The sequence below is a fragment of the Dromiciops gliroides genome, chromosome 2 (genome assembly GCF_019393635.1).
Source record: "Dromiciops gliroides isolate mDroGli1 chromosome 2, mDroGli1.pri, whole genome shotgun sequence".
Lineage (NCBI taxonomy): Eukaryota > Metazoa > Chordata > Mammalia > Microbiotheria > Microbiotheriidae > Dromiciops > Dromiciops gliroides.
In genome coordinates this window covers 27,946,254-28,018,342 of record NC_057862.1, presented here as the reverse complement: position 1 = coordinate 28,018,342, position 72,089 = coordinate 27,946,254, and positions in this window count along the sequence as shown.

Sequence of the window (72,089 nt, the reverse complement as noted above, 5' to 3'; positions counted from 1 at the left end):
AAGTAATGGTCACTTACTACTGAAGGCATGCATCTCATGACCTCATTACCACTACTGTCTTCCATTCACCTAAACATGACAAAACTTGATAGATGTAACCTTGCAACAAATATTGGAGTATAATTGATTATGTTATTGTAAGAAGAAACAGGCAGGGGCAGCTAGGTGGCACAGTGGATAAAGCACTGGCCTTAGATTCAGGAGGACCTGAGTTCAAATCCAGCCTCAGACTCTTGACACTTACTAGCTGTGTGACCCTGGGCAGGTCACTTAACCCTCATTGCCCCACCCAAAAAAAGGTAGAAGAAACAGGCAGGATGTGAAAGTGACAAAGGTGATGTGTTGTACAGAGTGCTAGACTTATCATAGACTTATCTTCTTCAAGTTAAATATCCCTTTCAACAAAAGAGGCAGCCCCAAGACAGAAGAAGTAGCAGACGACTTAATATTAACATATTATAATGCTTCTCCCTGTGAGAACAGTTCATTGCTAATTTGAAAGGAAATCAAAGCCAACAAGTACTTGGTGACAGTGGAAGATAAAAGGAATGGATAGCTCTCAGAGACTTTGCATATAGTATTACATTTACTCATCTGGATTAGGAAGCTCACAAAGTTCAAGAACAGTTTGGTGAAATTGATAGAGGAATTCAGAAGCCAATGCATGAAAGATAACAGCTCCACAGTGTTTACCAGTAGAATAGTGTCTATCTCTAAGAAGGCAGCATTTAACTCTATCATAAGTAAAGTACAGGGGGCAGCTAGGTGGCACAGTGGATAGAGCACTGGATCTGGATTCAGGAGTACCTGAGTTCAAATACAGCCTTAGACACTTGACACTTACTAGCTGTGTGACCTTGGGCAAGTCACTTAACCCTCATTGCCCAACCAACCAAAAAAAAAAAAAGTAAAGTACAAGCAAACTTTAGAGAGAGAGATTCAGGATTCTTGGCTCAAGAAGAAGGAAGATGAAATTCAGTTTCACACCAATAGTAATAACCCAAAGTGCTTTTATGATACCCTGAAGTATGTTTATGGATCAAAGTACCTTTGGCACATTTCAACTATTAAGTATGGATGGAGGTACATTGAAAAGTAATAGGAACATGATCCTGGAGATATAGTCTGAACACATCGATATTGTTCGCAACAAACTATTATCAATCAACATTGAAGCCACTGATTATATCCTCAGGTCGAAGTCTATTCCTCTCCAGCCAAACTTCCAAATGAAGAAGAGATTTTTGAATGTCATTTGGCTCATTATGTGGAAAAGTGCCTAATGGTGATTCTATTCCAGCTGAGATTTATAAGGCAGGGGGTACAGTGCTTATAAAATAGCTGACTGAAACTTTCTGGGTTTTATGGCAAGAGGAGATTATCTACCAGGAGTTCAAGTATACCTCCATTCTCCACCTCCATAAAAGAAAATTTATTAGGCTGTACTGTGGCAATTAGAGTGGGGTATCTTTCTTAGTCATAGCTACCAAAATTGTTGGCAGCTAATTGTTGATAAGCTAATCCTTCACCTGGAAGATAGTCATCACCCAAGAGCCAGTTTGGCTTTAGAAAGGGCCAAGGAAACTCCAGGATAAATGCAAGGAGCAGAAGAGAAGTTTGTAAACAGCATTCCTTGATGAGACCAAGACCTTTGATATAATGAGTCATGAGGACTGGTAGAAAATCATGCCAAAATTTGGTTTCCCAGAGAAGTTCATCCATATTGTATGCATTTTCATGGTGGCATGTTTGAATTGGTTTGAGATAAAGGACTATGCTCTCATGCTTTTCTGAGCACCACTGGAATGAAGCAGATCTGTTTGTTTGCTCCCATACTTTTTAATATTATGTTTTCAATGGTAGTGTCAGATACCTTTAATGAGGACAAAAAAATGACATCAAGGTTAGTTATTGCAATGAAGGTAAATTATTGATCTCAAAAAGGATATAAGACCAGACTAAAGTGGAAGGAAAGATGGTGCATGACTTTTTGTTTGCAGCTGCTTATGCACTCAGTGTGGCCTCTCAGGCTGAGATGCAACAAAGTTTGGATCAATTCTCTACTGCTTTTGCTAATTTTTCCTAACAATTAATGTCAAGGAAACAGAGATCATCTTTCGAACAGTCCATACTTGGGATACATGGAGTACTATCCATACATGAAATCATTGGTTACAGAAAATGGAGAAATTTTGAATAATGTATGTAAGTTACTGTATCATGGGAGTATACATTTTCATGAGATATACACATTGATGATGAGGTTGATGCATGAATTGTCAGAGCTAGTTCAGCGTTTGGGAGGTTCTGAAGGAAAATGTGGGAGAGAAGAGGCATTAGATTGAATCCCAAAATGAAGGTATACAGAGGTATTGTATTGCCTCTATTGTCATATGCTGTGAATTCTGGACAATATACAGGTGCCATGACAGGAAACTGAATTGCTACCCTTTGAATTGTCTTAGGAAGTTTCTGAAGATAACCTGGCAAGATAACATTACAGACATTGAAATCCCAACTTGAGCTAAACTGACAAGCATTTAAATTCTTCTGTAAAGAGCACAACTCCAATGAGCTGGCCATATTGTTTGAATGACAAATATATGTTTTCCTAAAGGACTATTTTACAGAGAATTTATAGAAGGCAAGCTCTCACATGGAGGTCAGAAGAAACAACACAAAGATACTCTCAAAGTATTTCTGAAGAACATTGAAATTGATTTGAGATATGGAGACACTGGAACAGGACAGACAAGCATGGCATGTGTTAAAGGGCTAAAATTCTAGCTAGTCTGTCTAAAATATCTAATGAGTGGTCGCCAATAAATTATAAGCTTTAGCAAGAGTTAGACTTTTAAGCATTTATTAAGGAGAATAAGAATTTGGTAAAGAGAGAGAGAAAGGCCTACATTCATCTATCTATTAAAAGGAGAGCACACTTCTAGCTCCCTTCTCCACCAGCGTCCTCAGGAAAGAGCTCCAGTCAGAGTGCCAGGCTCTTCCTTCTTCCTCCAACCAGCAAACATCACTTCCTGATGCCAAAGAAAAGACACATTGTCTTGCCCTCAAAGACCATCACCTCATGGGCAGAGCTCTTCTACAGTAAGTCTCCAGCAGGTGGCCTCATTCCAATTGTTACACATGTCTGCATCAGGGAAAGTGCTATGATTTATGAGCAGAGCAGAATATATGTACCTCAAAAGAAATGTAGAGATATCTCCACACAACAATGAATGTTGAAAACCATCTTTACATGTAATTGGGAAAAATAAATTATAATAATGTTTTTTAAATTATCCAGTATGTTCTAAGTGGGACATTAGATTTTCCCAATAATGGAGAGGTATATAGAGAAAGAGAAAGGGAAGAAAGGAAAGAGAGGGAGAGAGACAGAGACAGAGAGAGAAAGAGAGACAGAGACAGAGACAGAGACAGACAGAGAGTCAGAGACACAGAGACAGAGACACAGAAAGACAAAGAGTAGAAAAAGAAGAAGAAAAAATATGACATTTCTAAATGAATTAAAGAAATATTTCAATATAGTACAAATTGCATAAAAGAGTCAGCATTGCTTAGTGTATAGTCCTTGGCTTAAGATAATTGAGATTTGGGTTTGAAACTTACTAAGTTCTGGAGACTGAACAAATTTTTTAAACTTTTTATATTCTAGACAGCTTCCTAAAATGTATTGCCTAGAGCATAGAGAGTTAAAATGTATACAAGTTCAAGGAATTCCAACATTGATTATTATTTTATATATAGTACATTTTACTTTGCATCAGCTCACATAAGTCTTTCCAGGTTTATTTTGAGAGTACTGCTCATCATTTCTTTTTTTTAATCATAAAAAATATTTTAGTATTTTCCAATTACATGTAAAGACAGTTTTCAACATTTCTTTTTATGAGATTTCTAATTCCAAATTTTTCTCCTTCACTCCCTTCCCCCCCACCCCAGACAAAAAGCAATCTGATATAGGTTATAAACGTACAATCACATTAAACATATTTTAGCATTGGTCATGGTGTGAAACAAGAAACAGAACAAAATGGAAAAACCTCAAAAAAGAAAAACAAAACAAAACATTCAGAACATTTTTTTCAATATGGCAACAGATAGCTTTTAATTCTTCATCTGAAAACTCCCTGTTCATATCCTTTAACCATTTCTCATTTAGGGGATGGCTTCCATTCTCATAAATTTGATTTAATTCCCTATATATTTTAGAAATAAGGCATTTATCAGAAAAACTGACTTTGAAAATTGCTTCCCAGCTTTCTTCTTCCCTTCTAATTTTTTCTGCATTGCTTCTGTTTGCAGAATTTAATGTAATCAAAAGCATCCATTTTGCATTTCATAATATTCTCTCTTGTTTGGTCATACATTTTTATCTTTGTAGATCTGAGAGGTAAACTATTCTTTCCTCTCCTAATTTACCTATGTTATTACCCTTTATGTCTAAAACATGTATCAATTTTGACCTTATTTTAGTATATGGTATAATATGTGGTCCATGCCTAATTTCTGCCATACTCTCTCTCTCTCTCTCTCTCTCTTCTCTCTCTCTCTCTCTCTCTCTCTCTCTCTCTCTCTCTCTCTCTCTCTCTCTCTCTCTCTCTCTCAAATGTCAAATAGTAAGGTGTGTTTTTTTTTTTCCTCATAAGCTGGCATCTTTGGGTTAATCAAACGGTAGATTACTCTAGCCATTTACTACTGTGTCTCTTGTGCCTAACCTGTTCCACTGATCCACGACTATATTTCTTAGCCAGTACCAAATAATTTGAAGGACTGCTGCTTTATAGCATAGCTTCAGATTTGGCACAGCTAGTCCACCTTCCTGTACAATTTTTTTTTCATTAGTTCCCTTGGTTTTCTTGCCCTTTCATTCTTCCAGATGAAATCTGGTTTTTATTATTTTTCTAGCTCTATAGAATACTTTTAAGTCATCTGATTTGTATGGCACTGAATAAGTAAACTAATTTAGGTTGAATTGTCATTTTTGTTTTATTATCTCAGCCTATCCATGAGCAATTTATATTTTCCCAGTTAGTTAGATCTAATTTTATTTGTGTGAAAAGTGTTTTGTAATTGTGTTCATAGAGCTCTTGGGTTTTCTTGCCAGGTGGAATCCCCCAAATTTTATATCATCTACAGTTACTTTAGAGAGAATTGCTCTTTCTGTCTCTTGCTATGGAGCTTTGGTGACCATGTATAAAAATGTTGATTATTTATTTGGATTTATTGTATATTCTGCAATTTTGCTAAAGTTGTTAATTGTTTCAAGTAGGTTTTTTTAGTTGATTCTCTAGGATTCTCTAAGTATACCATCATATCATCTGCAAACAGTAATAGTTTTGTTTCCTCCTTGCCTATTCTAATTAGTTTAATTCCCTTTTCTTCTCTCATTGCTAAAACTAACATTTCTAGTAAAATACCAAATAATAGAGGTGATAATGGGCATCCCTGTTTCACCCTTGATCTTATTGGGAAGGCCTCTAACTTATTCCCAATTCATATAATGTTTGCTGATGGTTTTAGGTAAACATTGCCTATCATTTTTTTTTTTTTTTGCGGGGACAATGGGGGTTAAGTGACTTGCCCAGAGTCACACAGCTAGTAAGTGTCAAGTGTCTGAGGCCAGATTTGAAATCAGATTTTAACTCAGGTCCTCCTGAATCCAGGGCCAGTGCTTAATCCACTGTGCTACCTAGCTGCCCTCTAATGTTTTTAAAAGGAATGGTTGTTGTATTTTCTCAAATTTTTTTCTGCATATATTGAGAAAATTATATGGTTTTGTTTAGTTTGGTTATTGATGTCATTGATAATATTGATAGTTTTCCTATTGTTGAACCAGCCCCACGTGCCTGGTATAAATCTCACCTGCTCATAGTATATTATCCTGATGATAAATTGCTATAATATCCTTGTTAATATTTTGTCAAAAATTTTGCATTTATATTCATTAGGAATATTGGTCTATAATTTTCTTTCTCTGTTTTGGCTTTGCCTGGTTTAGATACCAACACCATATTTTTGTCATAAAAAGAATCTGGTAGAACTCCCTCTTCACATATTTTAGCAAATAATTTATATACTATTGGAAGTAATTGTTCTTTAAATGTTTGGGAGAATTCCCTTGTACACCCATCTGGCCTTGGAGATATTTTCTTAGGAACTTCATTGATGCATTCTTCTATTTCCTTTTCTAAAAGTGAGATATTCCAGTCTTTTATTTCCTCTTCTGTTAATCTTGGCAATGTATAGGTTTTTTGTAAATATTCATCCATTTCATTTAGATTGTTAAATTTATTGGCATACAGTTGGCCATAATAGCTCCTAATTATTGTTGTAATTTCCACTTCATTGTTGAAGAATTCACCCCTTTTATTTTTAATATGGGTAATTTGTTTTTCTTCTTCCTTTTTTAACATCAACTTAAACAAAGATTTATCTATATTATTGATGTTTTTCATAAAACCAGCTCTTAGTTTCACTTATGAATTCTATAGTTTTCTTACTTTCAATTATATTAATCTCTACTGTGATTTTCAGAATTTCAAATTCAGTATTTAATTGGGTATTATCAGTTTGTTTCTTTTCTAGCTTTTTTCATTGCATGCCCAATTCATTGAATGATCTCTACTTTCTCTATTTTTTTCATGTAACAATTTAGAAATACACAATTTCCCCTAAGAGCTGCTTTGGCTGCATCCTATAAGTTTTGGTATGTTGTCTCATTGTTGTCATTCTCTTGGATTAAATCATTGATGGTTTCTATGGTTTGTTTTTTGACCCATTCATTTCTTAGGATGAGATTATTTAGTTTTCAATTAATTTTCAGTCTATCTTTCCATGGCTCTTTATTATATGTAATTTTTATTGCATCATGATAAGAAAAGTATGCCTTTACTATATCTGCCTTCATACTTTTAACTGTCAGGTTTTTGTGACCTAAAACATGGTTAATTTTGTACTGCTCAGAAAAAGCAATATTTCTTTCTATCCCCATTCAATTTTCTCCAGATGTCTATCACTTTTCTAAAATTTTATTCACCTCTTTAAGTTCTTTCTTAGCTAATTTGTGATTAGATTTATCTAGTTCTAAGAGGGGAAGTTTAAGGTCCCCCACTAGTAGAGTTTTACTCACTATTTCCTCTTGTAACTCATTTAAACTCTTCTCTAAGAATTTGGATGATATACCACTTGGTGCATATAGGTTTAGCATTGATACTACTTCATTATTATGTTACAATTTTTAGCAATATGTAGTTTTCTTCCTTATCCATTGTAATTAGATCTATTTTTGCTTTTGCTTTGTCTGAGATAAGGGTTGCTACATAATATATTATGTTCCAACCTTGTACCTTTACTCTGTGTGTATCTCTCTGCTTCAGATGTCTTTCTTGTAAACATATTTCAGAATTTTGGTTTTTAATTCATTCTATTTCCTTCCATTTCACTGGAGAATTCATCCCATTCACATTCACAGTTTTGATTACTATTTCCCTCAATTTTACTTCCCCCTTTGTACATTTTTTCCCTTTTTTGACCCTATTCCTCCTCACCAGTGTTTTGCTTCTGACCACAGCCTCCTTCAATCTGTCTTCCCTTTTATCAGCCCTGCTCCTTTTTCTTTCCCCTTTCTCTCCTCCTTCTGCCCTTCCTTCTATCATTATCCCTCTCTTTACCTCACCCTTTTATTTCCATTAAGGGTAAACTAAGTTTCTTTATCTAAATGAATGTATATGTTATTCCCTCTTTGAAACAAATAAGACACAATTAATGTTGAACACAATGCTCACCCCCTCCCTTTATACCTGTCGGGAAAATTTCTAAGTCTGACTCTGGACCTGAAAGAACCAGAGTTACAAAATCCATGGGTTTATATATCCTTCCAAAAGTTACACTTATATAACATAGTATCAATCTTAATTAGTTGCATTTCTAAAATTAAAGCATACTCTCAGGAAATATGGGAAACTGCCTAGTGACCATAATGTCAGCATTTTCCAATATTCTTATCAGTCTTATGATGACAACAGGGTGGGTCATTGTCATGTTGCATGACCCCCTCCTATTATGCAAGCATGCCATTGGTGAGCTGCATGAACTCCTTGACTCAAGCATGTCACTTGTGGTTTCTAAAATATAGTATTGCTGACTACTGTATCTTGTGATATTACTTAATGCTTGACATTGGAAAGTTAGTCAGAAGAGAGACTTAACTTATTTATATAATTGTAATAAAATAATATTTAAATATAATAAAGGACAATTTTAGTTAATATATCGATTTTTATCTTAATTAAATCACTTATAGCTATGGTAAATCTCTTATAACTAAAGGATGGGGAAAATCTCACTCACATACCCTTTCTTATAATAGATTTTTGTACCTCTTCATATGATGTAATTAATCCAATTTCACGTCCTTTCCTCTCCTCACAAAATCCATCATGAGTTCAGAGAAACCTGGAAAGACTGGCATGAACTGATGATGAGTGAGATGAGCAGAACCATAAGAATATTATAACAGTATCATCAACATTGTGTGTTGATCAACTGTGATGGACTGTATTCTTCTCACCAATACAATGGTACAAGAGAGTTCCAGGGGACTCATGATGGAAAAGGCTCTCCAAATCCAGAAAAAAAAGAACTATGGAATATGGATACTGATTGAACCATATTATTTCCTTTGTTTTTGGTGCTGTTGGTTTTCTATTTTGAGGTTTTTCCTTATTGCTCTGATTCTTCTCTTATAGCATGACTGATGCAGAAATATGTTTAATGTTGTTATGTATGCACATATGTGTATATGTTTATATATATATATGTGTGTGTGTGTGTATGTATGCATATATAGGTTATATATATAACCTATATTGGACTGCCTGCTGTCTGGAGGAGGGGGAGGGAGGGGAGGGAGGGAGAAAAATTTGAAATTGGAAATCTTATGTAAACAAATGCTGAAAGCTATCTCTACAAGTAACTGGAAAATAATAAAATACTTTTATTTTAAAAAAATCCTCCTTTTTTCTGACCCTTAATTTTCTTTATATTATCACATCAATGTTAATTTAATAACTATACCCTCTATGTACCTTCCTTCTATCTGCCCAAATAGAGATACAGTTCTCAGAGTTATAAGTATTATCTTCCCATATAGGAATATAAACAGTTTAAGCTTATCTTATAACTTTTTTCCCTGTTTACCTTTTTAAACTTATTTTGAGTCCTCTATTTAAAAATAAGGTTTTCTGTTCAGTTCTTGTCTTTTCATCAGGAAACCTTGAAAGTCCCCAATTTCATTGAAAGTCCATATTTTCTGCTGAAAAATAATGCTCTATTTTCCTGGGTACTTGATTATTGGGTGTAATCCAAGCTCCTTTGCCTTCTGGGATATCATATTTCCATCCTTCCAAACCTTTTATGTTAAAGCAGTCAGGTTCTGTGTAATTCTCACTGTGGCTCCATGATATTGAAATCGTGTCTGGGTGCTTGCAGTATTTTCCCCTTCACCTGATAATTCTGGAATTTGTCTATAAAATACCTTGGCATTTTCTTTTTGGGCTCTCTTTCATGTCATGATCAGTGAATTCTTTCAATGATTATTGTAACCTCTTATTTTAAAATATCAAGGCAGTTCTTGATAATTTCCTGGAATATAGTATCTAGATTCTTCTTTTTTTTTTAATCATGGCTTTCAGGAGGTGGTCCAACAATTGAACAATTGTAATATTATTTCTCTTTGATCTGTTTTGTAGGCCAGTTGTCTTTATGATGAGGTATTTCACATTTTCTTCTATTTTTTCAATTGAATCTTTTAGACTGATTCTTGGCATCTTATGGCATCATTATCTTCCATCTGCTCAATTCTAATTTTTAATGCATTATTTTCTTCTGTAAGCTTTTGCACCTCCTTTTCCATCTGGTCAATCTTTTTTCCAATTTAGCTAATTATATTTTTTAAGGAATTGTTTTCTTCAGTCAATTTTTTGTGCTTCCTTTTCCAATCTGTTGACTGTTTTTTCATACTTTTCATGTATAATTCATTTCTTTCATTTCTTTTCCCATTTTTTCTTCTACTTCTCTCATTTGATTTGTCAAATCTTTTTGAGCTCTTCCAAGAACACTTGTTGTTCTTGAGACCAATTCATCTTCCACCTTGAGGCTTCACAAGTAGACATTTTGACATTATTGTCCTTGATATGGGGTTTGGGCAGATCAAGGAATTTGGGTCTATTAAAGTTTAAACTAGACTACTACGAAAGGGCAAAGACACACTTGAGAATAAGAGAGATAAGTCCATTAGTCATGACTGCTGCCTGATCAGTGCCAGAGTACAAAGATAATTCCAGAAGTCAGCACCACCACCTCACTCAAGCTTTCCCCACCCCTAAAGGGAACTTTCTATAATCTGGTGGTCACTGCATCTATGGTCTCTAAAAGCTTTTGCCTTTCTTCTGTTTGAATAGATAGGTATCTAAGAGAATTATGTCTCTGAATCATCTCCTCTTCAGAGAAGTCCTGGACTTCTCTCTTGGTCATTTTCTCTAGCTCCTAAATAAAATATTATTTTATTCTAATCAGATTTGTGTGAGAGAGGATGTAATTCTTTAAAGAGAAATACCTAAGGACCCCCATCATCCATTTCCCTCTTGACAGTCCTCATCTGATTTTGTATTTTGCCATTCCCAGTTGCCATAGATGCTGTCAATGTTAGGGGTTCTTTTCTGTTACTTATTTTGTAACCTATTTTTTTACTTTTAAAGTACAAGTCTCCTCCTATGGCACAGGTATAACTATTGCAAGCTTCTTGTGCTGAAGGATAGAGAACTGGTCACTGGCTTTCTTCTCTGAGGCCTCCGTGGCTCAACGATTCTTCATTGCCCTGGGATTGCTCCCTGTGCTGGAATGACTTGGCCTAGTGGGTGGTTCTCTAGCTGCCAGTTTGCTCTCTCAGCAGGTGCTGGCAGGTCTCACGACTGGCATGCTGCACCACCAGTCTACTGAGCCAGGACTAAGGAGCTTCAGCTGCTGATCTGTGCTATGGCATGGAGCCTCTCCAATGACATATTTCACATTGTCTTCTATTTTTTCATTCTTTTGGTTTTGCTTTATTGCTTCTTGATTTCTAATAAAAATCATTAGCTTCTATTTGATCAATCCTAATTTTTAAGGAGTTATTCCTTTTTTCCTCATATAAATATTTTATTATTTCCAGGTACTTTTATAGATAATTTTCAATATTTTTTAAATTAGATTTCTAGTTTCAATTTTTTTCTCCATCCCTTCCCTTCCTAAGCCCTCCCCAACACAGCAAGCAATCTGATATAGGTTATACATGTACAATCACATTAAACATATTTCTGCATCAGTCATGTAATGAGAGAAGAATCAGAGCAAAAAGAAAAAACCTCAAAAAAGAAAAAAACAACAAAAACAAAAACAATAGAAATAGTATGGTTTGATCTGCATTCAGATTCAACAGTTCTTTTTTTGTGGATGTGGAGAGCATTTTACATCATGAGTATTTGGAACTATCTTTGACCATTATATCATTGAGAAGAATCAAGTCTATCACAGTTGATCGACACACAATGCTGTTGATATTGTGTACAACGTTATCCTGGTTCTGCTCATCTCACTCGTCATCAGTTCATGGAAGTTCCTCCAGGTTTCTCTGAAATCCACCTGCTCATCATTTCTTACAACACAATAATATTCCATTACATTCACATAAGACACCTTTTTCAGCCATTCCCCAATGGATGGGCAACCCCTCAATTTCCAATTCTTTGCCACCAAAAAAGAGCAACTATGAATATTTTTGTACATCTGGGTCCTTTCCCCTTTTTTATGATCTCTTTTGGAAAAAAGTCCCAATAGTGGTATTTCTGGTTCAAAGGGTATGCAAAGTTTTATAGTTCCACTCTGCTCTCCAGAATGGTTGGATCAGTTTACAGATCCATCAACAATGCATTAGTGTTCCACTTTTTCCAGTTTCTAAAACATTTGTTGTTTTCTTTTTTGTCATATTAGCCAATCTGATAGGTATCAGGTGGCACCACACACTTGTTTTAATTTGCATCTCTCTAATCAATAGGGATTTAGAGCATTTTTCATATGGAAACAGATAGCTTTGATTTCTTCATCAGAAAACTTCCTGTTCATATCAATAGGCCATTTCCAATTGGACAATGACTTGGAGACTTATAAATTTGATTTTGTTCCCTATATAATTTAGAAATGACTTCTTAATCAGAAGTACTGCTTATAAAAATTATTCCCCAGCCTTCTATAGCCCTTCTAATTTTGCATGCACTGCCTCTGTTTGTGCAAAAACTTTTTTAAATTTAACGTAATGAAAATCATCCATTTTGCATTTCATTATATTCTGTATCTTGTTTGGTCATAAACTGCTCTCCTTTCCAAAGATCTGAAAGTTGAACTGTTCCTTCCTCTCCTAATATACCTATGGTATCACCATTTATGTCTAAATCATGTACCCTTTTTGAATTTATTTTAGCATAAGGTATAAGATGTTGGTCTATGACTAATTTCTGCTATACTCTCTTCCAGTTTTCCCAGCAGTTTTTGTCAAATATTGAGTTCCTATCCCAGAAGCTGGAGTCTTTGGGTTTATCAAACAGTACACTACTAAAGTAACTTACTACTGTCTCTCCTGTGCCTAGCCTATTCATTGATCCTCTACTCTATTTCTTAGCCAGTACCAAATAGTTTGGATGACTGCTGCTTTATAGTAAAACTTTAGATTTGGTCTAGCTAACTCACTTTCCTGTGCAGTTTTTTGTTTATTTGTCCCCTTGGTATTCTTGACCTTTTACTTTTCCAGATGAATTTTGATATTATTTTTTCTAGCTCTATAAAATAAGTTTTAGGTAGTCTGATTGGTATGGCAATGAATAGTACACTAATTTAGGTAGAATTGTCATTTTTTTATTATATTAGCTTGGCCTATCCATGAACAATTGATATTTTTCCAATTATTTTGATCTGATTTGATATGTGTGAAAAGTGTTTTGTAATTATGTTCATAGAGTTCCTGGGTTTGTCTTGGCAAGCAGACTCCCAAGTTATTTATATTGTCTACTATTACTTTAAATGTAATTTCTCCTTCTAAAACTCTAGAGAGAGTAAGGTTGAAAAAATGTTCACCCCTCCTTTCTTTCCCTCTATAGTAATAGGCTTTTTGCACCTCTTCATATGATGTAATTCACCCCATTCCACCTCCCCTTTCCTCTTCTCCTCATAAACTACTTTTTAATCCCTTAATTTTCTTTATATCATCACATCAAAGAATATTTATATTTATACCCTCTGTATATAATCCTTCTGTCTGCCCAAATATATATACACTTCTCAAGAGTTATAAGTATTATTTTCCCATGTTGGGATGTAAACAGTTTAAACTTATTAACTCCCCCCCACCCCGTTTACGTTTTTAAACTTCTCTTGAGTCTTATATGTTAAGATTGAATTATCTATTCAGTTCTTGTATTTTCATCAGGAAATCTTGAAAGTCTCCTATTTCATTGAATGTCCATCTTTTCCCCTGGAAGAGAATGCTCAGTTTTGCTGGGTAATAGATTCTTGGCTGCAATCCAAGCTCCTTTGCCTTCTGAAATATCATATTCCAAGCCTTGCAGTCCTTTAATGTTGAAGCTGCCAGGTCCTGAGCAATCCTGACTGTGGCTCCATGAGATTTAAATTGCTTCTTTCTGGCTGCTTGGAGTATTTTCTCCTTCACCTGATAATTCTGGAATTTGGCTATAATATTCCTTGGAGTTTTCCTTTTGGGGTCTCTTTCAGGAGGTGATCAGTGGATTCGTTCAATGATGATTTTATCCTCTGATTCTATAATATTATGGGAGTTCTCCTTGATAATTTCCTGGAATATGATATTTAGACTCTTTTTCTGATCATGGCTTTCAGTCAATCCAATAATTCTCAAATTCTTTCTCCTGGATCTGTTTTCCAGATCAGTTGTCTTTCTAATGAGGTGTTTCACATTTTCGTCTATTTTTTTTTCACTATTTTGATTCTGTTTGACTGATTCCTGGTGTCTCATGGAGTCATTATCTTTCAACTGTCCAATTTTAATTTTAAAGTCATTGTTTTCTCCAGTAAGATTATGCACCTTTTTTTTCCATTTGGCCAAATTAAGATTTTAAGGAATTGTTTTCTTCAGTCAGTCTTTGTGATTCCTTTTCCAAGTTGCTGATTATTTTTTCATAATTTTCTTTTTTTGCTTTCATTTCTCTTCCCATTTTTCTTCTTCCTCTCTCAATTGATTTTGAAAATCCTTTTGAGTTCTCTCTTTGTTTTTTCTTCTACCTCTCTCAATCGATTTTTAAAATCCTTTTTGAGGTCTTCCAAGAAGGCTTTTTGGTCTTGAGACCAATTCATCTTCCCTCTTGAGGCTTCACATGTAGGCAATTTGAGAATATTATCCTCTTCTGAGTTTGTGTTTGCCTCTTACCTGTTGAGACAGAAGCTCTCAATAGTAAGAGCTGTTATTTTGTTTCTTACTCATATTGCAGCTTTTTTTTTTTTTTAACTTGAGGTCTTCTCTGGGGGCACCGGGTCCCTGTTTCAAGATTTTTGTGCTGGGTTATAGAGTTTGTGTCACTGACTTTCTACACTGAGGCCTCTATGGCTTGTGGATTTATCACTGCCCTGGGCTTGCTCCCAGTGTGCTTGGATGGCCAGGCCTCATTGTGCCTGTTCTGTGGGTGGTCCTCTATCTGACAGCCTGCCCTCTGGGTTGGTGCTTATGGGTGTTTCTGGCTGCATGCTGGGATGAGTAGGCCTGGTCATGCCTTTCCTATGGGTCGCTATCCGGCTGGCAACCTGCCCTCCCAGATGGTGCATATGGGTTTTGCCACTGTCCTACTGTGCCACGAGATTGCTGAGTCAGGATCCAGGGGCCTTAGTTGCTTGGCTGTGGCCTATAGCTTCCTGCTGACTTGCCCTGACCCCCTCCACATTGTGCTGTGCTGTGGTGTGCTGTGCCTCCTTTTTGCCTGAGTGAGACTGACCTTTCCTGAAGTTTTCTAAATTATCGCTGGTTGGAAAACTGTATCTCTCTGTCTCTTTGCAGGTTCTGTAGTTTCATAATCCACCCAGAGGTTTGATTTAATGTTCTTTTTGAGTGAATTGAAGGAGAGCTCAGGCAAATCTCTGGCTTCTCTCTGCCATCTTGGTTCTGCCTACCCCCCCACCCCAATTTTGCTTTTTAAGTTGTTATTTTCTTCAGGATTGTCTGTGCCTCCTTTTTCAAGCTGTTGACTATTTTCATGATTTTCTTGCATCACTGTCATTTCTTTTCCCAATTTTCCCTCTATTTTTCTTTTCTTTTTCTTTTTTCTTTTTATTCAGGGTAAGAAGGATTAAATGACTTGCCCAGGGTCACACAGCTAGTAAGTGTCAAGTGTCTTGAGGCCGGATTTGAACTAAGATCCTCCTGAATCCAGGACTGGTGCTTTATCTAATGTGCCACCTAGCTGCCCCTCTCTATTTTTCTTTATTGATTTTCTTTTTATTTTTTCTTTTCTTTTTTTTTTTAATATCTTCTTGTGGTTTTGGGTTTTGTTTTTGTTTTTGTTTTAATTTTGGTGAGGCAATTGGGGTTAAGTGACTTGCCCAGGGTCACACAGCTAGTAAGTATATTAAGTGTCTGAGGCTGGATTTGAATTCAGGTCCTCCTGAATCCAGGGCCATTGCTCTATCCACTGTGCCACCTAGCCGCCCCCTGCTTTAATAATAACTAATGATATTGATTTTCTTAATCCTTTTTGAGCTTTGCAAGGAATTATTTTTGGGCCTGAAACAATTTCACATTCTTTGATTTTTAGTCTTTGAAGGTAGAAGTTTTGACTTAGTTGACTTCCTGAGTTTTTTTTTTTTGAAGTTCCTTGTCACTATTGTCATTTTCTTTAGTCATGGTATTTTGTTGTTGTTGTTTTAATTTTTTCCATCCTATTTCTTGACTCTTTGTTTTATATTAAAGATGGGCTTTCCTCCCAGGGTAAAGGGGGGTATTGTTCTAAGCTTCAGGTTTTGTTTTCTGCGTGTGTGTGTGTGTGTGTGTGTGTGTGTGTGTGTGTGTGTTTTCCAGATGATGTCAGAACTAGTTCTAGTGGTCTATAAGCTTTCAGTTCTTACAAGATGGTATGATCTACGGCAAAGTGTGGTTATTATTTTCCTGGCCTATACTTTATACTCATAGACAAGAGTGATTACAAGCACTATTTTCAGCCTTGGATTGTGACCAGGCATTCAATTCTCCTGTGGCTTACAAGCACTGATGTGCTAGTTCTCCTTGTTTTGGGACTGGGACCCAAGACTGAGACCAGGATCTGAATATGATTGATTCAATAGAGTTCTGTATTCAAGGAGAGCAAAGTTTTTCCTCTAATTTCCTTCTGACAAGTTGTCTGAAACCCCCTTGCCATCTGTGAGGTGAGATTTCTGGTAGCAGCCCCAGCAGCATCTTACTTAATTGCCCCCCCAAAGCCTGCAGCTGGTTTCATATGGTTTAGCTTATACTGGTGCAAACTAAGTTGGACTGCACTCCAATCTAACCCTGGCATAACACATATGTCCTGGTGACTTTCTAATTTCTCTTTGGCTGGAAGATTGTTTCACCTTGTCCTCTGGGGGCTTCTATTACTACATGATTTGTTTTGAGGCTTTATTTAAATTTGTTATAAGGGGAAATTGGGAGATCTTTAAATAAGTATTTTTGGGGTGGGGTGAAGCCATCATGGTGCGAAAATACAGGGACTTACTTGAGCTCTCCCATGTGATGAATAAAGAGAAGCATGGAAATAAAAATTGTTTCTGAGTGAAGTAAGTAGAGCCAAGACCATAATGTACATAGTAATTACATTAATACAAATGGAAAGAATAATGACACAGCAAAAACAAAATCAAAAGTAAGTGTAACAAAATTATAAAGATCCAGCAGTACTTGTTTGAAGAGAAATCAGAAGATATACTTAACATAACTTTTGTTAGGGGTGGGATATCCATAGGAATTATACATAGTAGGAAGTGAATAAATTAAAAAGCCAGAAAATACTTTAGGGCCATTTAGTTAAACACTCTCAATGTACAGATTAGGGCCTAGTACATTTGAGAAACATGACAATGAGAATTTAGCTAATAAGTATCAGACATAATATATAAAACCATACCTTCCTGACTTTTGCACCCAATAATTTTCAACTTATCTATGGGTTTTTAATGTTGTTGTTTTCCTATACTATATGCCCCTTTTGCCAATGTGATGCGGTCTCTGGACCTTCTTCCCACAATTATATTTTCAGGATTACAAAGAAAATCAACGTTGGTGATATATAGTTAACAGAAAAACTTCTCACACTCAAAGTTAAGAAAGTCTGCCATATATCAGGCTACCATTTTTGGTGAATGCATATATTCAACCATTTCATTTGTGTGGAAGGATAACAAGAATATGCTTTGTGGCAACTTCTGTACCTCATGCAGTTCTTCCAGTCCTTGTTCTCGTTCTTGTTCTCGTTCTCGTTCTCCTTGTTCTTGTTCTTGTTCTTGTTCTTGTTCTTGTTCTTCTTGTTCTTGTTCTTGTTCTTGTTCTTGTTCTTGTTCTTGTTCTTGCTCTTGTTCTTGCTCTTGCTCTTGTTGTTCTTGTTCTTGTTCTTGTTCTTCTTCTTGTGCTTGTTCTTCTCTCTCTTTCCTCCATTTTCCCTCTCCCCCTTTTCTCTTTTTCTCCCAATCATTTTCAAGGTAGTTGGGTTTAGGACAAATTCTAAATTCCTTTCCATGCCACATCTTAAAATTATTTTCTGTATGAAGAAGAAATTAATTATTTAACACAAACAAAAATAGTGCTTCATAAATGAGTTTTCTCTATATTTTATTGCTGGTTATTGGAGGTAAATATTGCGAGAGGTACATAGATAAGATATATGGATCCACACATTTGTGCATACTTAGGAATAGGTATGTATGCATATATATTCACAAATTAATATACATCCATTTATATGTTTTATATGCATTTAGTCTTTAAAATTTAAATTTGCTACCTGCCTAAATCTCTGTTTAAAATGGAGGACCTTTCTGAGTAATCAGAGACTATAAACTCTATGTCCAGTCCCTTTTAATTTAATCTGGCACACTGAACATAGACTTTGTCAAACTGTGGTATGAAGCCATCATGAATATGTAAAATGACACTTTGACATTTAGGCCACTGAAATTATATAAGGGCAATGATGAGTAACTCATTTCTTTACAAACTATGTGTTAAGACATAAATCTCCATAATATCCTCTCTAGCTCAAGAAAAAAGTCTCCAAGGGATATGGGCTTTTATACCCATTAAAACAGTGTCTTACAAGATGTAGCTGCCATTTAAAATTATCTCTTCAATGTTCCTGGAGGCTAGTGTTATATTTTTTATCCAAATTCTAGCCTTAAAAGAAGATAAGTAAATTTCTGATTCACAGTCTTTTTTTTTTCTCTTTTTCTTTTCCGTTGTTGGTTTTGTAGTTTTGATATGGTCCTTATTTCCTTCAAATAACTGAAATGTATTTTTTCCATTTGTTCAAATGGCCTCTTTACAGTAAAGATACATTATCATCCACTCTATCAAGAGATAAAATGATTCTCTCTATGTATTCTAGCAGTTGTCAGCTTCTTTCCCCCATGTTCCCTTCAGAATAAATGCCTCTGATTTCCATAGATGAATATTACTAATCACATGCCATGTTCCAGCGATGAGGAAGATGACCTAAAGTGCCTGCAAATACATTTACAAAATGTTATTTCTGATTCATTGTTCTACTTCTAAATGTAGACAGTTTATTTAATGGTCTGTTCTATAGAAAGAGGGGGAAAAAGCTTTCAGTTCTATGGTCCTGTGGAGGTACACATTGTCCTAGGCTATTCTAAAGAAAATGGTCATTTATAAAAATCTGGTATTTATTTTAAATCAATCACATTCACCCTTTCTTATGAGCAGAAATGTCTAATGGATGACAATGAGTATGCTGATTGCACATATTCCCATAGAGTTACCTCACAGGTAAATCAGTCAGATAGAAAACCCTAATAGGAAATGGATGACTGCTACAGGATTTAAACTCTGCAAGTGCATCAGTTGCTTATAGACCCTAAATTACTGTCTTTTCTTCAGCAAATGACTCAGTACAAAGGTTGTCATCAACTGGAACAGCCGTATAAATGGTAGCAGACAAAAGATTGATATGTATCCCTTACAATGCCTCCTTAACTTTTACTGCACTCATAAACTGTTTCAGATCCCTATGTTCTTTTTAGGTAGGCTATTTAAAATGATATATAATTCATTATCCAGAAGCAGAGACAGGGGTAGTGTGTTTATCCTTTCCCTGTATGGTGATCATGCCAAGTCTATCTCATCTCAGCATCTCAAGAACACTGTTTTTCTTTTTATGTGCAGTTGCCTACATCCATGAGAAAGCACAGAAGAATACAGGTTCGCATTGGGGAAAAGAGGAAAGAAATAGTCTTTAATTATGAATTTCTCACTTTAATCACAGTTTGTTTGACTCCTCGTTTGTGTTTATAAAAAGGAAATGGTTGGAAATTGCTCATTTACCAGTTGAGCAGATCACACTCAGTAAATAAAAAAAGAAGCTATCTCAATGTAAGCTACAGAAGGCTCAGAATCACTGTGATCTTGGAAAAAGTTCTCTAACAATTCTTATTGACAGAGGAAACCTTCTAATCCTCAATCTGTCCTCTGTCCTCTGTACTCCCCCACTGGAAACTATCCTGTCTGGCTGTGAAGTAGGAGAGGAAAAGGAAATCATTGTGGTAATAGGAATATAGGATTCAGATCTAGAAAGGACCTTACCTTACCTTAAACTCCTTCATTTCACAGATGATGAAACCTGGATCTAGAGTGAAAGTGATCTCTTTTTCCCTGAGGGAAAGACCTGTTTTCAATTTTTCTTTAAATCTGTATCTCATAGCATAGTCCTAGATAAATAGTATGCTTTTAATTATAGTTTTTGATTGGTGGATAGATACTTAAGGGCACACCCAAAACTGAACGGAAGTATATTTATTTTATTTCCCAGTATCCTTTTCACTATATCCGAGATGTTATTCATAGTCATTTCTTTTTTTTTTTCTTCTGAAGCAGTTTCTTCATAAGTGGCATGGTGATAAATACTAATTTTAAAGCATTATTTTATTCAGTAAGCTTTTGCATATCCTTTTACAATTTGGATTTTTCCCCCATTTGGCCAATTGAATTTTTTTAAGGAATTATTTTCTTCATCAATTTTTGTGCTTCCTTTTCCAAGCTATTGACTCTTTTTTATGGTAATTTCCTTGCATGACTCTCATTTCTCTCATTTATTTTTCCCATTTTTCTTCTACCTCTCTCATTTGTTTTTTAAAATCCTTTTTTGAGCTTTTCCAAGAAGGCTTTTTGGTCTTGAGACCAATTCATTTTCCCCCTTGTGGCTTCACATGTAGGCACGTGGACAGTATTGTCCTCTTCTAATTTTGTGTTTTGTTCTTCCCTGTTGCCACAGAAGCTAACAATGATTAAGGGCCTGTTTGTGGGTTTTATTTGTATTTTAGTGTATATTTTTGACTTGTAAAGTTGAAGTCTACTCTGGAGGTACAGGGGCCACTGTTACAAGTTTTTTCTGCTGCGGGATAGGGGATTGGTCATTGGCTTTCTGCCCTGAGGTCTCTGTGGCTTGTGGATCCCTCACCACCCTAAGCTTTCCTCCTGTACTGAAATTAGTTGTCCTAGTCCTACCTGTTGTGTGAGTAGTTTTCTAGCTGGCAGTTTGCTCTGTTGTCTGGGATTGGGTGGGGGGTGGGCTCACAATTGGCCTGCTGTACCACCAACCTTCTGAGCCAGGACCAAGGAGGCTCAGCTGCTGTTCTGTGCTGTGGCCAAGAGCCTCCTGCTGACTAGCTCAGACCCCCCTCAGCACAGCACTTAGCTCAGGTTCACTGTGCTACCCTTTTGCCTAAGAGAGACAGACCTTTCCTGAAGTCTTCTAAATTTGGTCTGGAAAATTGTGTCTCTGGTTTTTCTGTAGGTTCTGTAGTTCCAGAATCTAGAGGCTTGATTTAATGTTTCTGAGGGAAACTCAAGCAACTTCCTGGCTTTTCTCCTGCATCTTGGCTCCTATTTTGAGTTTTCTTATACAAAATAACTAATGGGGTAATATTTTACATAATTTCACATTAGAAACTTATATTTGATTGCTTGCCACCTCGGGTTTGGGGAAGGAAGGAGGAATAGAATCTGGAACTCAAAATGTTAAATAAAAATGTTCATAAAAAAAAAAAAAACAGGGGCAGCTAGGTGGTGCAGTGGATAGAGCACCAGCCCTGGAGTCAGGAGTACCTGAGTTCAAATCTGGCCTCAGACACTTAACACTAGCTGTGTAATCCTGGGCAAGTCACTTAACCCCAACTGCCTCACTAAAAAACAAAACAAAACAAAACAAAACACTATGCCAAGACTTTAAGAACACCATCTATAAATGCTATCATCATCATCATCATTGATATTATTACATCATTAAATTATTTTAGTTATATTGTCATTGTACTCTATCACCATATTATTGAAGAGAATGCTGATTCTGTAAGAGGTTAAATTACTTGTCCTGAGTCACATACTAAAGATCTAAGCAGAAGGTAAAATAAAAAATTGATAGAATCCACGGATGACCTCCTGAAAGAGATCCCAAAATGAAAACTTCCAGGAATACTATAGCCAAATTCCAGAGCTCCCAGGTAAAGGAGAAAATATTTCCTGCAGTCAGAAAGAAATAATCCAAGTGCTGTGGAACCACAGTCATGAAAACACAAGATCTGACAGCTTCTACATTAAAGGACTAAAGGTCATAGAATATGATATTTCAGAAGGCAAAGGAACTGGGATTACAACCAACAATCTACTTCCCTGAAAAAAACAAGTGTAATCTTTCAGGGCAAAAAATAGGACTTCAGTGTAAAAGAGGACTTTCAGGAAATTGTGATGAAAAGGTCTGAACTGAATAGAAAATTTGACTTCCAAATATAAGACCCTAAAAAAAAATAAAAAGGAATACAGGAAAAAGAAATCATGAGGGAGGTTAAAAGGTTAAACTGTTTACATTCCTACATGGCAAGATGATACTTCTAACTCATAAGAACTTTCTCAGTGTTAGGGCAGCTGAAAGGAATAAATTTTGACAGAAGCCACAGGTGGGAATTGATTATGAAGGAATGATATATGTAAAGCATTTATATTTTACCTTTTTTTTTCAGAACAGTACAGGTGGCATGGCATGCCTAGGGTCGAGCACTTGGTAAGTGTCTTGTCTGAGGCCAGATTTGGGCTCAGGTCCTCCTGGGTCCAGGGCCGATGCTTTGTCCACTCTGTCACCTAGCTGCCGCATGATGACATCTTAAAAAAAAATTAAGGGGTGAGAGATTTGCATTGATAGAAAGGGAAAGGGAGAGGTGGAATGGGATAAAGTATATCAAATAAAAGAAGCAAGAAAAACATAAGGGAGTGGAAGGGACTATGGGGGTGGGGTGGGAGCAGGGGAGTGAATGAGCCTTACTGTGATCAGAATTGGCTGAAAGAGAGAATAGCATACACACTCAAGTGGGTATAGTAATATATCTTGTCCTGTGGGGAAGGGGGAGGGGAAGGGTATGAGGGGATATGTGTAAAGGAAAGGAGGGCATATTGGGAAAGGAGAAGTCAGAAGCAAAACACTTTTAAGGAGGGAAAAGGTAGAAGAATATAGAAAAGAGAGTAAATATCATGGAAAGTAAATAGGATGGAGTGAAACACAGCAATAGTAACTTGGAAAAAATTTGAAGCAGAGGAAAGAGCAATGTAAGATGATGATAGTGGTGGTGGTGGTACTTAATCGGCTGGGCTGTTGTGAAGATAATTCTTTGTCAGGTATAAGGTATTATATAAATGCTAGCTATTATTGTTGTTGCAATAATCCACCTCCTGGGTGTTTTGTAAGGAATCTCCCTCTAAAATTCCATATAAATGTAGTTTACTATTAAAAAATAAAGATGAGGGGTAGCTAGGTGGCACAGTGGATAGAGCACCAGCCCTGGATTCAGGAGGACCTGAGTTCAAATCCGGCCTCAGAAACTTAACAATGATTAGCTGTGTGACCCTAGGCAAGTCACTTAACCCCAAGTGCCTCACCAAAAATAAATAAATAAATAAAATAAAGATGATCAGGATGCTATCAGAAAACCCTGGAAAGACTTTCATGAGCTGATATTAAGTGAAATGTACTGTATACTAAACAACAGCAATATAGTAACATGATCTGTGAATAAGTTATTTTCAGCAATGCAATGATTCAATACCTCTCTGAAAGACTAATGAAAAATGCAATATCAATCTACAGAAAAAGAACTGATGATATCCAAATACAGATGGAAGTATATGTTGTTGTTCTTAGTTCCTTTTTCTATTTTTTTTTTGGTCTGTAATGTTTTACATGACTGAACATGTATAACTTATATTGAATGACTTCAGTTCTTAAGGGGGTAAAAGGAGGAAGGAAGAGAATTTGGGAAACTAAATTTTAAAATTTTGAAGTTTTTTTTTACATGTAATGTAAGGAAGATCCTAAATAAATAAATAAGCAATAAATAAATAAATGAATGATCTATGGATGGATGGATGGATAGAAAGTAAATAGATAGATGATAGATAAATGAACAAACAAATAAATAAACAGACACATAGGGAGATAGATACATAAATAAACAAGTGAATCAATAACAAAGGTGGCTACCCATCTTTCCCTCCCCAAAATAAAAACAAAATAATACATATTTCCCAGGGTGCTTGTACCAAGATTTGTAGGAAACTCAGGAATTTTCATAACTAGGCACAGATTTCAATTGTACATTTTAGAAATATCATCGATTAGATAGAGATTATTTGGTGTTAGGACATGAATTTGGTGTGAAGACTATTTTAAAATTGTATAACTTTAACTGTTTAATCTGAGAAGTTATAAGTGGCTTGTAAGTCCTGCTGCAATCACCAATTTGTAAGATTTTATATTAACTGTTTTAGTTGTAATTAGCTAGCTGACAGGCTGTCTGAAAGCTATTAATTTAATATGGGAAAAGCCAATTGGGTGCCTCCCACTCCCCCACTGCCTCTCAGACTGATAAGCAAAAGCCATTTTTCTATTACACAAAACAGGATTTATTGATAAGGAACAAACTTAGAAATAAAAGCAAGAAATATACAACCTAGAACTTCAGTACACCAGACTCACTCTCTCTTTTAACTTTCTCTCTTGCTGCTTTCTTGTCTCTCGCCTGTGGGTATGCTTGGTTTGCTCTGCTGCTGTAGCCACACCTACTTCTCTCCTCCAGTCCTCGGCAACTTCCCCCTTTCTCAATCTTCTCTTTCACTGTCAACCATGCCCACTCTCCAGTCCTCTTTCTCAGTCTTCTCCTTTCACTGCCCTGCTCCATTCTCAGTCTGTCTCTGTAGCATCCCCTAACCATCTAACTTCCCTTGCTATATAAAAAGACCTCTCTCATTGGAAACCTGGGGCCAAACCCCGCCCCACACCAAGCTAATTGGCTGGTTTCCCCAGGCCTCACAAAGCCCCTGTGGAGGCTTACCTGGAGCCCAGGGCTGGGTGGAGGAAACGCTGGCATGCCTGAGGCCTCCCATGTATATCCCCACTGGGCAGAGGAACACAGGACATATCCCCACTGAGTAGGGGAGGAATGGGGGGGGGAATACAGACTTACATGCCTGGGGTGGTTTCAGGGAGAGCAGTTGTGCTGGGGGAGGGGTGGCCCAATTGTGGCACCCAAGGCTAATTTTAGGTGCTTACACTATTTTAAATCTTTCTCGTCAAATTAGGGGCTAGATAAAACAAGATCAAAAGGATAAGGAAATTGGGTACTGTACTTACCTTAGCATATCCAATAGGTTAATTTATATGAGAGTAAAGAATTAAAATTATTCTGCTTGACCCAGGGGAGAAAACAAAATGCTGTAGTTAAAAGTTTTAGAGAGGCATATTTATGATGTGATGTTTAGAATCTAATGTAGGTCCTTACCTGCTCCCCCGTCCACCCCCGCAGTTTTTTTGGGGAAACTAGCTAAGATTTACTGATGAATTCAGCAAGGGTTTAGGCTTTTATGTATTTATTAAAGTGTACTAGAAGTTAGTGAAGAGAGAGAGAGAGTGAGAACAGATCTTTTATAGAATGGAAAACCCTAGCTTAGATCTATTCGGTGTAGCCAGATAGAAAACCTTGCCTTTCCCTAGAGCTCACATGAAGTTCTGCCACCACACCAGCTCACTGTGAAACAGGAATCAGGGCCACCTACATCCACACACACAGCTCCAAGCTAATTGGCTGGTATCTTTGACTGACTCAACTACAGGTGGTTCTATAGACGTAAGTTTCAGATGCCAGGCAACTTCTGGATGCCAAGTCACATGCTTTCTCCTCAGGGCAGAGCTGCCCTGGTTCCCACAATGTCTTCTTCAGCAGGGGGTAGCACCCTGATTCTCACACTGATCAATGTAAAGGAAGGCTGAGACAATCATGGCTGACAAAAGAGACTGCACTTTGGAGGAAATGACATATTCTATTCAAAGAAAAAGCTGGGAAGTCACTGTTTGGAGGTTGTAGCAAGTTACCTTGGTTAAGGCTGAAATGGAAAAGATTAGTCAAAAACAAGCATTGGAATTTCTTTCCAAATCTGAGATTTTTATACTTTTGAGATATATATAGTATTTTCTAGGGCATTTTTCATATATCTTTCTATGTCATCAAAGTGCCTGGTACATAGCAGGCACTCAATAAGTGTCTGATGGTTTGTTACTTGTGTTATACTTTTAATATTCACATTATCATTCTTCTCTCATCACTGTGCAATCTTCTTGATGGGCAACATCTTTTTGTTTTTGTTTTTGTTTTTGTTTTAACCTGTGTCTTCAGCACCCAGAACATTGGTCTGCAAATAGTAAGTGCTCAGTATTCATGCAATGAATAGCATAGTGTAGTAAGATTACTAGGGGGCAGCTAGGTGGCGCAGTGGAGGCCCTAAAGTCAGGAGGACCTGAGTTCAAATCCAGCCTCAGACCCTTACTTACTAGCTGTGTGACCCTAGAAAAGTCACTTAACTCCAATTGCCAAAACAACAACAACAAAAACAACAAACAAACAAACAAAACAAACAAAAAAAGATTGCCAGGTAAAACAAACAAGCAAACAAACCAAACACAAAGAGATTTGATTTTGGAATAAACCATTTAAAATCTAAGGGAAGAATATCAATGCTGTCTGGTTTTGTTTGTTTTGCTTTGTTTTGTTTGTTTTTTAGGACAATTACAGCACATGGGGAGTTGAGCGCTAAATAACAAAAGCATAGAATCTGAAGAACTGAAAAGTTTGACCTAAACAGAAGAGCAAATTATCTCAAAGGTGCCCCAAAATAACTGAAACTGGGTAATGTTTATACATGTTTCAGGCTTCTATGCATATGAAGGTAATTTTTTAAAGCAATTTCCTGAAGTTGCAGACATTGATTTCTGGTAGTTAGGTGAAAACCCCTCCTTATTGTTTCTAAATCAATGATACCTAAAAACTTGGGAAAAAAAAAAACATGACAATATATGCTAATGTTATAACTCTAAGAGAATTAAACATTTTCTACTCCAACCCATTTAATTTTCAGATGAGAAAATGAGGCTCAGAGGGATTTAAATTATTCACTTATGATCACAGTGGCAGAAAGCAAGAGAAAGTAGTTTCCAACTATTATTATCTGACGCCAAATCTATCAAAAGTTCACTCACTGTGATGCCTCCACCAAGTTCTTGGATACATTTCACTCTTTCTCTCTTGATTACTCCAAAGGCTTTGTCTTGTTATATCCTCAAAAATAAGTGATAAAACTATACCACATGCAGTTTATAACATTGAAAAGAAATGTGGGGAAAAGTGTTGTATTAGGAGGTAAAGGATAAGAGATCAGATTGTGTTTCTGAACCTTACTACAAGTTTTGATGAATAGGTCAATACACATTTATTAAGTGCTTACTAGTTGGCCAGTGTCTTTGTCATAGTGAATCTTTGCATGGACACTTGATCCCAAAAATCCTCAAAAGAAAACAAAACAAAAATAAAAGAAACAAAGAAACAATCAAATTAACTAATAAACAAAACAAAGAGGTAAACAAATTAATGAATAAATATATTAACACATGAAGTGAAATCCTCACTTAATCTTAACATCTCTGTTAGTGGTCAGTTTGCCCTACATCATGCCTCTCCTTCTTGGCCATACTCCTTGAAAAAGCTATATACACTCACTGACTCCATTTCTTATTTCTTTTTTGAAAGCCATTTGTTATCTAGTTTCTAACTTCATCATCCAACAGCAAATATCTTCTCCAAAATTGTCAATGATCTATGTATTGTAAAATTTAATATTTCCTTTCCCTCACCACAAAATATTTATTCTTGATATTTCACTCACATTTAATATTGTGGATACTTTTTTCCTTCCTTTATACTGTCTCTGTTCAATGTTTTCATGATACTTTTGCCTCCTGGGTTTCTTTTTAACTTCTCCAAAACTCATCAGTCCCCATATATGGTCTTCAGAAATTTAATACCAATTAAAACTGGATATTATTCAAAAAAGGTGTTGAACCCTCTTCTCTTTTCCATTTTTATTGTATTTATAAACTTATCACTCCATGAGTTCAATTAGCATTTCAATGCAAATTAATCCTAGGTCTACATATTTGATCAAAATATTTTTCCTGAGATACAGTCACAAATCACCACCTGCTTTCTAAAAATCTCCAAATGGACATCCTCAAACACTTCAAATTTCAAAACATAACTCAGTAACTCTCCTTCCTTCTCTTCTATAATTCAGTAGTAATACTGAAGGCACCACTATTCTCCCAGTTGCCCAGGCTTCTTACTGTGGTGTCATCTTCAATTCCTCATTCTCACTCATGCCACATATTTAGGTTATTGCCAAATCTTGCTATTTCTATATTACATGAAATACTTGCAGGTATCCCCTTTTCTTCACTCAAATAGCTATAATTCTAGTTCAGATTCTCCTCACTTCTAAAATGTACTATTGCAATAGCCTTCTAATCTTTCTTCTATATTTGAGTTTCTATGCTCTACAAACCAACCACTGCTCAACTAATATGTGATTTTTCTAAATTGCAGGTTTGATCACATCATTCCTCACTCAAATTCCAGTAATTCCTCTAGTAACAAATATGTCTCATGTTTGACATTTTGATCCTTCACAAACTTGCCCTTTTTTATCTTTGTAAATCTTATACTTTATTCTCTTGCACACACTCTATGATCCATGTATAATGGAGTACTTGTACGTTTTGGACTAGGGCATAATGTCTATTGTGTCTGATTTTGCATCCATGACTGGCTTCTTTCCTTGAATGCTCTGCCCTCATCACCTCTGCCTCATAATTTTTCTGGCTTCAATTTTCAATTCAAATTTCATTTTTCATGAAGTATTTCCCATATTCAGCCATGTTCCTACAAGTGTATTGTAGTTGTATAGGTATACAATAATATGATGAATGCTCACCCTAATGGGACAGAGGATCAATGCTAGTGATGAAAGATTGCTGGCACATCCTCTAGGCATGACTGTGTTCACATCTTCTCCATCTCTTGGTTCTGGACATTTTTTCTGCCTCTTCCCTATGCCTAGAATACTATCACTTCCATTCTACTAACCTCTTTGGTTTCCTTTTACACAGAAATGGAATTGTACTTTCTACAGGAAGTCGTCCCCTATACCTATTAATTCCAGGGAACCAGCCCTGGATTCAGGAGGACCTGAGTTCAAATCTGGCCTCAGACACGTGACACTTACTAGCTGTGGGACCATGGGCAAGTCACTTAACCCCAATTGCCTCACCAAAAAAAAAAAATAATTAGTGTTTTTCCTGTATATAGCCTGCTTCAAATATTTATTTGTATGGTGTCTTGCTCATTAGATTGTAAACTCCTGGAGGGCAGGGACTTTATTTTACCTTTTTTTTGTATCCCCAGTGCTTAGTACAGTATGCTGGCACATAATAAGGGTTTAACAAATATTTATTTATTGAATGAATGAATGGTCTATTTTTTTCCTTAATGAAATTTGTGAAAATTCATTGAGCTGGCTGATATTTGACTACAGACCCGTCAGAAACAAATGGTTCTTGTTTAATTCTAGTCTGTAGTACTCTGCTGTCTAGTGTTTGTGGTCTGTTTTTTTGGGGTGGTTTCTCATATTCCTCTTCTATGAATGAAGAAATCTATATTCCTTTGTAAGAAGAGGCTCCTAGATACAATATCCCAGGTGGAGATAGTATAGAGCAATAGTTGGCTTGAACAGGTTGGGTTTGGGGGGCAACTAGGTGGTGCTGCAGATAGAGTCCCTGGGGTCAGGAGGACCTGAGTTCAATTCCAATGTCAGACACTTGATACTTACTAGCTGTATGACTGTGGTCAAGTCAGTTAACCCCAATTGCCTCAAAGAAAGAAAGAAAGAAAGGTTGGATTTTTGAAGGTACGACAGATGATGTGGCATAGATTAGCTTGGTGACTATGAAACAAACAGAGAATTCTAGAAGATAGTATCAGAAAGCTGAGATGAGGTGTGTGATATAATAGTGACATGTTCAACAAAGAAAATTTACCCAGAAGAGAATAATTAGTAGCCTTATGGCATCATTACTGAGACATCAATCACTGAGCAATTTAGGAGGGATGTATTGCCCATGACTCATTGTTAAATCCATAGGCAAATCTATTTCCTACCCATGTTTTCTCAATATGTGTGCTCTGTCACATGTGCTTCCTATTTGTCTGACCACACCCAATGGTGATGTGGAAAACTGTTGGAAAATATGCCTCATTTATTATTTGGGGGATCTTTTCATGTCATTCCTCCCTCTATTTTTAATTAAATATTGCATATATAGTACTAGTTTGTCTTTTGACTAACTGGTAAAAGAATATATGCTAGAGCTTTGAGGATAAGTGTGTGATGATCTATAGTGTAATTCCTCTAGTGTGCCACATTTATAAGGGTGCCCTTGATCTGAAACTAGAAAAATCACTGAAGTTCTGTTTAGTTCAGTTTTTTTTTTAACAATTTGGAAGACAAATTGCAAAAGTGAATTCTGAAGAGAAATTTGGAACTATGTCAAAAGTGCTATAGAACTGTGCACACCCTTTAATCCAGCAATATCAGGGCCAGGTTTAGATCCCAAAGACATCCCCGCAAAAAAGAGAAAAGGACTTATTTGTACAAAAATATTCATAGCAGCTCTTTTTTGTAGTGGCTAAGAATTGGAAATCAAAGGAATGCCCATTAATTGGGTAATGTCTAAACAAATTGTGTTATATGATGGTGATGGAATGTTATTATGCTATAAAAAATGATAAGTAAGATGACTTCAGAAAGGCCTGGAAAGACTTGAATGAACTGATGTGAAATGAACAGAACCAAGAGAACACTGTGCCCAGAGATAGCAATGTTGTTTGATGAAGAACTGTGAATGTCTTGAGTATTCACAAAATACAATGATCCAAGACCATCCCAAAGGAATATTGATGTAATATTCTCCCCACCTCCAAAGAAAGAACTAATATTGATGGAATAGAATGAAGCATGCTATTTTCACTTTCCTTCATTTTTTCTTTTTAATCAAGTTTTCTTGTACAAAATGACTAAAATGGTGATGTTTTACATAATCATACATGTGTCAACCATATTTGAGTGTTTGCTGCGTCCGGGAGAGCAAGGGAAGAGAGAGAAAGAGCAATAAAAATTGAAACCCCAAATTATAAATAAAATGTTAATTTTTTTAAGTGAATTAACCAATAGAAATGATCATTTTATAATGAGTAAACACTTTGAAAGGCATTTAAGATATGATTATGGGACATATATTTCTCTTTCTCAAATGAGCCTCAGAATTAAATTTTCCATTATTGTCTAGGTAGCATTATTTAAGAACATAAAAACTAAAAAGTGGCAAAAACCTTGAAAATCATCTTAAAAGGAATTTCTTTCAAAGTAGATTTTAAAAGGACAGCCTGAGGAAACTATTGAATATAATATTTTTATTACAAAGTGATGATAATAGACTGGCTCGATTAGATTGTTGGCAAAGAAAAGTTCAGTGATTTCATTATCTTGAAACTAAGGCCCCTACCAGTAAATTAAATTGGAGTTGAAAGCTGTGTGAATCATGACAGTCCAGATTAAGTTGATAGCTCCATTTCATGAAGAGGAAAAAAAAAAAGTAGCCAAATATCAATGTCCATCCTCAGCTATATTGGTGAAAGTGGGAGTTGTTTATTGACATGTTCAAAGAAATTTTGTTCCCTATGATGATGCTATATATACTTTTCTGTTTACACTGCTTGAGTCTTCAATGTTACAAAAAAAGTGTTAAGTTACAGGAAAGTTGAGAATGGGTTTTTAGCTAAGATTGAAAGGGAATGATGGGGAAAGGTAAGAATGAAATAGAGGAGACTGTGACTCAGATGCCCACAATGTGGGCCAACAAAAATTGATATTGAATGTACTTTTCAACTGTTGCATGGCTTTCCTCTGCTGATCTATTCAGAATTTTTCAGACTTTGTAGTACAATTTTACATTGATATTGATCCACTTGCTCATTGTTCCCATAGTACAAATTTCTTTCACTGAAAATTAGTCTGGCCTTTGGAAATCAGTTCTGGTCTGTTGGCAGGACCTACCATCTACAAACTGGGAAAAAAAGTTAGGAAGCAAGGGAGTGGTATAAAAGAAAATGTAAGTTACTTAGATTATGGCATACAGTGAAATAGACAGTCTATAGATTTTGAGCAACATTAAACAATCATTGTGAATTTATTAAGCATGGTTTTATGTGAGGGAATGTACTAGGTTATTGAACTATTAATACAAAGAATTAAATAGTCCCTACTGAGAAGGAAAATATATCCTTATGCTTATATATATGGGAGAGATATAGAAAATGGAAATTAGCACAAGAACTAATTGAGAATTGGCAAGTCTGTTGGATTGCTTTTGGGAAGCTGCACAGTTTGTTAATGATTCCTAATAAAGGATAGATAATTGATTAATGGACAAAATAGAAGGTGATATAGTTGGTGTTTCATTAATGATTATGTTATTTAATTGAATTCTCTTTTAGCTCTACAGGAAACAATTTAAAATGTATTCCAAGACCTTATTTGACTTTGACATTTGTCTAAGTTATTACTCCCTAATAAAGACTCTCATGTGACCAAGAAAGCTGTCTAAGAAAACTTTAGGAACAATAATGGAGGAGCAAAGACAAAATAATTCAGAGACAGAGGATGAGAAGCCTGTTTCCCCCCCTAGAACCACACCCTTCTCCATCTACCTTTTATTTTCAAATGGCTACAGGCTTATGGTTCTACAAAAATATGTAAATGGTAAAAAGCAACATTAGAAGTTATTGACAAAGTTAAAAATTTCCCTCCCCCCATCTGCCCGTCTGTTTGTCTCTCATCAAACTCTGAATCTAGCCAATGTGGAACCTTTTTACCCTCTTTTAAATGTCAGTATATTCATTTTCTGTACTAGAAATAATGAGTGACAATATCATTTCACATGAATTTTTTGAGAGGAATGTGAATATAAAGAAATTGTGGGTGATATAAAACAATTGCAACAAGTCTCGGTTCTTTCAGAAATAATTGAAAATGTATAGCCCCTGCAAATAAACATTTAGAAATAGAATTTAGGTGGAATCCATTTAATATGGTCTTAAATTTCCCATGATGTCAACCTGGCAAATATTTGACAACAAATGAATACTACTGAAGAAAAACACATGTGTATGTACATACATATGCATATGTGTATGCTGGCATATCTGAATACATGCATTCATGTATACATACATACACATGAACCATTGGTGTGTATGTGTGCATATATATGTGTTCATGTGTGCATATATACATAAGCATATGCAGATTTGTTTTTGTGTAGATGTGATATAGATATAGATGATATAGACATAGAAATAAATATAAATATGTATATGCAACTAAGTTACTCAATGAATTGAGCTCTGACCCTAGAGTCAGAAAAACATGAGTTTAATTCTGATCTCAGACACTTATTAGCTATGTTACCCTGGTAAGTGACTCAAGCTCTTTGCTTTAATCTTTTTCTTTTTTTGGTTTGTTATTTCTTTATTCAGTTTTCTCAAGTGTTTCAACATGTTTCTTTGTGTTATTATTTTTTTTAGAATAGAATTTTATTTTCCAAAATATATGTAAAAACAAATTTTAACATCAATTTAAAAAAAAAAATTGTTCCAAGTTCTCTTCCTCCTCTATTCCCACCCCCACCCACTAGAACTCAAGCATTTCAAAATAAATTATACATGAGTAGTCATGGAAAACATTCCCACATTAGCTAGGTTGTGAGGAAAAAACAGTCAAAAAACTCCCAAAATTTCAGACTGAGGAATTGTCAAAGAGAAAAAACATTTTTTTAAAAAATGTGCTTCCAGGGGCAGCTAGGTGGTGCAGCGGACAGAGCACCGGCCCTGGAACCAGGAGCACCCGAGCCCAAATCCGGCCCCACACACCCAACACCCACCAGCCACATGACCCCGGGCAAGCCACCCACCCCCAATTGCCTCACCAAAAGAGAAAAAGAAAAAAGAGAAAAGAAAAAAAAATGTGTTTCCAACTATTTCAGATACTATCACTTCTTTCTCTGTAGATGGGTTGCCATTTTCATAGTCCTTCAGGGTTATATTGGACCATTGCCTTGCTGAAAATAACCACATGCTTCCCAGCAGATCATTTTACACTATTGCTGTTATTTTGTATGCAGTGCATTTCACTCTGCTTCAGTTCATATAGGTCTTTCCAGGTTTTTCTAATAGTATCCTATTCATCATACCCTAAATAATGTACCTTAAACTTGACAAAGAATTTTCTTCGTATTAGCCCAGCAAAGTCATCATAACTATTTCCCTCCATCCTATTCCCTTCCCATGATATTTACTCTATTTTCCATCTTCTTTTAAACTATTCCTCCTCAAAAGTATTTACTTCTGACTGTCCCCTCCCCTACTCTACACTCCCTTTTTTTCCACCCTTCCTTCCTTATCCTCTTCCCCTCATACTTTCCTGTAAGGTTAAATAGATTACCCCTCCCCACTGGGTGTGAATGTTATTCCCTCCATGAGCCAACTCTGATGAGTTTAAGGTCTTTGAGCTAATTCTATGTTCCAAATTTTCTTCCTCCCTCTCTCCTCAACCATCCCTATGAAATCAAGCAATTCAATATTTCATACTTGTGCCGTTATGCAGAACGTCTTCACCTTCCTTGAAAGTATTTTGCTTTTTACTACTCTCTCCCAGAATCTGCCCTTCCCTCCTTCTCCTCCCCACCCCCTTATCTCCCTCCCCTCCCTCAGGGCAAAATATATTACTATACCCACTTGAGTATGTATGTTAGTCCTTCTTTAAGTCAATTCTGATTATATTAAGGTTCAATCACTCCCCAATTCCTTCCCCCTCTTCCCCTCCCCTCCATAAGCTTTTTTCTTGTTTCCTTCATATGAATAACCTTTCCCCAGACCATCTCTCCCCTTCCCCCTCCCCCAGTCTATTTCTCCTACACCTCAACCCTATTTTAAGGATGTCATTATGGGTTAGTTAGGTGGCACAGTGGACAATGCACCAGCCCTGGACCCAGGAGGCCCCAAGCCCCAAATCCGGCCCCATACATAAGACACCCCACAAAGAACAAAACATAACTTCCCTTCGTATTCAGTTCAGACCTGTGTCCTCTGTATTATCTTCCCAAATAGGAATGTTAACAGTTTGATCTTTTAATATCCCTCATGAAGTCTTTTTCCTGTTTATCTTTTTATGCTTCTCTGGGGTGTTGTATTTGAAAGTCAAATTTTCTATTCAGTTCAGGTCTTTTCATAACAAATGCCTGAAAGTCTTCTTTCTCCTTGAAGTTCCATGTTTGCCTCTGAAAGAGGATGCTTAGTTTTGCTGGGTACGTGATTTTTGGCTGAAGTCCCAGTTTCTTTGCCCTCTGGAATATCATATTCCATGCCCTCCGGTCCTTTAATGTAGAAGCTGCTAGATCTTGCTTTATCCTTATTGGAGCACCGCAGTATTTAAATTCCTTTTTTCTAGCTGCTTGTAATATTTTCTCCTTGACCTAAGAGTTCTGGAATTTGGCTATAATATTCCTGGAGGTTTTCCTTTTGGGATCTCTTTCAGGAGGTGATCGGTAGATTTTTTCAATTTCTATTTTAGCTTCTGCTTCAAGAATATCAAGTTAATTTTCCCTCACAATCTCTTGGAGGATGGTGTCTAAACTCTTGTTTTGGTCATGGTTTTCAGGTAGTCCAATGATTTTCAAATTATCTCTCCTAGATTTATTTTCTAGGTCAGCTGTTTTTCCAAGGAGATATTTCACATTGCCTTCTATTTTTTCATTCAATTGGATTTCCTTACTGTGTCTTGATTTCTCATAAACTCACTAGCTTCCATTTGTTCAATCCTAATTCTTAGGCAATTATTTTCAGCAGACAGTTTTTTAATCTCCTTTTCCATTTGGCTTTTCAAACTGTTCACTTTTTTCTCATGACTCTCCTGCATTGCTCTCATTTCTCTTTCATTCCTTCCTCTCTTTCTCTACATCTTCGTTCTATCTCTCCTACTTTCTCTTCAAAGTCCCTTTTGAGAGCTTCCATGGCCTGAGACCAGTTCATATTTTTCTTGGAAGCTTTGGATGTTGGAGCTTTGACCCTATTATTATCTTCTTCTTCTGAGGATGTATTGTTGGTCTACCTTTCCCCCAAGAAGTTTTTCAATGGTCTTCTGCTTTCTCTGCCTAATCATCCTGGCTTACTGTTTCTTGGCTTTTTACTCCTTAAAGTGTAGCGCTGCCTCCCGGACACACCGTTTGTGCTACAGCGTGGCCCGGGGGTGATTGGGCTTCTTCTCAGCCTGCCTGGCTTGTGAGTAATCACAGCCGCTTTCTCTTTGACCCGGAAACAGAAGTTTGATTGAACTCTGATTCTCTATGGTTGGAAGCTTGGCGTGCTTTTACCCCTCCCCCCACTGGGCCACCACCACTCGATTCAGCCCACTGGTTCAGACCCAGGGCGCTTTGCCCCAACTCAGCAGATACTGCCTCCACTTCACCCCCAGCCCTACCTCTGAACCCACCCTCACCAGTCCGTGATCAGAGCCTCAGAAGCTGTTGGTGATGAAGACTCTGACGTTGTTGGAAGCACTGTCCCTGGCTGGGTCCGGACCGCGTGCTGAGCTGTTCAGCCTGATCAGTAGGTGATCAGAATCGCCCTCTTTTGCGGAGAAACAGTCTCACTCTGTTCTTATGTGCATTAGGCTGTTCTGGGTTTTGATTTTTACCGCATTATTTGGGCGTGAATGGACAGGTTTATCTGGAGCTTGTGGGAGTCACAGCCTCTCCTCTGCCATCTTGGCTCTGCCCCCTCTTTGCTTTAATCTACCACAGAAGGAAATAGCAAATCATTCTAGTATATTTCCCAAGAAAACCCCATGTTCAGTGTTGTTGTGTTATAGTCCGTGATGTCACAATGACTTGAACACAACTGAACAACAAAATGTGTGCATGCATACACATACATGCATACAAACACATATATACATACACACAGATATTTATATGTGATGCATTATATATATATAATCATGTGCATATGCATGCATCTGTGCATGTAAATGGATATTTATGTATTTATATGTATATGTCTGTATGTATAGTTATATAATACATGAATATATACATATATATATATACATATATATGAATATGCTGTAAGGGGCTAAAATTCTAGCTAAACTGTCTAAAATATCTAATGAGTGGTCGTCAATAAATTGTAAGCTTTAGCAAGAGTTTAGACTTTTAAGCATTTATTAAGGAGAATAAGAATTTGGTGAAGAGAGAGAGAAAGGCCTAGATCCATCTGTCTATCACAGGGAGAGAGCATCTTTTGCTCCATTCTCAACCAGAGTCCTAACGAAAGAAAAAAACAAGCGTGCCAGCCTTGCCCCCTCTTCCTCCCACTAGCAAACGTTACTTCCTGATGCCAAAGAGCAGTGTGTCTTGCCCTCAGACGCCTTCTCCTCAAGGAGGAGCGTCCTGCAGTATGTCTCCAGCAGGTGGCATCATTCCAAGCATTACAATGCATTTATATATGCTTGCATATATGGCTATACATTTACAACAAGGCATTTTATATATCTTACATGTATGTTTATATACAGCTATATAATCAATTGCATGTATATACTTTTAATGTAAATAAATATATGCATTCTGTGCATACTTGTGTGAATTTTATGTGCATATACATCATAGATATGTGAGAAGCATATAATTCAATATATAGGATATGCATTATAATATACATATGTGTGTATATGTGTGCATATATGTATATACATTTATATACATATATATGCATACACACATAAATATATAGACATGCTTATTTATCATTTAAATAACATCTAATATCAGTAAAATTTAAAGAGCTTTCATACCCAATGTAAAATTTCTCTAGTTTTAGAATAAAGAAGACTCTTTATTTCTTTTCAATTTTTTCTGTATGATTATCCTGATAATTAGATTAAAATATTTTACTAGATTATTGCTTTTTATTTCAAATCCAAATTTTCATTTCTATTGCAACATTTCCTAATACAAAGTGATCAGGAAACAGGTCCCATAATTCAACTTCCCATGAAACTTTTACTCATAAGCCTACAGGATTCTTTTATTTTTTCCTGTTTGATTTATATTAGCCTGTCAGCTCATGAGTCAGACCTATAGGCATGGATATAATAAAGTCTTAAATTGGTATTTAGGCCCTATATCTGCATCACAACATGCAACAAAAGTTTATATGCACGGACAGCTAGGTGGCACAGTGGATAAAGCACTGGCCCTGGATTTAGGAGGACCTGAGTTCAATTCTGGCCTCAGACAGTTGATACTTACTAGCTGTGTGACCCTGGGCAAGTCACTTAACCTCAATTGCCTCTCCAAAAAAAAAAATTAAGGTTATATGCAGAAGTTCATGAAATCTCAGAATGGTAAGACAGAAAAGAAATGAACTGAATCATCTGGAGTCAGAGACCATGAACGGAGATCATATTTGGTTAGAGAGCATCCTAATTAATATATGACTGCTCCAAATTATCTTTAACCAGAGTCTCCTTGGGATTAATGAAAACTCACACAATAGCCCCATAGATGTAAACTAGGAAGGGTAGGAAGAGACTTGGAAAGTCATCAATTCCAGGAATTATATTACAGTTGAAGAAACTAAGATTCAATGTGATGAAGGTTCTTACTCAGGATCATAGCTAGCAAACTGTCTGAGGTAGGATTTCAATGTGGGTCTTCTTCCCATTCTCAACATTATGCTACTGTTTAATTTAAGGCGAAAAAATATAATTTCCCCAGACAATGAGTCAATATAAAAGGAACTCACCAAAAGTAATCTTTTTTATCACTCATGTATGCAATACACTTAGTCATATGCTAACTATATGATTCATATTTTGGCAATCCTCAAAATGAGGTAAGTAGAGCCATCTAATGTGATTTTAAATGCAGATGTAATGCAGTATTTACAATATTATCAGACTTGGTAAGTTGATTGATTTCTCATAAAAGTTTAAATGTATCCCAGTTACATTTAAGAAAATATGTTGGGGTGTGTATGTGTGTAGGTGGCATGGGTGAGGAGAGGGACAGAGAGACAGAATGACAGAGACAGGTAGACGAAGAGACAGGGACAAAGAGAGATGAGAGACAGAGAAAGAGACAAGACACAGAGAGAGAGGAGATATAGAGAGACACACACAGAGAGAACTCTTTTAAAATCACCTGGGAAGATAGATTCATGGACTTTGCATGCTATCTTTTGGAGAAAGCATAACTACATTTTTATTATTATAATGAATATGCTTGTATATGCTTAAAATCCATTTAATTGATGGTAAAGTATGATGAACACATGCTAATAGAATGTATGTAAAAGAAAGGATATAGTGATTAAAAATTGAATTGTTTAGAAATTTAAAAACACGATTCACATCCTGAATTGCCTAGTTAGTATTTTATGAAAGAATAGGCAAATTAATTATTGGCTAAAAAGGCATTTATTAATCACTCACTCTATGCCCCAAAAAATGTACCTAGGTGGAACAGTGAATAGCATGCTAGGTTTGGAGTCAGGAAGACCTTAGTCCCAAATCTAACCTCAAATATTTGCTAACTACATTTCTAGGCAAAACGTTTTAACTTCTTTTTCCCTTTTGTAAAATGTCAAATGGGAAATAATAATAATAATAATAATAATAATAATATACTTCAAAGGGTTTGTTTTATCATATGAGAAAATACTTGTAAACACATACCTGGCACATGCTAGGTATTAATACAGTTTTGTTCCTTTCTGTCTATCCTAAGTAATAATATGAAATATGAAATATTTCATATTAACTTAAATATGAAATAATCACTTTACCTCATTATTATCTCAGTGTTTTCATTTGTAATATGAGAGTGTTAGACCAAATTATTTCAAGAGTCCTTTCCCACACTCAAAGCTTGGAATCTCTGACAATCAATTCACAGAATTCGACTTCTTTAGAGACATTACCTAGGTAACCTTTTAGAGTCTCATGACTTAAAAAAGCCGTGTACACTTTGTTTGAGACATTATATGGTTGCTTATCATTTTAATGTTAGCTTATTATTCTAATGACTAGTCCAAATCCCCCCCCCCCAACTGGTCATATATTTAAATTACTTTATAGTCCCTTCAGAGAAAAATGAATTAAGGATGTCAAAAATTTATGGCATCTCTTGCTTGGTGAAGGCATCCTGCTTTTTCTTCCGTATTTGTTTACATTTTTAATCTATTTATCATTTTGGCATATTAATATATGGAAGGTGAAGAAATAGATATGTATATATGCATATACATGCTATGTACCCATGTATGTGTGTATTGTATATACATGCATATGCACATTTTCATATGGATATACATATATGCATGTATATGCATACGGATATGCGATATATATACAACACGTGTATGTATAAATGTTTCCTATATGATGTCCTATATAATACAGACACAAAATGTGTAGTCAAGCTAGTGACAAAAAAGATATTTTCATCAAACATTATTCCTTTTGAACATGTTGAAATTTCCTAGTAGAGTCTTAGCTGAATCAATCTGAACCCGAAGCTGCATAAAGCAGAGCAAGAGCTGTTGTGAGGAGCTTGGGTTTGACTAGGAGATAGCACATCAATAAAGAGAGCTATATAATAATTACTAGCACAGTAGAGTGTTCCAGAAAAAGGTGCCACAGGAAATTCAAAGTAGGAGGTATTACCAAGACTTGAAATGAGGAGAGCATTCCTGGAGAAAGAGATATTTGAAATGAACAATTGAGTGATTAAGGAGGGGGGAAAGAGGACATCCCTTTCCTAGGGATCAGTGAAAGTCAAGGCACAGAGGTGGGCGAATCCAAAGAGGCAATGTCTACAGGGAAGATGACTGAGAGAAAAGGCTGGAAAACTAGATATTAAGCATTTAGGGACATCTTCAATGGGCAACCAGAGTAACACAGAAACACTAAAGGGTTTGAGAAACAAGACAATCTGGGCCTCTGAAAACTTTTTTTAAAGAATTAGGAAGAGAACAAATTATTAATCAGTGAAACATTTTTAGTTATTCTTGTTCAATATGTGGTTGTCACTAGAGTTCTGGTGGAAATTTAAATGCATTTTTTACCTATGATTTTGTCATTTTTTGATTTTGTGAATACTGATTTGACTTATTTATTTTTTAGGAACTATTATTCACATTTCTGTTTTATTTAACATAGTTTCCATTTGTGTACACTGAATTTGTCAAAATCTTTTTTTCATTCCCATGAATTGACATGGATAAAAGTTAGTACTGTTTTTAATATCTTTTATATTGGTGTGCCCCTTTGAAGTAGACCAGCAGAGCAAGAACTGTGGTTGAATACATGGTTTCAAAGCAACAAAATGGATCCAATGGGAAATAGAATGACTCAGGCCATGATCATGAATTGATCTTTAGTGGTAAGTAAACTCACACATGTGTTCAAGATGCTATTTTGGGTGAGTGTGGAATATGGAAAGATCCATGAGACAGACTGTTCTTCAGGAACTTGGAATCTAGAATCATAACATTTAGAGTAGAGAGGAATATAGGGCACATTTTCACCCCACCTGCTTGCTTATTTATCTCAGAGAGGAAACAAAAGCCCAGGATGTTAAAGGACTTTTTGCCAAATCAAAAAACTTTAAAATGTATATTTACATATTTATATAGCTATGTGATATAGCAATACATAGTCAATAAGCATTTACTAAATGCCTATTATGTTTTAGGAATTATTAAAATCACTTGGGATACAAAAAAAAGATACAATACAGTTCCTGAAGTTTTAAAGGAGTTCATGTTTTTATTCCGAGAGATGATACACAAAAATCTATTATAATCAGATTATATAAAGGATAAATGAGAAATATTCAAGAGAGGGAGGACACTAGAATAAAGGTGGGGTCAGGAAGAAGTAACATTTTACTTGAAGGAAGCAAAGGCCATGAAGATGAGTAGAAAGAAATAAGACATGGCAGATAGCCAATAAATGCTGGAGTCAGGACATAGGATATTTTTGTTTGAGGAACAGCAAGAATATCAGTGTCATTGGCTTGCATATCACATGAAAGAGGATAAGCAAATGAAGACTGAAAAAGTGGGCTTTTTACAAGGCTTTTTAATTACAAATAAAGGATATTGTATTTGACTCTTGAGAGTCCCCCTTTTTGTCAGAGCAATATTGTTTCAGCAAATAAAGATTGAACACCTAATGTTTATATTTTACACAGTGATTTAGAAAATATAGTCATTTATAAAATTGTGAAACAATATTGAACAATAATTAGTACTATTGTCTCAGAAAGCAATAATACAACAATACTGGCAAGAAAATAAATTAAATAAGATATATGTGTGTGTGTGTGTGTGTGTGTGTGTGAATTTATGGCTAAAACTTGTAGGGAAAGAGACTGACACAAGAACAATATGTTAAACAATTTCTATAATAATCTTTTCTCAAAAAAATTAGGAGCCACCACAATTCAATTATATCATGGCAATCCCTTATGTGCTGTGTAATAAAACAGAAATGACATTGAGCATTGATGGGTAAATCAAGTGGACCAGACCAACACATAAAAATAATCCATTCTATAGAGGTTCACATAATTTTGAGGACAGTGAAAAAAATATTCTTAAAAAGTTGAAAAGATAGGGAATGGAAACTGTGTGGGAGGAACACTTATACAATTAGTCTTCCATTTTAAAAATAAATTAAATATTAATAAGTTTTGATACATATGTGTACTACATTTTAAATTTTGATAAATGTTTATGATAATAGTCTATGCTTGTATCAAAGATATTCTTGATAATATAAGAATGAAAGTTTCAAATCACTCAATGAATGACAGGGAGGTACATAATGAGTATAAACAATATATAAGATGGTTTCAATGAGGAAAAGCACAATTACAAAATATATTTTAATGGACAGAAATAAAAATGAACATCAGGGAGTGAGAACTGTAACTAACTAATGAACAGTTGAAGTGATTCATCAGTATCTGCCAATAAATTCTTGGTATGACCCCTGATCTCTTGACAATAAACACTGTGAAAAAAACATTTACAGGAGGTAACAGAAAAGAGTCATTATGGATAAGAAAATATAGATATACTTTTCTATATAGTTGAAGTAATGTTTGCTATTCTTTTTTTTCTGGGAAATGAAGCTTAAGTGACTTGCCTAAGGTCACACAGCTAATAAGTGTCAAGTGTCTGAAGCTGGATTTGAACTCAGGTACTCCTGAATCCAGGGCCGGTGCTTTATCCACTGTGCCACCTAGCTGCCCCCCATGTTTGCTATTCTTAAATATTTATAATCTTATAATGTTAATATTTGTAATCCTAGTCATAAAATGTTGAGATTTCCAGGTATGGTGCATTGGGCAAAAGAGTTGTATCTGGAATCCTAAGATCTAACTCTGAGTCTGAGCTCTTTCATATACAACCACCTTTATGTCCTTGGGCAAATCACCACTTCCTTCAGCACAAATTATCTCAATTGAAACAAATTTAATTAAAAAATAGGGTTTTGAAAGGGGCATTTTTCTGCTTCTTTTAAATTAGAATAATATAATAATCTATCATACATAGATGAATAACAAAACATGGGGTCAGTGTGACCTAATGGAAAAGAGAGTTATACTTGATGTTAAAAAAATACCTGGGCTCAAATTTTACTCAACCATATAATAGCTGTTTAGAATTGGTGCAAATCATCAGTCATCTTCAGTGGCCCAGATAAGTACTTATCTAAGTCTAAAATGTATACAGTTACAATAAATACAAAAAATATGATGTTTACTACTACTACTACCACCACTACTACCACCACCCCTACTGATCCTGCTGCTGTTATCATTATTACTACTATTATTATTACTATTTCTTAAGAATAACTGGATTTTGTGTAGTGCCAACAATTTTCCAGTTACTGTGCTAAACACGTTACATGCGTTATGTAAAGTGTTCCTGACAACATTCCTATGACATTGATACTATATTTATTCCTACTTCATAGATGGGAAAACTGATGGAAACTAGACTGTGGGTATGGATTTGTCTTGGTAGATGGATTTCCTCAGGAGGAACTCTCTATATTGGGGAAATCATAGGTCTGATTAAAACAGAACATGAAATATGTATTGTATAGGTTAACCAATCTTTAGTTTAAATGCAGATGTTAATAATAGTCCAATTTTCTACATTTTCAGATAAATTCTAACATTCCTAATTTTAGAATCAGAAAAGTGACATTAATGGTACAAGTATTAAACACTCTTAAACTTGAGAGGTCACAATATTTTTCACATTTAAAACTCATTAACTTAAGGGGAAGTAACAGGCTTTAGTGTTCAAAATTCATAAACTTTAATGGAATGGAAGAGAAACTCTTTGGATTTAGGATCAAAGCAACCAAATTCAAATCCTGATTCTCTCATTTACTAACTATGACCGTAGGCAAGTGATTTTACTTCTTTAGGCCTCCATTCTCATCTGTCAAATGAGAAAATTTCATTTGATATATTCAAAAATTCATTCTTTCTCTATGTTGCTAATACTGATAAATAGATGCTTAGAAAGATGCAAGATTCTTGGCCCAGTGAGAAGGCAAATGACATTCAGATTTTTAATGATAGTAACAATCCAAAGTACTTTTATGAGGCCCTGAAGGCTATCTATGGGTCAAAGTCCTATGGTACATCCCAAATATTCAGTGCTGACATAATCACATTAATTAATAATAAGGACATAATCCTGAATAGATGCTCTAAACAGTTTCATAGTGTTCTTTAACAGACTATTATCAATTATTGCTAAAGCCATTGACCTAATGTCCCTGATTAAAGTCAATTCATTTTTAGCCAAATTTCCAACTGAAGTTTTGAATACCATTGGGCTCCTCTAATGTGGTAAAGCACCTCATGCTGAATATATTCCAGGTCATATTTACAAGGCAGGGAGTCCACTGCTCATACAAAAGATGACTGAAGTTTTCTGGGTTATATGGCAAGAGGAAGTTATCTCCCAGGAGTTCAAGGATGCCTCCATTGTACATCTGTAGACAAGTGAAGGAAATAGGTTGAACCATACCAATCACAGAGGTCTCTCTCTCTCAGTAATTGCTGGCAAGACTCTTTCCAGAATTCTCCTTAGTAAGTTGATTCTTCACCTTGAAGAAGGTCATGTACGTGAGAGCCATTTTGTCTTCGGAACTTGCTGCCTAACAAAACCAGGATAAATGCCACAAGCAGAACAGAGGTCTACACATAATGTTCATTGATCTGGTCAAGGTCTTTGATGCTGTCAGTTATTAAGGCTTATGGAAAATTATGTTAAAATGTGGTTGCCCAGAAAAGTTCAACAGTATTGTATGTCTTTTTTTGTTTTGTTTTGTTTTGTTTTTTAGTGAGGCAATTGGGGTTAAGTGACTTGCCCAGGGTCACACAGCTAGTTAAGTATTAAGTGTCTGAGGCCGGATTTGAACTCAGGAACTCCTGACTCCAGGGCCTGTGCTCTATCCACTGCGCCATCTAGCTGCCCCAACAGTATTGTATGTCAATTTCATAATGGCATGCTTGGGATCTGGATAATGGACAATGCTATCACACTTTTCCAGTCACCAATATAGTGAAGCAAAGATATGTGCTTGTTGCCATGGCTTTTAACTTGATGTTTTTAGACATGTTGTCAAACACCTTCAACGTGGACAAAAACCATAGCAAAGTCAACTACTACACCAATAGCAAATTATTTAATTTGAAAAGACTACAAGTAAAGACTAAACTTGAAGGAGTGATTTCTTTTTGTTCTTGATGTTCTCAGATGGTTGTGCACTCAATGAAGCCTTGAAGGATGAGATGCAACAAAGTATGAATGGATTTTCTGCTGATGGTGCTAACTTTGGCCTAACACTTAACACCAAGGGGAAAAAAAAGATAGGTTCTCAACCAACCATTATCTATGCATGGAATCATTAGCTACAGAAGATAGAGAAATCTTGAATACTGTGGATAATTTCATTTACCTCAGCAGCATACTTTCCAAGGATGTACACATAGATGGTGAGGTTGACACATGCATTACCAGAGCTAGCTAAATGTTTCGGAGGCTCCAAAGGAAAATGTGAGAGATAAGAGCTATTAGATTGACTAACAAACTGAAAGTTTAAGTTTGTATGACAGGGGAGATACTGAAAGAAGATCTTCATTTCCACATGAAAGGTGATACTGTGCTCTATGAACAAACCAGAGTTGCAGAAGTTCAAAAGAAATATGAAATGTGCAAATTTAGAGATACCTCTAATCTAAATGTTCATGTGGACAAACTGTGCCTGATTTGTAATAGAGTCTTTCAAGCTCCTTTTAGTCTTATCAACCACAATTTAACACACAATACCATGATGCCAATATATTGATGTCATTTTGGTCCTCTTTGAGAATGAAGGACAACCACCAGCATTATATTATAATGTGTCATGTCATGTCATGTCATATTATATCATGCATTTCCTTAAAGAATCTCAGTAGTCAAACTTCAAGAGAGTTGTTTCCTGCATTCTATAAATATTTTGGCTTGTATGACCTTTGAGTATTTAGGTATTTGAGTAATTTACATCAGGAAGAAGAGTTAATGGCATGTAATTGAACAAGTGTGCATAATTATTTAAATATTATTTTCTATACTGATTCAGAGGAATTAAGTATCTCATAATGGCTTTTAATTATTGATTGAATAAATTTAGATATCTTTATGACATGCAAATCTTGATCTGTAGAGTTGTGCTATTTTAAAATTTCATTTCTGGATAGCTTAGACAACTTTCTAAACTGCAGAAAAAGTATTGTATTGCACATAGTATTAATGCTATCTACTTCTTTTAAATCCCTTACCAAGAAAATAGCAATACAAGCAATAAAATAACTTAATTTGTCCTTTGCCCATTCCTACACAGAAAGGGTTGAATGAGCTAGAGGAGTAAAAAATTAAATGATAAACAACTAAAATCAATGATGACTATAATTTGCTATTGCTACTGTAGAATTTAATTATTATCTTTGAAGGTCATAATAGGCATATTCAATGAGGAAGCTTGAGAAGACTAGACTTGGAGTCACAAAATCAAATCCCAGGAATCACACTTATGTCTTCTCACCTTACAATGTTCTACTGCAATGCTGGTCCCTTTATTCTAAAGATGAGTCCCTTAAGTTGCTACAATTTTAGGATGTACCAGGACAACTATCCTTCTTCCTCTAGAATGAATTAAGAAGGTAACTGATTTAGAAGGCATTTATGGTACCTTTAGATTTTCAGCAGCATAGAAACAACCATGTTTAGTACATAATTGGTGAGAATATTTAGTGAAAAGAAAAGGATACCAGAGAGTATATTGGGATAAATTATTGCCCTTACTGGCACTTATCACCTGCTTATACATTCTGCCTAGCACAGTTTCACAACAGTTGCCCAATGCTTTAATCTCTCTAATATGGATCTGTGTCCAAGGTATTCATCAACTCAACTCAATTCAGGGTATCCTTTCTGCACTTTTGATTGGCTCCTTTCCTCAGTCCAAAAAAGAATCTGGTTATAACCTTACTTGATTAGCTAAGTATGTTAACAGAATAATTCTTAGATGACAAATATACAATTTGTCATGACCTATGAAGACTTCCATTACCATATCATGCATTTTATAACTCAGTTTCACTTACACTGTATAAGACATCATATGGGAGCTTTATTTGAAGGTGCAATTAATAAAATTAATTTTACTCAGATGAATCAATAAGGTTTTGTAGGTAACTCTGGGTAATATGAAGAAGATATGTTAACCAAATATAAACCCTTATAGGTTTTACCATGATGGGGAGTCTTTGATTAAAATCTGTCCAACTGAAAAAGACAGCTATTTCCCTATATATTTAAGGACATAGATGTCCCCCCAGTTGTAATAGGTTCTTCCCCAAAGTAGGCTAGCATCTGGGCAATGAATAATTTGGCTATGAAAATTCTTGAAACAAGCACATAAAAGAGATACGTAATTGCCTCCAGTCTGACATGGTCCCATATCTGCTCCTATAATAGTGGTGTTTCATAAATTTTAGTTAACTTAGTGGTGCATAGTGTAGGAAAATGTGTTAAATATGATGTCATTGGAAGGTAGAAGAGAAAACTAATCTGTTATTTTATTGGTATAGGTGACTAGCAGATCTGGAGACTCCCACTACAAATACTGGACACCTCCTTCTCTGCAGCTAATAGTTTCAAAACATTATAAAGGCTACTCTGTATGTTTAGGGTCACAGACTTTATTTTCAGAAATGAGTCTTGAACCTAGGTTTTTTTCTAGCTCCAAGGCCAGCTCTTTATCTACTATGCCAGGCTGTCTTTTGTGATTGTAGTTTGTCTATACATTTTATCTCTACTGCTAAATAGTTAGTTTTAGATATGACCAAGGAGCAAAGAGTTGGGAGGCAGTTTGGGAGAGCAGAAAGAACACTAGCACTGAAATCTGAAAATATGTGTTCAAATTACTCACTGTATACTCACTATTTTTCTAGATATCGGGCAATCCCCTTTTCTGATCTTCAATTTTGTCATTAGCAAAATGTTTATGTTAAATTAGATTGTTTCTGAGGTCCCTCTCAGACCTATAAACCAAATAATATGATTTTTTAAAAATTACTCATATTTTGGGCCGCGCGCACGCTCCTTACGCCGGCCGAGGAGGGGAGCACGCGCAAAACACGGGGTGGCTGCGCGTGCGCGCGCCTCCCCCACTTACCAGCGGCTCCCCTTCTCCCCTACCCTAGACGTGCAGAGGGAGGGAAAGGAGGGGCTAGAGTGAGCCCGAGAATTGGCGGACAGAAACGGGGGAAGGTGAGGGAGAGAGACCAACTGAAGTGCAGAGGCAAATAGAAAGGCAAGACAGACAGAGAGACCCCCTCCCCATCAACTAATTCCAAGCCCTGTTCTGGACTCCCAGCGAACACACACGCCCTGCCACAAACCTCACCATACCAAGATTTTTACTTGAATACTTGAAACATCCCTAAGAGTCTCTTAAAAGCTGTAAAGATGAGAGGCAAATTGCAAAGTAAACACGGTGGTTCTAGATCTGAAAAAAAAAAATACTCATATTTGTAAAGTAAGCCATAAGAGAAAGAGAAGAGTGGTATTTTATATGAACTATAAACATCAAAGTGATCATAGGTACACATCACTGAGATCACAAGTCTAAGAAAATAATAAGATTTTCCCCTCTGTTCTTCTCTATTTTACTGAATCTCTCGTCTAGGACATACCCTCTAACAATAAGTATTCCTCAGGTTTCTGTCCTGGGTTCTTTTTTGTCTATACACTACTTCATTTGGTGATTTCATTAGCTACCATGAATTTAATTACCATGTCTATGCTGATGATTCTCAAATCTATTTTCCTGCCAGAATCTCTCTTCTGACTTCCAATCCTTAATCCTTAATCTTCAACTATCTTTTAGATAGTTTGAAATGGATATCTTGTACACATAAAGCTCATTTTGTCAAAACAGAATTCATCCCCACAAAAATTTCTGACCTTCTTTCCTCCTCCTCCTCTTCCTCCTCCTCCTCCTCTTCCTTCTTCTTCTTCTTCTTTTTGGAGGGCAATGAGGGATAAGTGACTTGCCCAGGGTCACACAGCTAGTAAGTGTCAAGTGTGTAAGGCCAGATTTTGTGGGGGCCTTCTGAATCCAGGGCAGGTGCTCTATCAACTGAGCCACCTAACTGCCCCCTCTTACCTTCTTTATTACTGTAGGGGGCAACACCAACACCAACCTCCCAGGCCCTCAGTCTTCTACCCTTGGAGTCATCCTAGATTACACACTGTCTCTCATCTCTCATATTCAAGCTGTTGCTAAGGCCTTTTAATTTCACTTTTGCAACATCTCTGCAGACCTTCGTCACTGCACACTTTATTATTGCTATAGCCTGCTGGTAGTTTTCTGTCTGCTTCAAGTTTTGTCCCACACAAATCCATCTTTTATTCAGCCACACAGTGATTTTTCTAAAGGAAAGTTCTGATCATGTTATCCTCCTACTCAACAAACTCCAATGATTTCTGTTTCTTCCAAGAACAAATACAAAATGCTCTGCTTGGCATTCAAAGTCCTTTATAACCTAGTTCCCTCCTACCTTTTTCAGCCTTCTTACAACTTATTCTCCAAAATGTATTATTTGTTTCACTTATCCTGGCCTGTAACCAAGATATTCTACCTCTGGGTTCTGGGCATTCTCCCTGGTTGTCCTCTGTCCCAGAAATTCTGTCCCTCTTTTGTTCCAACTACTGACCTCCCTATTATCTTGTAAATCCCAAATAAAATCTTACCTTCTACATGAAACCTTCCCCAATTCCTCTTAATTCCCTGCTTTAATTATTCCCCATTTATCCTCAATGTGGTTTACTTTGTAAATATCTATTTACACATGTGTAAGCAATTAGATTGTAAGATCCTTGAGTTCAGTGATTTAATTTTGCCTCTTTTGTATCCCCAGTGCTTATCACAGTACCTGGCAAACAGCAGGTGCTTAATAATTGTTTGTTTGTTTGTTTTGCTGGGCAATGAGGGGTAAGTGACTTGCCCAGGGTCACACAGCTAGTAAGTGTCAAGTGTCTGAGGCTGGATTTTAACTCAGGTCCTTCTGAATCCAAGGCCAGTGCTTTATCCATTGCACCACCTAGCTGCCCCCAATAATTGTTTCTTGAATGACTTTTTGATAGATATACCTTTTTATTTTTAATTAGTAATTATATCTTTCAGTATGCAATTATTTTCACCCAATATTTGATGAGAATATTCATTAATGGATTAAGAATTCCTTTGTAGTTTGACTGCTGATAACTCCAGTAAATCTCAAGCAAAATCATTTAATTCATTAGTATGGTTTCTTTAGCTTTACAGGTGAGTTATGGTCAAGGCTTATGAAGACAAAAATCTTAGCAGTTTCAATAGCTACTGGAAGTTGGGGGCCACTATTCTTTATCCATCCTCTTTTATAATTCTATCACAAACTTACTATTTGAATTTGGGCTAGCTACTTCTCTTGAGGCCACAAATTCTTCATATTTAAAATAATGTGATGGAGTAGATGATTATAGTACATCCTTCTTTCACTAATGATTTATTAGTAAATCATAAGCAATTTTAGCCTTACCAAAGAAAATTTAAAAGATAAACCATAATACCACTTGATATTTCTGATTCTACTATTTCACAACTATTACATTTCTGATTATCTCCTTAGATTTCCATTGTTATTCTTTTATTATTTTAATTGTAAAGCCAATAACAACATATGATATTTCTCTGTATTCCATAAAATTACATTACTAACAAATTTAATGTAACAAGTTACATTCCTAACAAATCCAAAAAACTTCAGTTAAATTTTTCATAAATATCATTCCATTAAGTTCACAAATATTTAATACTTTCTCTTTAAAATATCCTTTTTGAAAGTGGAGAAATTTGTTACTTCATCATATGAACTCCCAGAGATATTATAACATTTCTTTTATTGATTTTAAACCCCCAGAATGTTAAAGAGTTTCATGGCATGTAGAACAGAATAAGACATAATTGTTTATTGATTGAACAAATATAGGGAATATTTAGGGGAAATAATGCTATAGAAACCAATTATGGTAATCATTATAGGTACTGGGAAATGTCAATTGCATGAGGGAAAGTGTCATGGAAAGATATTGGGGTTGAGAGCAGAGCATACACAGGGTACATCCCAGGAGGGCAGTCATTGTAGATTTGGATTGTACAAGCTTGCCTTTTACTTCTCATACAGCCCTGATATACTATGATTCCATGTTGTGAAAGATGAATTTGCTAACTTTGCCATTTTTTCTAATAGGTTACTTTGATAAGTAAGCTTAAGAATAACAACATACAATGTTGTTTTTAAGGAATTCTCAAAGATTATAGATTCTTCTGAAATTAGAGCTGACTTAAATGGAAATTCTGGGACATTCAAACCAAGAAACAAAAATTTCGATTCTTTACTCAATCTGCTGCAGAAATGTTAGGAACATAGAAAGAATAGGTACCCTAGGCAGCCTATAATCATATCCAAACTTTGGTTCTCAAAATATCTTATTAAAAATAAAAAAATAAAACTTATTTACCGAATGTATGCTCTGAATTATGAAAAATATAGGTTAGAAATTATGATATATTTTAAAAGTAAAGATAAGTTTAATCATGTGCATATCCCCCAAATACTTAAGTAATCTATTAACATTTACTATAGGAAACTATAGAGGGGAAAATATGTACTGTAAAAAGAAATTTTAAAAAGAGTTCTTATAATTCTTACTTATGAAATAAAATCACTTTAGATTTTGCTTTCTTTTGTTCTTTTTAGTTCTTTTTCTCCCCAAACATACCCAGATAGGTTTATGTTAGTATGTCACCATTATATCTTAGTAACCAATTAGGTCTCCTCTAGTCATGTTTCCTATCTAGCTACTTTTCCTAGAGAGGTGAAAAAGAATAGCCTATTGTATTTTTTCCAAATGCAACTTAAGTAGGGCTTCTGAAATAACCCATAGTATCTGTGTATTTTTCAATGGAAATGGTTCTTAAACTTAAATTAGAAAATGGAATTTTTTTTAAATGTTGTATTTCTTTAGTTAAATATTTCCAATTACATGTAAATTATTTTAACATTCATTTTAAAAAATGTGTTCCAAATTCTCAACCTCACTGGTATTCCTCCCCCACCCCTTGAGCAGAAAAGTAATTTGGTATTGACGATACATGTGAAGTAAAGCAAATTATATTTTCATAATTCTCATCTTTCAAAAGAAATACAGACAAAAAGGAAAACAAAAGAGGCAACAAACTTCATTGAGTACATTGGTTCTATCTCAGGACATGCATACCATTTTTCATCATGAATTCTTTGGGATTATTTCGTTTATTAATTTTATGAGATGGTGGAGCTTTTCTACAGTCACTCTCCAGCAGGTGGCATCAGATAGTATGGCTAGAATCGTAGCCCCTTACAGAGAGTAGCTAAGTTTATCACAGTTGATCATTACTACAATATTGCTGTTAGTTCAATACTCTTTTTCTTCTGTTCACCTCACTTTGCAAGAGTTAAAATAAGTTTCCCCAGGTTTCTTTGAAATGATCCTCTTTGTCATTCTTAATAGCATAACAGAATTCTATCACAATGATATACCACAAGTTCTTCTGTCATTCCCCAAATGATGGGCAACGCTTCCAATTCCAACCATTTCCTGGCAAAAAGAACTGTTTTAGGGGACAGCTAGGTGGCACAGTAGATAAAGCACTGGCTCTGGATTAAGGAGGACCTGAGTTCAGGTAATTTGGAAAATACAAGTCTAAACAGAAAAAAAAGGAAAAACAAAACAAAAGAATAAAGTAGAAATAGCATGGTTCAATCTGCATTTAGATTCCATAGCTCTTTTTTCTGTAAGTGAAGAGCATTTTTTTCTTATGAGACTTTGCAACTTATGGATGGTTGTATAGTTGAGAAGAGCTAAAAGTCTATCAAAGTTGATCATCACTCAATGTTGCTGTTACTGTGTACAATGTTATCCTGGTTCTGCTAACTTCACTCAGCATCAGTCCACTTAAGTCTTTCCATGTTTTTCTGAAACCTGGCCAATTCTATTTTTAAAGAGTTCTTCAGTGAATTTTTGGAACTCCTTTTTTTAAATTATTTGTCCAATTCTGCTTTTTAAGAAGCTATTTTCTTCATGGAATTTTTGCCTGTAGCTTGCCATTAGGTGGATTCTGTTATTAAGTGGGATTATTCAGAGATTTTTAAGCCATTTTACCAAGGTATTAAATCTTTTATGCACATAATTTTTCTTACATCACTCTCATTTCCCCCCATTTTTCCTTTCTCACTCTTTCTTCATTCTTAAATTTCTCAAAAAAATAATGTTGGACTTGGGCCAAATTAATATTTTTCTTTGACATTTTGCTTGTAGCTGCCTTCTTTTTATTGTCTTTTTTTCTGAGTTTATGCCTTCATCTTCCCTACCACCACAGTAGTTTTTGTTTTGTTTTATTTTGTTTAAGGTCACATTTTTTTGTTCTGGTTGTTTGCTCATTTTCCAGACTATTTTTTTTAACTTTGTACTGCATATTAAAATTGGGTTCTGCTTACCTAAGGGTGTAGAAGCACTTTTACAATATTTAGGGTTTTTTGTGATGCTATTTTGAAAGCTAGTTCTGTTTATCTGCAATTTTTTGGAGCTTACAAGTTTGCGTGATCCTGAGAAAGGTCTGGCTACTGCTGGAATATGTCCCTGTCTTTACCAAATATGTTTTTAAACAATTATAGTTTTCAGTGATCTTTTGTATCTCTTTTCCCATTTGGTCAATACTAGTTTTAAAGTATTATTCTAGTTTTCTTTGGTATTTTTTTTTTGGCCTCTCACCAAACTGTTTATTACCCCTTTCCATAATTTTCTTCCTTTACTTTCATTTCTCTCTCTCTCTCTCTCTCTCTCTCTCTCTCTCTCTCTATATATATATATATATATATATATATATATATACATATACATATATATATACATATATATATATATATTATGATATTTTGAATTGTATTGAATTTGGATAATCATTTTCTTAGCTGTTCCAGGAATTTGCTTTAGGCTTTTGTTCAATTTACATTTTTTTTTTCCTTTAAGGCTTTGCTTGTAGCTGTTTTGATTTAATTGTTGTCTTTTATGTTAATGTCTTGATTTTCTTTGTCTCCATATTCACTTTTATGGGTAGGTTTTTTTTTTTTTATTGTTTGCTTACATTTTACTCTATTTCTTGATTTCGACATTCATGTTAGAGCTGGGTTCTGTATGCTACTGGGAAGGGCATGATGTCACATTTTAAAGATTCAGGCTTTTTCACACTGGTCTTTTCAGAATTAGTTCTGGGAGTCTGAAAATTTTTTGTTGCTTCCAAAGGGTTGTTTTCTGGATGCTGATATGGTTGCTGCTTTCTTGGCCTTTCCCAGGAAGGAAACATGATCTCTTGGGATTTCAGTTGTGGTTGTTCCTCAGTATAACTACTTCCTTTGGGACCAGAAATGATACTGTTCGTCAAGGTCCCAGATGGCATAAAACCTGAAACAATACTGTTGCTTGGGATCCATGTTCCTTTGAAACTAGAAATTATGTGTCTTCTAAGGTTCCCTGATTCCTTGTAACCAAGAGTATTATTGTTCCTCAGGGCTCTGTTTCCATCTAGATCAAAAGTACTCTTTTCAATCATTGAACTATAGTCCAGAAATGGGTATAAAAATGTATTTGCCAACCAGCAACTGATGCTGCATCCAATGTTAGCACAGAGGTCCTTCGTAATCTATTTCTGACCAGGTGCGAGGTTTCCTTCCTTTCTTTGACTTGAGAACTCTTAAAGCTATTGCAGCTTCTTGTCAATACCACCTAGTCCCTCCACTGGTGTTTTATTCATGTAGCTCTGAGCCAGTCTCCACCCCTATCTCACAAATCTCTCTTTACTCCTAAGTTGTCTTGGGCTGTAGGGAATTTTCACTCTGACCTTTTAATTGTCCCTGTCAGTCTAAAATTTGAATTGAAGTGTTATTTTAAGGTTATTTAGAAGGGAATGTTGGGAGAGGTGAGAGAGTGTTTTTACTACTCCACCTTGACTCTTCCACAAAGGGCGAAAAAGGCAAACATCTTTAAATTTCAAAGTCAACTTACAATACTGTTTTTACGGAACCTCAGAGATCTTCCAGTTCAACTCCAAAGCCATAAAGAAATATAAAAGCTCTAACAGACAGTGAGAAGAGAGAAAGAAAATTAAAGAGTCAGAGAAACATGGAGATGGAAGAGAGAAAGAGAGAGAGAGAATAAATTAATTTTCTTATACATTTAAATCTCAGATCAGGTATAAGTTTTACTTATTATTCAAATAAGTTTATGCAATTTGTGTTCTTCCATTCATATTGCAGATCAGGGTGGATCAAGAAAAGTAATGAAACGTAGGGTTCAAGGATGATCACTTATTTCACAGTGGACTAAATCTTAGTCTCTCATGACTAAAATACTGTAGTGAACTCATGATACCAAAAATATGGATTCTCTATAGTTTTTTTTTAATTTTTATTTTGGGGGTATATGTATAACTAGTTGTTTATTTAATGCTTTTTTATCAAATTGATTATTTTACAAAAATTTAGGATGGAATTGAAAGCTATACAGGTATCATTTTGATTATGCTCTTTTGATACTCCTAATTTTTAGAGTTAATTCAAGGAAACAGTCTAATCTTTCTTTAGGTCTGTTGATTAAGTGTGGGTACACTCTGAAGATGAACAAGTAATCAGAAAAAAAGTGTGTTCATCTATTGACCCCTTAAATTGTGCTTCCAAAAACTTTACTTGACTAATGAACATCAATGCAGGGTTTTTGATCCCATTCTTTGTCCATTGTTCTGCAGCACTGATAGAAATATGAAACTGAATTGTTACTGTATAATTAGCAAATATTCTTAGAGGGAAAGTAAGGTATGAGAGCTTTGATTCTATCCCTTAAGGCTATATAAAAATTAAAACATTATCAAGAAAGCTCAATCAAAGTATATTTCATCCAAATGACTTAGTGGACAACCAGGAAGATGAAGTGATATCACTAATGTATACCATGGTCATTAAAATTATGAGTTTTTGTTCACCACCACTGAAGACTTTTAGAATGTTAAAGGAAAGTTTACTTGAACCACAATGCCATATATTTTCATTCTCTCACATTAAACTGTAGAAATCAACAGAATTTTAAATTGCCTAATAGAATGGAAAGTTGGATGGTTCCTCTGAGAATCTAGTCTAATCCCTTAATTTTTCTTTATTCAATTATTTACCTAAGATTTTCCCTCAAAGATGTATACCTTAGCTCACACATGCCTTACCATTCCATGTGACTCTTACCTATGTCTTCCCATAGATTCAGTACATGGGGACCTTCCAATGTGTTAGATGTATTCCTTGCTTCCATTTTTTATTTTAAAGGTATCAATAAAACAGACAAAAAGTTGTCCATGGGTTATTCCTACTTCCAGGCACATGATGAATTCATCTTTCTTTTCTTTTTTACATTTAATATAGTGTTTTCTAGTTATAAGTGGAGATAATTTTCAACATTTGTTTCTATAAGATTTCTACTTTCATATCTTTATCCCTCGCTCCCCCCTCCCCAAGACAGCAAGCAATCTGATATAGGTTGTATGTGTACAATCACATTAAAAATATTTCTGCATTAGTCATGCTGTGAAAGAAAAATCAGAGCAAAAGGGAAAAACCTCATAAAAGGGAAAAAAAAGTAGAAATAATATGATGCAATCTGCATCTAGATTCCACAGATCTTTTATTTCAAGATTTGGAGAGCATTTTCCATTATGATTCCTTTGAAACTATCTTGGACCATTGTGTTGCTGGGAAGAGTCATGTTTATCACAGTTGATCAACACACAATGTTGTTGATACTGTGTACAATTTTCTGCTGGTTCTGCTCATCTCACTTAGCATCAATTCATGTAAGTCCTCACAGGTTTCTCTGAAATACACCTGCTCATAATTTCTTCACATTAATTTAAAAAAAACCCAAAAAACTTTGTGTTCTAATTTTTTCTTCCTCCCTCCCTCCTCAACTCTCCCTATGGAATCAAGCAATTCAATATAAATCATACATGTGCAATTATGCCAAGCATCTTCACATTACTCAAGTTGTGAAAGAAAATAGACAGAATAACTTTAGCAAGAGGAACTAACAAATAAAATTATATTTCAATCTGTATGCAAATACCATCAGTTCTTCCTCTGTTGATGGTTTGTACTTTTCATATGTCCTTCTGATAGCATCCTGCTCATCATTTCTTTCACAGTTACTATTGCTATTTTATTATTCATGCTATTTCACCTCCTTTATATTTACTCTATTTTCTATCTTCTTTCAATCTAACCCTCCTCAAAAGTGTTTTGCTTTTCACTGCCCCCTCCTCTAATATGCCCTCACTTCCTTCACCTCTCCGCCCTTTTCCCTTTCCCCTCTCACTTTCTCTCAGGGAAAAATATATTATTACACCCACTTGAGTGTTTCTGTTATTCCCTCTTTGAGCCAATTCTGATGAAAGTAAGGCCCATTCACTCCCTCACTCCTTCCCTATTTTCTTCTCCACTCCATAAGCTTTTTCTTGTTTCTTTTATGTGAATTACTTTACACTTTTCCACCTCTCTCTTTCCATTTTTTCTCATGTAAGAATGTAAATAGTTTATCCTTTTAATGCCCCTCATGATTTTTTTCCTGTTTACCTTTTTATACTTCTCTAGGGTCTTGTGCTTGAATTTTCCATTTAGTTCATGTCTTTTCATAACAAATGCCTGAACATCCTCTTTTTCATTGAAGTCCCTTTTTTCCTCTGAAAGACTATACACAGTTTTTCTGGTTATGTGATTCTTGACTGTAGTCCCTGCTCCTTTGCCCTCTGAAATATCATATTCCATGCCCTCTGGTCCTCTAATATAGAAGATGCTAGGTCTTGTATTATCCTGACTGTGGCACCACAGTATTAGAATTCCTTCTTTCTAGCTGCTTGCAATATTTTCTCCTTGATCTGGGATCTCTGGAATTTGGCTATAATATTCCTGGAAGTTAGCCTTTTTGGTTCTCTTTCAGGAGGTGATTGGTGGATTATTCCAATTTCTATTTTACCTTCTGCTTCTAGAATATCAGGGCAATTTTCCCTGACAAACTCTTGGAAGATGGTGTCTAAGCTCTTATTTTGGTAATGGTTTTCAAGTAGTACAATGATTTTCAAATTATCTCCCCTTGACCTATTTTCCAATAAGCAGATTTTTTCCAAGAAGATATTTCATGTTGCCCTCTATTTTTTTATTCATTTGGATTTCCTTTACTGTATCTTGGTTTCTTATAAAGTTACTAGCTTCCATTTGTTCAATCCTCATTCTTATGCACTTACTTTCTTCTGAGAGCTTTTTTATCTCCTTTTCCATTTGTCTTTTCGAGGTGTCATTTTTTTTTTCTCACGACTCTCTTGCATCACTCGTTTCTCTTTCATTTCTTTCCTCCACTTCTCTAAATCTTCCTTCTATCTTTCCTACTTTCTCTTCAAAGTCCCTTTTGAGCACTTCCAAGGCCTGAGACCAATTCTTATGTTTTTTGGAAATTTTGGATGCAGGAGTTTTATCATTGTTACTATTTTATTCTCAGGGTGTATTCTGGTCTAGCTTTCCCCCAAAGCAGCTTTTGATAGTCTACTGGTTTTTTTCTGCTTATTTATCTGGATCCCCTATTTTTTGGCCTTTAACTCCTTCTTAAAATGTGGCATTGCTTCCAGGACACACTGTTCCCAAAACTAGAGTTTGGCCCAGGTGGTGACTGGGCTTTTTCTCAGCCTGCCTGGCCTAAGAGTAACCACAGCCAGCTTTCTCTTTGACCTGGAAACAGAAGTCTGATTGAAATCTGATTCTCTATGGTTGGATGTTTGGTGTGCCTGTGCCCCTCCCCCACTGGGTGGCTGTCCCTCAACTTTACTTGCTGGTTCAGAACATGGGCACCCCACCCCAGTTCCAGCAGAGCCTGTAGCTAGCCCCCCCCCCCCAAGTGCTGGACTCCCTCATTGGTCTGTGAGCCAAACTTCAGAAGAAGCAGCGGATGATTCTGAGTCTCTGCAGGTGCTGCCTGCTCAAGGCTGGTCCTACTCCCTGAGCTGCACTCCCCTCTCCCTCCCTCCCTCCCTCCCTCCCTCCCTTCCTCCCTCTCTCTCTCTCTTTCTCCCTCCCTCCCTCCCTCTCTTTCTCTCTCTCTCCCTCTCTCTCTCTCCCTCTCTCTCTGTCTCTCTCTCTCTGTCTCTCTCTCTGTCTCTCTCTCTGTCTCTCTCTCTCTGTCTCTGTCTCTGTCTCTGTCTCTGTCTCTGTCTCTCTCTCTCTCTCTCTCTGTCTCTCTCTCTCTCTCTCTCTCTCTGCGGAACAGCAGGTGATCCCAGTCACCTAATTAAGCTTTCATTGGCTGGAAAAGAATCTCACTCTATTTTTCTGTGGGTTATGTTGCTCCAAGCATTTTCTTCTTGCATTGTTTTTGGAGGTATGTGGACAGGTTTTCTGGAGCTGGGAGTGTTACAGCCTTTCTTCTGCCATCTTACCATCTTTTTTTTTTCACACATACATTTATGATAACAAACTTTGCTCTCGATTCTAATTCCCTTTTTTATTTAGTTGCTGCCTCCTATGAACTTTTCCATTGCGGTCTTGGGATTCACCATTTTGACTCTTTGGAGGCATTAGCATTGTATGCCATAACCTTGCTTATTACCCATAAACTCAGCATCATATAATCATCCAATGATCCTCACTTTGGGTATATCAAAGTTTAAGCCTTTATAGGTGAAATGCCATGTCCAAATGTAAAAGAAGGTATTAGACCAATAACTAGAATGCTGGTCTTCTGACCTTGTATTCAGTTTTCTTTCTAATACATTAATTCCTTGAGTTCCTTATCAATTATTAACTCTATATTATTTTCTTCTCTTGGTGAGTTTGAAATTCACCCATCACTTTGAGTCCCATGCAATTCTCATCCTTGTTGTTTGAAACAACTTGCTATGCATATATACTTAGGTCTGTGGTAAAAAAGTTTTAACAGTCAGTTAGCGATAATGGAGAGATGCCAGTTTTTTTTTTTTTAAGGACCACCCTTTCGGGGAGGAGACTAAAGGCATGAGCTACACATGCCAGATTGCCTGCTAAGCACTTGACTTCTGGGGTGCGAGCTTAAAAGGCAAGGAAAGAATGGAAGTGGGAATCTTTTTCCTGCTCTGCTGGTCTCCTGACTGCGCTACACAGACAGACGCTGACTGGAGGTCGGGCTCGCGGTTAGCAGCACGCGCTTGACTCCGTCTCTCTCTCTGTCCCCGAAGGTGGCCTTGGGCTTTTGGTGAGTTTTATACAGATTACAGACTAAGCTTAGACTTAAGATGATTTGTTTTGTATTTCTACTTTCCTATCCCTCTAATCAACATCACCTGGTAACTACCATGCAATAAAAGCTCTAACTAGAAAACCAGAAGCTTCTGCCATTTACTAGTCTGGGAGATAAATTAAGGGAAAGGTTAAAGAAGGGAGATTTATGATCTAATATCCAATTTTAAATCTCACAGGTCTATGGAGTCTTTCCTGTAGTTTATTTGAAATTGTACGAAATCTTTGGAACACAAAGGATGACAATTTACCTTTGTTCTATCTTTCTTCTATCAGCTTCTAAATGAAAGCAGGTCTGATCTATTTACATAGTGTACCAACTCCAATGCTAGTCATATGTGTGTATCCTACATATGTAATATACTAAATATCCATTTATGTATTTAATTTCCAGTTCTGATACATATCAGCTTATGAACATGAAACCTACATATGTATATAATGCATCTCTCCAAAGTTCTTTGTGGCACCTCAGAAATGCAAATCAAGCTTATATGAAAGGAAAGTGAGAGACCAGAATGGGATATGTAGGAAAGAATCGTTTTCCCCACATTGAAGGTATGTTCTTTTTCTGTGAGATTCATAATTAACAATAAACACAGTTGGAGGACCATTTGATGTTTTCCTTTTACAATGGATTATTTTCTACATGTAGTTTTAAGTAGATGGACATCTGATATTCCTTCCAATTCTCTGATAATGTAACATATATCTCTGCTTGTGAACTAGAATTTCTGCATTTGTTTCAAGATAACTGAGTTTATGTATTATATTTCTGAATATTTTCTTAATTTGTTTATTTGCTTATATCTTCCCCCATATATTTATGGGGATTTTTCTGCTATTGCTTTTCCTGTCTTATAGGCAATATCTGTGATATGTTGCTTTACTTATACATATGTAATTTTTCTCATCCTAAGTACACTCTAAATATCAACTATTAAGTATTAAGTCTAATATCCAACCCCATACAGGCAATTACCCAAACATGTATAACATAATTAGGATATGTGACATTATTTCTCTTATGCATTTTTTCAATATGACTTCTCCATCTTCTCTTGTAAATTTTATTTCCATTTATTGTCCCCACTGTACATGCATGTACATATGCACATATGGTACATACACACACATAGAGATAGACATAGCTCTATCTATCTATCCATCTATATATCAAAATGTATCCACAGAAACACATACAAAATCAATTTTAAATGTAACAACTAATTTATGAACTATCAATAATGAAATATATTAACATTCCAGCTCTCCCTCTGCCTTCCTTTACATTACTCTGTGCTTCACCCATGTTGCAGTCACTAATCCTTTGACCCCTCAATTTTCTCAGGCCATCTCCCCTGAGATAGTCATTTTAAAAAATTTCTCCCCTACTTGACTCCTTGATGAACCATTCAATTCTACACTACCCTCCTCTCTTGAATCCCTGGTTACCTTCTCATAGGGGCAGCTATAACTAACTAACCAAGCCTTTATGTTGAGTCACTCCTGCAATCCATTGCCTTCACTCCTACACACATGTTACTGAATGAAAGTGAAGAAAATCACACACCTCTTATGACTCAGCCCCCTATAAATTTATTATATACCCTCAACTGGGTCCTCAATGTTATACAGAATATTGTATTCTACTTCCCTTAGCAGCTCACCTTACCACTTTCCACAGTGGTTTTTTTCAAATATTTTCCTCCCTAAAACTACCATTGCTCTCCCTCTTTTTATCTGAGAACCTTGCTTCATCCTTTATGGGAAAAAAAGAAAAAAAAATAAGGCCTCTTGCCATGTGCTTCCCCCACACCCCCAACCACCCACTTTATCTCTTATCACTTAGGTGCCTTTTGACATTATTTTGTTTTTCACCTCTGCATCCCAGGATTCCCTCACTCTTTACCAAGGCTATCTGCTCTACTTGTTCAAGTGATCCAATTCCATCTTATCACTTCTGATAGATTGCTCCTGCTTTCAACCACACTCTCATTTATTTCAATATCTCTCTCTACTGGCTCCTTTCCTATTACCTACAGATATGTCCATGTCTCCCCTATCCTGATAACAAAAACAAAAACTCTAATATGATCCTTAGATCTCAGTTTACTATTATGTAATTTCTCTTCTGACCATTATAGTTAAACATTTCAAAAAGCTTGTCTATAATAGGTGGTTCTACTTTCTCTCATCTCACTTTCTATAATTTTTTCGTACAATTTTTCCCCTTTTCTCTTTTTCACAATTACTATTGTTAATTGTTTCCCTCCATCCTATTCCTTTCCCCAAGATATTTACTCTATTATCTATCTTCTTTCATCCTATCTCTCTTCAAAAGGGATTTGCTTCTGTCTGTCCCCTCCCCCATCTGTCCTTCCTTCTATTTTCCTCTTTCTTTATCCCCTTCCCCTCCTGTTCTCCTGCAGGGTTAGATAGACTACTCCACCCAATTGAGTGTGTAGGTTATTCCTTCCTTGAGTCAATTCTGATGAGTGTTAGGTTCATGTATTTCCCAGATTAAAGAGATTACTCCACCCAATTGGATATATGTGTGTTAATCCCTCCACATTAATTCATCTTTCATTCAGCTATTAAATTGATTTTTTTGGTGAGGCAATTGGGGTTAAGTGACTTGCCCAGGGTTACACAGCTATGTAAGTGTAAAGTGTCTGAGGTTGGATTTGAACTCAGGTCCTCCTGGATCCAGGGCCAGTGCTCTATCTACTTCACCACCTAGCTGCCCCTTAAATTGATTTTTTTAAAGAATTGGTCCAATCATGTCTTGCTCCTACTCAATAAACTAAACTGCCTTCCTATTTCCTCTAGGAACATATATATAATGCTCTGTTTTGTAGTCACATCCCATAGAAACCTAGTCCAATTTCAACTTTTCTATAGTTATTAAACTTCACTCCCTTATATGTACTCTTTAATCCAGTGACAATGGCCTCCCTGTTCTTCCATGAATATGACCCCCCCCCCCCTCTCTCTCTCTCTCTGCTCTGGGTATTTTCTCTCACTGTCCTTCTTTTCTGAAAGAGTCTGCATTTTCCACTTTCATTGCTGACCTCCCTGGCTTCTTTAAAAACCCAGTTAGAATACTGTATTTAACCAAAAGTATTCACAAATCCCTCTTAATTACATACACATAAAAATAAATATGGGTGTGGGTATGTATATTGCTTTGTATATCTTTGTTGAGCTTTGTATATCTTTGTTGATATGTTGTCTCTCCCATTAGATCACAAGCTCTTTGAGCACAAGGACTCTGTTATACCTCTTTTTGTATCCCCAGCTCTTAGCATAGTGCCTGATACATAGTAGATTCTTTATGCAAACATATTTTTATTTATTGATGGAAAATGTAATTTCCCTTCTTCACAGAAGTATATATTTATAAAAAGTATAAATCTGCATTCACACACATACTTCCAGTATCTTTGACAAGAAAACCTCACATGGGGTCAGAAAGCCTCAAACAAGACTGAAGAAATCGAATATATATGTTGTTTATATGCATACACACATATAAAAATATAGATATACCTATATATGTATATATACATATATATACACACATCACATAGAAAGATAGATAGATAGATAGACAGACAGACAGACAGACAGACAGACAGATAGATAGAATAGGATGCAGAAAATCCTTGTCTTTGATATGTCACCTAAGGGCAGCTAGGATCTTAAGAAGAGAATATGAATATCAATAGAATATATTCCAGGAATGTGATAGCTTGCAAAGGCATGCAGGTGGGGAATGGAGTATTGGGAAGAGAAACAGCTAACCAGCCAGTCTGCCTAGATTAGAAAATATATGTTGATTGTGAAATGTGCAATGTCTGAAAATATAAGGGGAAACCAGATGTTAGAAGATATTAATTGTTATGCTGAAAAATCCTTATTTTGGATTAAAGGTTAAGGAAGCTACTGAAGCTCTATCAGCACGGGAATGAACTAGTCAATTACTTGCTTTAGAAATGTGGATTTGGGAGCCATGTGTTTAATGACTCAGAAGAAAGAATGGTCAGTAGAACAGTTAATAGACAAGTGTTATAGATCAGATGAGATTCGTTGAAAAACTGAACTAGGGCAAAGGTTTTGGAAGTGCGAAGATCGAAAGACTCATAGCTTTAATGCTAGATGGGAGCTTAGAGGCTATGAGATCTATGCCTTTCTCTGCTACCTTGCCCCCATTTTCAGGTGAAGGAACTGAGACTCAAAGAATTAAGTCAACTACCCAGAGTTATCAATTAGTAAGTGTACAAGGTGAGATTATAATACAGTTTCTCACAGCTAAATCTAGTATCATTTTCAAATGAATGAATGAGAAATTAAGTTAATATCATGATTCATGGTAGCTGATAGTATATGGGAGTGAGAGAAAGTGGACAATCAGTGATGATTCTGAAGTTGACATACTGGTTGATTAGAAGGCTGGTGCTTCCCTCCACAAAGTCATCCTCAGGGCATACAGATCTAGCTTGCATCAGGAGGCAGCTGGGTATATCGCTAACGCCAACTCTTTAAACTTACACGCAAAAAAAGAGCTGGGGAAAAATTGCTGAAAATTTGAAAGTGACTCTGATGATTCAGTCAGCAGGAAATAATTGAAAATAGCAGCATTATCCAAAACACTGATGGGGACAATCATGAAGTGCATTGCTCAACAAAGTTCTCTTCTTAGAAATCAGCGATTGACAGTTTTAGGTAACCTTGCTCATTTCCCTGAGATGCAGATTTTTTTTTTCTTTTGCCATGAGGCACAAAGAAGAGATGACTTCTTCCAATGAAATGTGAGGGAAATCATTTTGGAAGCACTTACTGTAATCACATTCATCCGTGGGCAGCGGACTAAAATGAAATCTCATCTCAGGCTGGATACAGCAATTTTAAATGTCTTGTGGAAAATTGGAATTCTTACCACTAACAGAGACTGCACAGTATTTGGAGGGGGCTATCTTAATAGATGGATAGATAGACAGACAGACAGACAGACAGAGGTACAGATATAGATATAGATATAGATATAGAAATAGATATATAGTTACACTTATTGTTTTCCATTTGACTGACAGTTGTTGCTTGTGGATCTTGAAATAGGAGAGACAAGGGAATCTATTAAGCTAAATTCTGTCTTCTTTTGAAGATAATAGGAAATATATGCACATTGGGATGGTTAAGATATAATCTCTTTTATATCAAAGACATTGATCATTCATACTTAATATCTACTTTTGAAAATATCTACTTTTATATATATGACTATGCAAAGGACATTCAAAAGAAGAGTTTGAATTCACTCAAAGAAGAGATGAAAAGGTATTTGGTGGCAAAATGGTGAAAAAGAGAAAGAAGAAAGCAAGGCAGAAAGGTATAAAAAAGATAGAGGGTGAAAGTAGAAGGGAAGGAAAGAAGGAAGGAAGAAAGGAAAATATATTACAGGAGACATTTTTATAAGTGATAACAATATCATTTACATAAAATATCTGTGAAGGACATCAATATTCATTCATCATCAGGAAAATAATTGGACCAAATATGTGGTGGGATGGACAGCCCAAATATATCACTGATATTGACAAAATATCAAAAAATACAAGAGATAACCTTATTTTTTTTTTAATTTTCTTTTCTTTGTTTTTTTTCTTTTTTTTGGCTGGGCAATGAGGGTTAAGTGACTTGCCCAGGGTTGCACAGCTAGTATCAAGTGTCTGATACTGGATTCAAACTCAGGTCCTCCTGAATCCAGGGCCAATGCTAAACTAGCTTTGAACTCAGGTCCTCCTGAATCCAGGGCTGGTGCTTTATCCACTGCACAACCTAGCTGCCCCCAAAAGATAACATTCAGCACATTAAGTAGAATTTCTGTGAAGGATTTGTAGGGGAAAAATAAGAACAAAAAGAAAAACATGGAGATAACATACACAGAACAACAGCTACAGAAATAAAAATACTTAAAATGTATGTAACACTTCAATATATTCAAAGTATTTTACATAGATAATTTTCCTAGATCCTCACAACATTCCTGGGGAAAACCAAAAAGATGTTACAATAATTTTTACTTTCTGGATGATTAAACTTATGCTGAGGGAATTTGAACAAATTTCTGAGGGTCACACAGCCAGTAAGTATCTGAGGCAAGATAGTCCTCTCACTCTTTCTAACTCCAAGTGCAGTGCTCTATCCACAAAGTCACTTTTTTGAGACTTCCACCTAGGTGACAAAAGTGCTCATATAAGTATAATAAGATTGCAGAGCCATCCACTGGGGAATACACACGCATACACACATGCATGCATGCATGTATATTTATGTAAATACATGGGTATTTGTACATATAAATGGCATTGTGAGATTTAAAATTGGATATTAGATCATAAATCTCCCTTCTTTAACCTTTCCCTTAATTTATCTCCCAGACTAGTAAATGGAAGAAGCTTCTGGTTTTCTAGATAGAGCTTTTATTGTATGGTAGTCACAAGGTGATGTTGATTAGAAGGATAGGAAAGTAGAAACACAATACAAATCATCTTAAGTCTAAGCTTAGTCTATATTCCGTATAAAACTCACCAAAAGAGAAGGCCACCTTTGGGGAGAGAGAGAGACCATCTGTGCAGCGCAGTCAGGAGACCAGCAGAGCAGGAAAAAAGCCCCACTTCCGTTCTCTCCTTGCCTTTTAAGCTTGCACCCCGGAAGTCGAGTGCGTAGCAGGCAGTCTGACGTGCACAGCAGGCAGACTGACGTGCGTAGCTCATGCTGTTGGTCTCCTCCCCAAAAGGGTGGTCCTTAAAAAAAAAAAAAAAACTGGCGTCTTTCAGTTATCCTAACCGACTGTTAAAAAACTTTTATATTTTTTTACCACAGCATACATATACTTATATATTCATGCAATATAAATATCTAAATAAACATTTTCACTGAGCTTGTAACTTCAAAACTGTAAGGAATTCCCTGTGAGAAACTGTCCTCTGTCAATCTACAGAGGCATCTATTTTGAATGGTCTGAGAAACTCACAGCCTAGGGAGGTTTCCTATAAATAGTGGGAAGTAAGAAGCTAAATGACTTGCCTAGAGTCAAGAGGCAGTATGTTTCGGGTGTGAGACTTAAATCCAAATGTCAGAGGGAACTAGCTTTCTATCCCCCATTTTAAAAAGCCTGTAAAATATTTTTAGTTAAAGTTTTTTTAAAAAATAAAGAAACAATAAATCACAGATTTCATAGTTATAAGGGAGCTTAGAAGTCAAAGAAAACCACAAGTGTGTACTAGACAGGATGCTGAATGTAGAGATGAATGATTTGAGTTCCAATTCCTGCTCTGCCATTTTGCCTAAGTCTGCTTGTTCAAATCCTTTGCCTTTGCCTGCCCTATATTTCTTTATCTGGACAAGGAATGTGTTTAACTAGATATACTGTAGCACCCTTCCAATATGAAATATATGATCCTAGAATCTCATTTTACATACATATGAACTGGAATTCCCTCTACTACCATAGACCTTGCAGATACATTTTCAAATAATTTATCCATTTTAACCTTATGTTGCTTTATGGTGTGAGATGTTGTTCTCTTTCTAATTTCTGCCAAACTTTTTAGTTTTCCATAGCGATTTTTGTCAGATAGTGAGTTCTTATAGCAAAAGCTTGCATCTTTGGTTTTATTACAAACAAAATCATTGTGGTAATTTAGTAATTTAGTTTGCAATATACTTTCCTTTCTAATATAATTTGAAATCTGGTACTACTAGGCTTCCCTCCCTCATTTTCTTTCACTGATTCCCTTGATAATCTTGAAATTTTTTCCTTTCAAATGAATTTTGTTATGATTTTTCTAGCTCTATAGAATAATTTTTTGGTAGTTAGACTGGTAAGGTTTCCACTGGTGGTCGTGGTCACTGTCTGAGAAGTAGTATCATTATCATTATCATTGTTATTTTCATTAAAACTAAATTCACATATTTGCAAATTCTACTCTTTGCTCACATAATAGTTCTATTTTTAATTATATTTTAATGTTTTTTATGAATTATACAAAACTTGAAAGCTTTTACTCAGTAGAATGATAATTGATTTTGTTACCCTGACTTGTTCAACTTCTATAGATATGATTATAGCACTGTTCTGCCCATGAGAAACTCTCCCTATCAGCCCTAAGAAATGCATCATGTCTCTTGCTTTTATCCTAGTGTAACTGGGATTATCTATTTAATTCGCTTTCTCATTTGTGTGGTTTTTCTTCTCTCCACTCTCTCTCTGTATATACTCATATACATCTATACTCACATATGTATATGTATGTGTACATGTATGCATATGTGTATGTGTATTTGTGTACACATATACACTTTTAACAACTGTGAGGTCTAAAATTCTAGCTGTGATATCTAAAATCTAATCAGTGGTCACCTTAAATTAGAAATGTATAGCAGCAATGTTTGGGCATTAAGTATTTATTAAAGTGTATTAGGGATGAGTAAAGGGAAACGCATGGATAAAGAATGAGATCTGTCTATTCTGCCTATTCTGCCTCCCCTGCCACCAAGCCAAAGTCCTGAAACCAAAAGAACCTGCTTCTCCCCAGCTTCTCCCAGAAGCCCCCTGTCCAACTGGAAGCAGGGCTGTCCACACACACGCAGATCCAAGCTAATTGGGTGGTAGCACCAATTGATATGACTGACAGGTAGCGGACATCACATCCTGATGCCAATCTGACCTTTGAAACCTCCAGAGGTCACCTCATACTTTCTCCTCATGGCAGAGCTTCCCTGCAATATCTTTCTCAGCCAGTTGATAGAGATCTTATTCTCACACTATGCATTTATATGTCTAGACATATAAAAAAATATCATGACAGTGACCTGAAACACATTGGTAACACTCTCACTATAAAGAAAGGGAGAGAAGAGGCAGAAGAAGAGGAGAGGGAACAAGAAACCCAGAGAGATAGAGGGATAGAATACTACCCATAGAATTAATAAGTAGGCCAATGAGAAAGAGAAAGGGGCAAGAAGCTTTTTACAGCAAAGGGAAATTGGGAGAAATGTGGGGTGGGGTGTGAGTGAACCTTATTCTCATCAGAATTGGCTACCCAATTGGGTAGAGAAGTTTTTCTTACCCTGCAGGAAAATAGGAGGGGAAGGGGATAAGAAAAGGAGGGTGATACAAAGGAGGGTAGATTTGAGGAGGGATTAATCAGAAGCAAAACATTTTTGAGGAGGAACAGGGTGAAAGGAGAGAGAGAATAGAATAAATTTTAGTGGGGAAAAGCAGTGATGGGAATGAAGAAAAATACAGTTAGCAATAGTAAATGTGGAAAAAAAAATAAAATAAGTTTCTTTGACTACAAGTCATTCCCCAATTGATAATTGATCAAAAGATATGAATAGATACAAAGCATTTTTGTTTACCTTTTTTTTTTCTGAAGGTTTTTTTTTGTTTTGTCTTTGTTTTCTTTTACAAAACAAAATATGGAAATATTTTGCATAACTACACACATATAACCTATATTAAATTACTTGCCTTCTTAATGTGGGGGGAAGGAAGTAGGAAGGGAGATGATTTTGAACTCAAAAGTTTTAAAAGTAAATGTTAAAATTGTTTTCCCTGTAATTGATGAAAATAAAATACTAAATAGCTATGGGGGATAAATAAGTAAATGAACAAACAAACCAACAAACAAATAAATGAATGAATGATTGAATGAATGAATACGATGAGGTCACTATTATGATATCTAAAATTATTGTTACTTAAATATTAATGGCTATTTACATAATAATTGCTATTGTACCCATTTGGGCAGTAATTATTATTAGTAGTATTAAATATCAGTATAATATTGACTGCATAGCAATTAACACAAACAGTAAAGCCCCAGCATTATGCTGTCTCTCGGAGAGAGAGAGCACATGGGCTAAAAACCTACCCTTTCCTATGGAAAGAGTGTTCACCAACCTACAGCCTTTTAAGGCAAGAATGTGAGCCAAGATGGCAACCCTTGCATGGTCTTGGTTTTTATGCTCATTTGATAGAGGTGGGTCAGTATGTATTGATCAAAGGTAATCAGTTAGTATCATTCTATTCCATTGGTTGACTTGACTTGAGGGTGGTCCAAATGAAAATGATCTCTAAGCATGACATCAGGGAGAAGTGTGGGAAAAGACTCTCCCCCAAGTTGCTCAAGGCAAAGTCCATTGTCTAGGTGTGTTTTAATTCTATCAGTCTTTCAATGAGATAGACCAAAGAATCTACCTCAATTCCTATTGTACACCTGGGGCTGGCCCTGAACAAGATTAAAACTTCCTCCTAAGAATTGAACTTTATGGGGTGAGGGGGAATGAAGGGGACTAAAACTAGGTCCCTGGGTCACCAAGAAATTCATAATTATTTTCTCAAATAAATGAAGACAAATGGAAGATACCCTAATTTCTGTGCCCAAGCTTCAAAGTGAAATGTTAGAATCATTAATTTCATGAGGCTCATTTCTTTCTATCTTAAGAAAATATTTCTTTCCCCATTTATACTGAAATAACTCAAGATACCATAATCAAGTGACATTCCCCATTTATGTTTGGACATATAGATGTATATTTATAAGAATATGTATGTACATGTGTATATATATATATATGTGTGTGTGTGCATGTATGTATGTATGTATATATGTATGTGTATATGTATATATATACATACACACACATACAGAGAGAAAGAAAAAAGATTAAAACAGAAAAGAGAGGAAGAGAGACAAAGCACAAATGAGAGAGAACGAAAGATATAAGGGAGGGAAAAAGAAAGAAAGAAAACCAGAAAGAAGATAAAGACAATGTATTAGGGATTTGAGAAAAATTTTGATATGCCATTCTAGTTAGGAAAGGTGATCTGTGAGATAAAGTCACTTCTCCCTCAAAATTTTACCTATGATATTTCTGCTTCCTATTTCCCCACTGCTTTTGGAACTTTATTTTACTTTTGGACAAAAATGTCAAAGAGTTTCTCCTTGATGTTGATACACTACAAACTGCAATGATAAATAAAAACTCAAAAGATCATAAGTTCAGAATTTGAAGTGAGCTTTTAAATTATCTATGCCCATATTTGTATTTTATAGATGA